This window comes from Pelodiscus sinensis, chromosome 2 (assembly GCF_049634645.1).
Source record: "Pelodiscus sinensis isolate JC-2024 chromosome 2, ASM4963464v1, whole genome shotgun sequence".
NCBI lineage: Eukaryota > Metazoa > Chordata > Testudines > Trionychidae > Pelodiscus > Pelodiscus sinensis.
Genome location: NC_134712.1, coordinates 150,130,537 through 150,202,426, shown reverse-complemented (window position 1 = coordinate 150,202,426; position 71,890 = coordinate 150,130,537). Strand labels below are relative to the sequence as shown.

Sequence of the window (71,890 nt, the reverse complement as noted above, 5' to 3'; positions counted from 1 at the left end):
AGTCCTAAGGACACAGCCATCCACCAATCCCGGTTATTTAGAAAAAAAGACACAAGCTTTTATTATCAAAGCAAAACTACAGTTGCAAGCATAGGAAAGTGTCTAGATGGAAAGAGCAATCAATTGATAAGGATACTCAGGGAAACCCCCTGGGCTAAAATTCAGTTACTCCAGTGGGTGCGGAGAGGAGGGGTGCGTGAGAAGCTGCAGCCCTAGGTGAGGAAAGCGGCCTTTGTGCGAGCGCAGAGCTGAGCCTTTCCCGTTCAGCTGCCGCGGGGGCCCATGGCTCGGCCGTGATTGTATAGCGGTTAGTACTCTGTGCTGCCGCCGCAGCAACCTCGGCTCGAGTCGGAGTCACGGCATGGCTTTTTAGCGAGGGATCTTCAGAGCAGCAGGCCCTGGCTCAGCCTAATTGCACCCATGTGCACAGAGAGCCGGCAGGTGGCCCTGACTTTGGCTTGGGAAGGGACAGCGAGTGGGGGGTATGTCTACACTACAGCGCTAATTCGAACTAACTTAGTTCGAATTACTTAATTTGAACTAAGCTAATTCGAACTAACTCATCCAGACTAAAAAACTAGTTTGAATTAGCGTTTTGCTAATTCGAACTAGCATGTCCACACAGAGTGGACCCTGAACCAGGGTTAAGGATGGCCAGAAGCAGTGCCAGCAGGGCATCAGATGAGGACTTAGAGCGTGGAGCTGCTGTCTCAGGCTAGCCGAGGGCTGTGCTTAAAGGGACCCGACCCCCCACCCCGGACAGACAATTCTCAGGGGTGCCCCGCTTGCAAAGCAGTCCTGGCTTGGATTGCCCGGAGTACCCACACTGGGCACATCACAGCTCTCGGCCATCAGCCCGGCTGCACTTGCCACAGGCTGCCATCTGGAGAGAGGGGGCAATTGGGGGGCTGCAGGAGAGCTTCCACCCCCAGAAGCCCGCAGAGCCAGCCCAGTCCTCCCCGTTGGGGGCTCGTACCCCATTCCTCCCTCACCTCCTTCCACTTACCCCTCCCTAGCCCCCCTTCCTGATGTACAAAATAAAGGACAATTGTGTTCAAAAATAGAATCTCTCTTTATTGAACAAAACTGGGGGAGACTGGGAAAAGGAGGTGGGAGAGGGGAAGAGAGAGGGTGGGAGAGGGGAGGGCAACTACAATGATGAGGGGTTTGGAACAGGTCCCATATGAAGAGAGGCTAAACAGACTGGGACTTTTCAGCTTAGAAAAGAGGAGATGGAGGGGAGATATGATAGAGGTCTATAAAAGCATGAGTGGGGTGGAGAGGGTGCATCAAGAAAAGTTGTTCATTAGTTCCCATAATAGAAGGACTAGAGGACACCAAATGAAAGGAATGGGTAGCAGGCTTCAGACTAGTAACAGAAAGTTGTTCTTCACAAAGCAAAGAGTCAACCTGTGGAACTCCTTGCTGCAGGAGGCTGTGAAGGCTAGAACTAGAACAGAGTTTAAAGAGAAGTGAGATCAAGTCATGGAGGTTGGGTCCATGGAGTGGTATTAGCCAGGGGGTAGGAGTGGTGTCCCTGTCCAAAGTTTGTGGAAGGCTGGAGAGGGATGGCACGAGACAAATGGCTTGGTCACTGTCTTCGGTCCATCCCCTCCAGGATCCCTAGGGTTGGCCACTGTCGGCAGACAGGCTACCGGGCTAGATGGACCTTTGGTCTGACCCAGTACGGCCATTGTAAGCTCATGGCTCAGGGTCGGGGGGTCTCAGTGGACCACCTTGATTTTCATGCACACCAGCTCCTGGGTGGCCAGGCTGGCAGCTCTTCTGCCCTAGACGGCCACTTTCCTGTGCCTAGTGCCGAGGTCGTGGACGAGGTCCACGATGTCCGCACTAGACCAGGAGGGTGCCCGCCTCTTGCGGTCCCGGGCAAGCTCCCGGGAGCCGCCAGCCTGGTCCCGGGAAGAGGGGGAGGGCTGGGGGGCATCGGGTGGCTGGCTCGAGCCGTGCCAGGTGCAGGGTCTGCTGGCTGGGTGCTGGCAGGCTTGCACCTGGCACGGGCATCGTAGCCAGCCCGTGCCCCTTTAAGGGGTCCGGGGCCGGGAGGGGGGCAGTAGAGTTTCCTTGGTGTTGGCCAGAGTGGCCACCAGGGAAAGCTGGGGAGGGCTAGCCTCCCACTAGTTCAAATTAAGGGGCTACACACCCCTTAATTCGAACTAGTAAGTTTGAACTAGGCTTAGTCCTCGTAGAATGAGGTTTACCTAGTTCGAACTAAGCGCTCCGAGCGTGTGTAGCGCCTATCAAAGTTAATTCGAACTAATGTCCGTTAGTTCGAATTAACTTTGTAGTGTAGACATACCCTGGAGTAGCTCCATGGGAAGGAGAGCAAGAAGACTTCTTCCTGGGTGCCAAAGTCCATGAGCAGCTCTTTGGCTCCTGGAAAGCTCTGTGTTTGGAACGTGTGTCCTGCGGGCATGGAAAGGAAGGATGTGCGGGCCTGAGAAGATGCGACCCTAAGGAAGCGCTTGGAACACCGTGGGCTCCCGTGCCTGAGTTTGTGACGGCGTGAGTTTGAGGAGCGTGGGATGTGAGGAAGGAGAAGGGCAGAAAGCAAGGGTTGTGAGAAGAGGATGAAGGTGTTGATGAGGCTGTGGGCGAGGGAAAGGCTGGGAAGAGGGAGCGTGGGAGGAGCTGAGCAGCCCCTCAAAGGCCTTCCCCACAGAGCAAGTGGTCGAGAAGAAGGAGGGGGCTACTGGTGTGTGCAGCCAAGGGTTTTTGGAAGGCAAAGTGTACAAGTGGCGGTGTTGCCCAGCGCAGCTGGTGCTGTGTGGTACAGTGGCCATAGCTGGTCTGGAGAAAGAGGCTGGAGCAAGAGGCCCTTGTAACGTCACAAGCAGCTGCTCTCCAGATCAGCTCCCAGTAGCGGTTACTGACATACTAGTATGTCAGTTTTGACTTTGCTCAGTTTTCGCTACCCATCCTTTTATGGCTACAGAGGGAGCTAATCCTGATAGATGGGGGTGCACTATGTTACACTTTGCTGCCTTTGCACCTGCCAGTGGTCCACAGGGGCCTTTCACATCCCGGGTCCAGAGGGAGCTAAAGGTGATAGATGGGGCTTCACTGCGTTAGACTTCGCTGCCTGTGTGCCTGCCACTGGTTCAGAGGGGCCTTTCACATCCCCTGGTCCAGGGGCGCTAATGCTGATAGATGGGGGGTTCACTGTGTCCTATTTGGCTGCCTGTGGCCTGCCACTGGTCTAGAGAGGCCTCTCACATCCTCTTCTCTTCAGCACTGCCCTTCCCATGCCACCCAGTGTTCTAGCAGTGATTTACAGGGTTTGGGCTCTTTTAAATCACTGGGCCCTGGGGTAACTGCTCTTTCCCTCTCCCTCCTAGTCGTTGTGAGCACCGGTTATACACTGTCAAGGCTAACTCCCCACTCTGGCATGCAGAAGTGGGGGCCTGCAAAACTACCCTAAAAACCTTTGCTCCCGGGTGCGCAATGCAGACATGTACGGCCGGATGGCTGAGGATCTGGCTGCATGGGGCCACCCCTTCCCCCAAACTTTGGAACAGGTACGGAGCAAAGTAAAAGAGCTCTGCCAGGGCTACGCCAGAGCCCGTGAGCAAAGCTCTCGCTCCAGGGCAGGACCCCACAGGGTTGAGCTGTGATTGTCGCTCGGCCTGCTCGACCTGGACATTGTGCTGCAGTCCATGCACGTGAAAGCACGTGCTGTGCCGGTCTGCACAACGTGGTCTCGTGAGGCAGCCCCAGAGCACCCCTGGACTCCTGCTCATGGGCTCTGGGGAGGCCACTCACATGTCTGACCCACGCCCTCCCACCACCAGCCACCGCTGGAAGGAGGCTGGGCACAAGGGCGCACGCAAGACCCCACACAGTCCAAGGAGTGCCGTACACGGGTATGCCTGCCTGCATGTGTGAGGCAGCGCAGCCAGGCGCAGGTGTGCGTGTGAGCCCCATGGAGGGGCAGGCTGCTCCAGGGCCCTCTCCCACCCATGGGATCCCAGTGTGGCCAGACACTTCCCTTGTCTGCTTGTTTGTTGGATGGGGTGGAGGGTGGAAGCATGGTCCCCATACACCTCGAGGCCCCTGTGAGGCAGGGCCTGCTGTGCAGGCCACACATGGCCTTGCTCCCAGGACATCCCCATCCTCCGGCCCAAAGACTGTTGATTGCTGATCACAGAGGAGGGCAGGGCCTCAGGGACAGTGTCTGCTTAGATTAATTACCACCTCTCCCTCTTTATTCTCCACAGCCAGACCAAGTGTCTCTGAGGGACGAGCAATGCCATTCGAGGCAGCCGCCCGACACCAGGGCAGCCGCAAGTGCAGGAGGGTCCACGAGGACCTCACGAGACAGCACGTGGCCATCCTCTGTGACATGCAGCAAACCCTGGCACAGAGGGTCCGGGATGACGCCCAGTGGCAGACCTGCATGTGGGATCAGATTGTGCGGTAGGGCAAAAACATGTGTTCCACCATCCATGAAATGATGCCACCATCCATGAAATCCTGTCTCTGCTCGCGCCCCCCCCTGTACCATACCTGACCCCTCTCTATGCCCCCCTCCTGTCTACCTTTGTTGTCCCAGACCCCACCCACCGCCGAGGTCCCTGGACCTGAGGCTGCACTTCTAGCTGCACCATGCGCCGCTCCCAGGCCTGAGCCCCCCTCCCTGTCATAACCAGGAGGGCTGACCAGCAGCCTGGTGGCTAAGGGGTTAACTATGTCTCCTGTCCCTAGCCAGGTATCAGCCAATAGTAATGCAGGTAGGGATTTCAAACTGAAACAAAGGAACTTTTATCTTTTCCCTCCTTTGTCTGAGTCTCACCATATGTAAGTAGGGCAAAGTTTAATTAGCCCATCAGGTTTTATGGTTTGGGAATTTGGAATTGATGTCTGAGCTGTTAACAGTGTTTTTTCTCTCTTTCGCAATCAAGCGTTCTAACTCACGGAATTTTCTCTGAGTATATCAATTAGTGGCCCTTACCATCTAGCCATCTCAACTATGCTTGCAATGGTAGTTTTGTTTTGATAATAAAAGTTTGTTTTCTTTTTCTTATTAATCAGTATTGGTTCATTTTTGTGTCCTGAGAGGTCACTCTGTCTGTTTGACTAGGAGTCAGCTACCACAGACTGTAGCTAGTTTCTTTTTTCTTTTTTCAAGCTCTTTGGGGGAAAGAGCTTCAGGAACCCCTGAGGTTTTAGGGAGGAGGTTTCCCAAGTGATCTTTTCCCTGGTTCCTTGGAATACTTGAGTGGTGGCAGCGGATATTCCCCAAAGTCCGGGTATCAGGAGTCTGGGGGGAAGTCTTTTGTACCAAAGCCTGTAAAGACAAGGTTTTGGGGTGCTTTTGCAGGGCCCCACTTCTGCAATCATCATGCCAGAGTGGGGAACAGCCAGGTTCTCAGTTCCCCTCCATTCTCCCCCATCCAGGTTCTCAGTCCCTCTTGCCCATCCAGGTTTTCAGTCCCCCTCCACCCTCCCTCTCCAGGTTCTCAGCCTGCCCCCCTCCTCTACACTTCCCAATTACTTTTATTATGAAAAAATACAAAGGTTTTGTTTTTCAACTCAAAATCGGTGTCTTTATTGACAGTATAGGGAATGGGAAAGGGAGGGATTGTGGTGAGAAAGGCAGAGGGGGGCAAGGCACAGGCCCCTAGTGGGGAGGCCCTGGGGAGAGTTACTGGGGTCCTTGAGAAAAACTCTCCCTCAGGACATCCCGGATGCGCACCCCCACCTGATGGGCCTGGCGGATTGCAGCTGTGTGTGGCTACTCGAAGGCCCTTCCTTCCCGGCCAGCTTCTGCCCTCTACCCCAGTAGGAAGGCCTCCCCCTTTCTCTCCTTGATGTTGTGGAGGCCACAGCAGGCCGAGACCACCTCAGAGATATTGTGCTCCCCCACATCGAGGCGGGTCAGGAGGCACCGGAGCTACACCTTTAGGCGCCCGAAGGCGCATTCCACCTCCATGCGGGCTTGGCTGAGGAGGGCATTTAATTGGTCCTGCTGGGGTTCAGGTGGCTGGTGCAGGGCTTCATGAACCACGGCTTGAGGGGGTAGGCCTTGTCCCCCACGATGCACAGTAGCATCTGCACGTCTCCGATGCGAAGGTCACGCCGAGGGAAAAAAGTGCCAGCCTCCAGTTTGTAGTAGAGGCTGGAGTTTCGGAAAATGCGGGCTTCGTGCACCCTGCCCAACCACTCGACGAAAATGTCCGTGAACTGTTCACAGCGGTCGACCAGGGCCTGCAGCACCATCCAGAACTTGTCCTTTTGGTTGATGTACTGGGTGGTTCGATGATGAGGTGCGTGGATTGGAATATGGGTTACATTACATCAATGGCTCCCACGCAATTGGAAAGCCCAGGGTAGCAAATCCGGTGACAATAGGGTCCAGGTCTCCCAGGCGGATGACCCTGTGCAGCAGGACAGAGTTGATGGCCCTCACCACGTGCATAAGGAGACAAAGAAATATACAAAACAGAGAATGAAAGGGAGTGCCTGAGCTCTTGGGAGGTGCCTACTCCCCTTCGCTCTCCCCCCCAAACACCCCAGGAGTCACCCCCCATGAGGCCGCCATCCCAGGAGGGCTGTGTGAAAGCAGGACGGCACAACCTCCCAGGAACAGGGCTTCTCCCAACCCTCAGCCCACCCCCGCCCCTCCATCCCGCTTTCCTTAGGGTCCCCCTTTCCAGAACTCCCCCGCCCTGCAGAGACAGCAGCTCAAGAGTGCCTTACCTCCATGAGGAGGGCCCTGACGGTGGACTTTCCCACGCCAAACTGGATGCCCATGGACCGGTAACTATCTGGGGTGGCAAGCTTCCAGACAGTGATGGCAACCTGCTTCTCCAGGGGGATGGCAGGTCACATCTGGGGGTCCTGTTCTCAGAAGGCAGGGGTGAGCCAGGCACACAGCTCCATAAAGGTGGCCTTCTGCATTCGGAAGTTTTGGTGTCACTGCTGGGCGTCCCACCGCTCCATAACCAGCCGGCTATTCAGGGAGAGTACGTTGACACAGCCACATTATTTCAAAAGAATTTAGTCCGCATCTACACAGTAAGCAGTTATTTCAAAAGAGCGTCAAAATATTGCCAAGCCGGAGAACTTCTTACTCTGACTCTTATAACCCTCATTGTACGAGGAGTAAGAGCAGTCAGAGGAAGAATGCTCTGTTTCAGAGTAAGTGCTGGGTAGACACTCCCAATTTCAAAATAAGCTACACAATTGAAGTAGCTCAATTTGCGTAGCTTATTTCGAGGTAAGCCCTGGACGGGTAATGCTAGTAGAGATATATAATGACGTGTTCAGAGTAATCTCTCACTATATATATAAAAGAATTCTCATGCTGGACTACAGAATGACATCATCATCTCATCAGCGTCCACATGCCGCTGCCATTGCAGGCAGCCTTGGCGCCGAGCCCTCCGGGCATGGGCTGCTCCAGCCCTGGCTCCCACTTCACACCCCGGGAGCAGGCGGGGGCTGCATCACCAGGGAAGAACTGCTGGGGCTGGGTCCCCTACACTGTCCGAGACCCCAGTGCGTAACCGCTTATTCATTGCTATGTGTAATGTCTCTCTTCACACAGAACCTTGCAGGGTCTCTAATCATTGCCACTGTTTTGATTGGAAATTTCTTCATGTCCGCTACATCTTTTTGGAGTAGGGTGACCAGAAAGGAACGCAGCCAGCAGTACAGGTGAGGGCAAACTCTCAACTTATAGAGTGGCATGAAAATTAAGGGGCTCAATTTGTTGAAGCGATTAATGCAAAATAAATGAGATGGATTTTAAAAGCAGTGGTAGACGGGGACTGAGCTATGGTGCTGGGAGCCAAGTGAAAGCAAGTAAGTGGCCCCAACTTCCCAAGCCGAGACCCCCCAATCCCAGCCCGCTCATTCACCCCTCCAGACTACAGGGGATTTGGTTGGTAAGCGTAGCACGCAGCGGACGCAGCCCCGTAATAAGAGTAAGAGAAATAACATTTGTAAAGGAGCAAAGCTACCGTTAAAGTGGGGTAGAAGGACAGGAATGCAATTCAGGGAATCACAGCAAGAGATAAGACAAATATTTGAACAGTTATGAGACTTCACGTATTAACTGATGAGAGACTTTTAAATCCTCAGAATGTGTTACATGCTCCCTCACAGCTGCATGTGGGATGGGATGCTTGCAGCATTTTGCCCCATGGACTGTAGCAGTCAGTGCAGAGAGGGAGGGACTGCAGGGGCTGGCAGGGAAAGACAAGATATTAGGGCAGCTGTACCTTTAAGAGCAGACGGGAAGCTGCCCTGCGCTCAGGCACGTGTCTCTCTGAAAAGGGAAATAAAAACCCCTCTCTGCCCCTCTCCTAGATCTGCACCCTTGGCAGGGGGCTCACTCTCTGGGTAACAGTTACCCCCATTGTCCTTCCTTGTGTGGGAGCAAAACTCCGGTAGAAGGGCTCGCCCCAGCTCCAATCACACTCCCCTCCCTGCCCAATTTTTCTTTCCAGCCCCCTTTCTGCCCCACCAGAAAGTTAATTGAAGCCCCTAGGCTGGTACATTTCTGCCCCCTGCTTACACCCTGCCCCCTCCCCCTGCTGCGATGCACCCCCGAGTCTCTTTTCAATGATGGGAAAGAGTCGGGAGCAGCCTCTGAAGCCACGTACGGACAGAGTGAGGACAGCAGCAAAGAACAGAAGCTCTTACGGAGCATGTACACTACAGCCTAGGTATGACATTCTGAAAGGCAGCTGTTTGTGATGCTACGCCGGCGCTGAACAAGCCCAGCTCAGTTCCGCTTTGCGCCCGGTCCACGAACGCTGTGGCTCTGCATTTTAAATTACATTTAAAAGGCAGCGCCACACCGGGGATAGATCCCAGACCCAGTGCGAGCCGGGACTAAGCAGTCCTGACTTCTGCTGGTCCGGACTGCTTCACTTCTGCTTTTTGTGGTCTTTACTATTATGCGTCTCAGTAGGATAAAGTCAATTAAACCATTTAAGGTGTTGTTATATATGAAGCTTTTAACTCTTCTGATTGAAAAGAGTAGTTTATACATAGTGAATTTTGGAGCAGCAAGGTTTGCACGAAGGAGAAACACACAAGGAAATTTGAATATAAATAGGCAAGGAAACATTTTACATTAGCTTGTAGTTTGAAAAGACAGTATGAGGGTTTTTAAAAATACTCACACTTTGAAAACTGAAATAGTTGACTATTTTCCTCCATCATTTGTTTTATCCAAATTCAGTGGTATTTGGTGTGGAATTTTTATTTTACAGAAAAAGGCTAAGTAACATTTACTTAAAACACCTGTTCGCAATTCTCTAGTATGGGAAGGCGGTAAGATGTGTCGGATGTGGAGCACGTCAACCTTCTCTGGTTCCGTTACTCCTTGCATAAAATGTAATTTTAAATGCTACTTGAGAACCTATTGAATGAGAACATTCATAGATTATAAAGTCGGGAGAGACCACAGGGATCGTCTAGTATGACCCCCTGAATTAATTCCTGTTAGAATTAGAAAAATTTGGAAGTGCGGAGGGAGGTGGGGGGGGGGGGGGGGGAGGAAGGAGAGAAAGCTTAGCTGTCAGTAATGGAAAAGAATTCACTGGGGCCAGTAGTAAGTTGTTCCAATGGTTATTACCGTACCGTTCTAAAAACGAATACCCTGTGCTTTCTAGCTTCAATTGTCTAGCATCAGCTTCCAGCTTTCTGATCTTGTCATACATTTGCTAGATTGAAGAGCCCTCTCTTTGTGTCTCATGGGGATACTTATGAACTGATCAAGTGACCCCTGAGCCTTCTTTTGGTTAAGCCAAAGGACTGAGCTCCTTGAGCCTTTCACTCCAACACATGTTGCAGTCATTCTCCTGCTCTTTTCTGAATCCTCTCCAATTTATCAAAATCCTTCCTGAAGGGTGGGATATCAGAACTGAAAATACTATTCCGGTGGGTGTCACACCAGTACCAAATAAAGATAATGCAGTCTTCCCCATCCTTCTAGATATTCCTTTGTGTATACTTTCAAGGATTGCATCGACCCTTTGGGTCACAGCATTTCACGTGGACCTCGTATTTAGCTGATCATCTATCAAGATCCCCAAGTCCTGGTTCATATTACGAAGGAGAAAAGGTATGAGAGGGGTAGCCATGTCAGTCTATAAGGTGCCACACAACTTCTCGTTGTTTAAGGAGAAAAGGGTTGACTGTGTCCCACCTGTGGAAAGGTCTGCTTTATTTTAACCTGGCGGGCATCTGCATGGACTTGCAGTAACATTACAAAGGTACTGGCAATGGAAAATAGACACAAACCTGATGCCAGCTAAGGAGTTGGTGCTACGATGGGTTTTTCCTACAGTCTCCAAGACTTTTAGAGCCTGAGTAGACAGTGACAGTTTGGTCTTCCACGCCGCTTCTGATTTAACTGCTGATAGCAATGCTGGACATAGGGATGTTAAATGGTAAGCGGTTACCCAGGAAACAATCACCCGTAACTAGAGATGTTAAAATATATTTACACGCAGGGGGCAGGCGTGAGCATGGAAAGAGGCAGCAGCATAGGGGGCAGGTGGCTCTGCAGAAAACGGCACACGCAGGAGCCACCTTAAAAGCCAGCTCCCCGCACGTACTGGCTCCTGACAGCAGCGCAGGCGATAGGAGCGGCGGGCGGCTCTGGCTTCCCACGTACATTGGCTCTTGCCTTCCCCCACCCCACTCTCCGTGCTGCTGCCTCTCCATGTGCACCAGCTCCTCCCTCCTCTGTTCCCTCCCTACTTATTAGTTAACTGTGTACAGAAGTACACCTGAACATCCCTAACCTTACCGGTTGGTAATGGGATCTTACATCCCTGCCGGATAAGGAATTTTCTCCTGGTTTTGGACTAGTGAGAGAGTAACGTTATTGCCAAAATGGCAATATTTGGCTTGGCTTCTGTGTAAACAGATTTTGGCACAGAGACCAGTCCCGATTCCTTTAGTGGCCGCATCTTAACTTCACACTGTATGCAATCAGAAACCAGATGAGCCTTGAACTACCAAGCGTCTCTCCCTTCTAGTGGGGACAGGAGGGAGTGAAGGTGTGGCACGCCACGAGCTATGCAAAATCCAGTAGATAGAAAGTCCTGGATGTGTAAGGTGAGTCAGGAGGTAATACACCTTGAAGAGCTTGGGGCCCAATTTGGTCCTAGTGGAGAGTCAGTTGTTCCCCAGGACAAGGGCAGCCTGTGTACTCTAAAGTAACTATCTGAATTGCACGGACGTTGCACCCCTCAGAGGATGGTGTGGCTTTTCAAGACAGTGCCTAAGCTCAACATCGAAGCACCAGATCCTGCAAGTGGGTATAGAGAGTCTGCTGCAGCTGATTGCCACCGGGATCAGATTTGGATATGGATAAAGATCTCTAATGTTTTTATTGAACTAGATACTGCTGGCACTCAAGTAATGATAGGAGACTGTAATTTCCAAGATAAAAATTGGAGGGTAAGTGCTCCTAATAATGGCAGGACTCAAGTTTTCCTGGATGTGTGATAGCTGACAGTTCTTCACCATAAACTCACCGTTCCAACAAGAGGTGATGCAATTTTAAATTTGATATCGAGGGTTTAGCGAGACCTCACAGAAAGGTTGGTTGTAGGGGAAAACCTTGGTTCAAGTGATCGTGAGCTAATTTATTTTAAATTAAATGGATGGATACATAAAAGTAAGTGTGCAACTAAGGTTCTTGATTTCAAAAAGACAAACTTGAAAACATATGAGGAATTAGTAGTAGATGTGGACTGGAGTGAAGAACTTGAGGATCCGAATGTGGAAGAGGTTTGGCATTTAAATCAAAGTTGCAGACCAAGTTGAATGAGCGAGGTGTCAATCAAGCATGTTATTAAGAGAAAGCAGAAAGCCTGAGAGCAGTGGAAGAGAGACGTACCAGCACGAAAACCAACCTCTTGGTTAGAAAGTGTAGCGGAAGAATGGACTGCCAAAAGCCAGGCAGAGCTGGAGCTTGCAAAGGAACTTAAAACCAGTAATAAAAGAGCTGCTACTCTTGGGTTGCCAGGGATGCTAAGTCTCGACCGGCCCCGGGGACCTGACTTTCTGAACCCGGGGCTCTCTGATCTAGCAATAGCCATAGTCGTGCCAGGCTAGCGTGTCCCAGATATGAGCGAGTCAACCTGTGCCTGTTTATTCTTTCTAAAACAAAAAATTATGATCTAAGAAACTATAGCATGTCTAATTTAACCTCCATTGTATGCAGGCTCTTGGAACAAATTTTGAAAGAGTCGTTAAGAACACAGAGGTTAAAAGCTAACAGAGAAAATACACCATGGTTTCACAAAAGGTGGATTACGCCAGACCAACCTGATTGGTCTGAGGAAATTGACTTTTTTACATGCAAGCAATCCAGTACATCTGATCTACCTGGATTTCAGTAAGGCATTTGATAGACGGGAATTAATGAGACTTGAAAGCTGGATAAAGAACTGCTGGGTTATAATGAATGGTGAACTGTCAGGCTGGAGTGAAGTTATTAGTGAAATTCCTTAAGGATGGGTATTGGAACCAATCTTCTTTAAGATTTGTATTCATGCTCCTGGCACAACAAGTGGAAATAGCCTCATAAAATTTGCAGAGAGGTAGTCTGGTCCTCCGCCATATTGGCAATATCATGCAATAAAATCTGGATGATCTCCAAAACTGGAATGGAATAAAATTTAGCAGTGCAGTTGGTAACAAAGATTTTTTTGGCTCTAAGTTGGGGACTTGTCAGTTGGAAGCAACAGAGAAGGAAACTGGTTTGTTACGAGATGACCACAAGCTGCCAGCATGAGGCAGCTGTGAAAAAGGCCAATGGAATGCTAGGATGCATCAGGCAAGGTATTTCCAATAGCCCTAGTGAAGCATTAATGTCATTATACACGACATTGGGGAGCTCTCAACTGGATTAGCGTGTGCAATTCCGGTTTCCCGGATTAAAGAGAGATTAGTGCAAACAGGGACAGGTGCAGTGAAGAGCCGCTAGGATGATCAGAGGAATGGAAAACCTTCCTTAGGCAAGAGAGGCTAAATGAGCTTGGCTTGTTGAGCCTAATCAAACAACAGCTGAGGGGAGATGCGCTCGCACTCCTTAAATACAGCAGAGGGATAAATACCAGGGAGGGAGAGGCATTATAAGTTAAGCACCAGTGTGGACACAAGAAAAAATGCAGACAAACTGGCCATCGATACATTTAGGCTTGAAATTAGACAAAGGTTTCTAACAATCAGAGGCGAGAATTTCTGGATTAAGTCCTCAGCGAAAAGCACGGAGGACCTAAAACCTTACCGGCTTTAAGACTGTGCTTAATAATTGTACGGAGAGGGTGGTATGAGGGGACTGTTTACAGTGGCACGTAGTCACGCTGCAACCGTTAACAGCAAATACCCACCGTGGCCAGTGATGAGACTCTAGTCGTGGAGCTCTCGGAGTTACTACAATGTCTTTTTACCTAGGAGTCTGAAGCTACATCTACGCTACGCGGCATACCTTTTTCCAATACATCAATGTAGTGTAGACATTGTCTGGATGTTTGGATCTTGCTGGCACGTTCGGGGTCCAGCTGACCACCATATTTAGGACTGGGAAGGAATTTTCCCTTGGGCCAAATTAGCAGTGTCTCGGGGGGTTCACCTTCTTCTGCAGCATTGGGCATGGGTCACTTGCACGGTTATATGAGTAAATGGTGAATGGCCTGTAACTTTAAAACAGGATTTGAAGACTTCAGTAACTCAGTCAGGGGTTATAGGTCAAATGTTGTTCCAAAACTTTCAGAAATATTTGGAAACCGTGTTATGGTTGCTACACGGACACGGTAGCAAACGTAAGTGTTCGGCACACTCTCAAAAAGCCCATCCTGCAAATACCTCTCATCCTGAGGGGCATCAATGTAATCAGATGGGAATGACAACTATCTTTGGCAAACATGGGTTATTTACACAGTATAACAAGTGATTGCATTGCCAATTGCTTTCTTCTGCTACGATCTAAATTTGGGCAAGCTGGGGTTGTGCTTTTCTTGGTCTTCCCTCATCCTTGGGGCTAAGACCAAAGGGGGCCTTTTCCTTTGATTTTATGGATGTCAAATCTAGCTGCAATGGGTCTTCTCTCTTTCCACAGGCTCATATTTTAAAATTTTAGCATTTTGGAGATTACTATAAATGCACCATAACACAACTGTGACGGGGCGAACAGGCCCCGCACTGCAGGGCTGGGAGTAGCCCAGGCCCAGCTGGCTGAGAGGGCCCCGCCCTTCCGGCCCTGCTGGGCATGCTCCCAGCAGAGGCCAGGTATAAAGGCAGAGGGAGCCCAGCAGGCAGGAAGACAGCTGGGGGAAGGAGGAGACCAAGCCAGGCCAGTGTTTGTGCAGCCGCTGGGACTAGAGCTGCTGCCAGTGCTGGACCCAGACACCGAAGAAGCAGACCCCGACTCCAGGAGACCGGAACCTGCCCACAACCCCAGCAGGTCCTGCCTCGGAGGACAAGGGGCCCCCGGGGAACCAGGGCGCGGTAGGAAGCAGCCCAGGGCAGGGGATACAAAATTTGGCTCGGCGTGTATCGTCCGGATTCCCCGCCGAGCCGGCAGGAGCCACAGACCCTGCCTAAAAGGGCCCTGGGCTGGGGCCCGGTGGAGAGGGAGGGCCCGGGTCCCCCTACCACGCAGCCCCCCCCCCCCCGGATAACCAGGCCTGAGGCCGGGAGAGGCTCCTCAGAGGGACTAGGCCTTGATACCGTATATCCCCTGATAGAGGGGCCGGGACTTTGTGTTGGGACATTGATACCGTATATCCCCTGATAGAGGGGCCGGGACTTTGTGTTGGGACATTGATACTGTATATCCCCTGATAGAGGGGCCTGAACTTTTGGAGACTTTGGGGTGCGGTATGGGCCCGGAATGAGACGTGGGTCTCAGCAGCCCCCGTCAGGGGCGTACCCCCTGACAACAACCCTCCCCTGTCTGTTAGAACCAAGCTGTTAGGAGAGTTCTCTTTATCATATTTCAAGCATAGTTTCCTCGCAAAGCTTGGCTTGTTCAATGTTGCATTTTTTATTTATTTTTTTAAGCATTTGAACCAATTGTTGTCCAGGACTGGTTCCTTTTGCTTTGCTCTTTACTCAATTGACTAAACACGTAAGAAATTAGTAACTAAGCTAAACTAACTTTAAACCTTCTATTTTAAAACGATCCTGTAAAAGTAAACTTAGTGCATGAGATTGTCAATTAAATATTCAATGCATTAAAAGCAAGACTTCTATAAATAAAAGCACTCCAACGGTCACAGATCTGACTTAACGTATATAGCTTTATTATGAGGAACCAACAGTGAAGGATTGCAGAAAACAAGACAGTTGATTTCTCTTGCAGATTGTATTTGGGGAGCTGGTGGGGCAAACTCAGGGAAGTCTCTGCTTGGACTGTGAGTTCTGACACATGATACCTCTGTCGTTATTGCACCAAATTGTGTGTTTGCAATACCATCTGCCTACGTTAGCATAACATCGTAAGTAGCCTTCATCTTACTGCATCTTTAACACATTAATATTACCGCAATTACATAATTTAAAATAAGGTTACTTTGCAAGCATTTTGTAAATTTGTTTTTATGAAAGCAATCGTGTTCAATGAGAGATCGATCAGTACATACGTGGTAATGAAAGAATTGCCACCAAAGAATTGAGGGGATCTATTCCTTCTGAGATATGGGTCTGTTGCGGAATGGGAGAGCAAGATTCTGAAGTGTGCATGTCAGAGTAGACTAAAAGATCATGGCCATCCTTTCTGGCTTTAAAGCCTGCTTTGTGGCACTGATCATCCTGACTGATCTGTTGCAGTGACCAAGAATTAAGTACTGGTTCTCTAGTGCCTTAAAGGCATCTTTTAGCTTTCACATTACGTCTAGACTGCAAGCCTTTTTCGAAAGATGCTCTTTTTCTAAAGTATCTAGACTATAACCAGTACTTTCAAAAAAGCAAACCGCTTTTTCAAAAGAGAGCACTCAGGCAGTCTGGATGCTGTCTTTTGAAAAAGCACAGTTTACATTACATAGCGCCTTTTTTCGAAAGGTGTTATTCCTCATAAAACGAGGTCTTCCGCGGTCAAAAAACCTGCCACAGTCTTTTGATTTACTTTCGAAAGAACACGGCAGCTGTCTAGATGGAGGGGAAGAAAGGCCACTTTAAAAAAAAAAAATCCCGTAGTCTAGACCCACCCTAAAATACTTAATTTTTAAATCCATGTGATTCACCTTGTGCTGCATTAATTTGAGGTACCGGATTAGTGGCAAAAATTGTGGGCAGAGACTGAAAATTAAGCTGATTTCCTTCTCACTCTCGTTCTACAATACAAGCTGTGATCAAGAATTTTTCTATTGCTTCCTTTTCTCCTGCATTCATGACACTGCTATTTTTTCAGCATAACAGAACCGCCTATGACACTGTACCATTAGTATTGGTTGCCCAATTTAACCGGAGACAGATTCACACGTTAAACAAAATAAGCCATTTCTGTATAGTGCAGGTGATTATTTTGAAAGTATTATTTTTTCTTAAACACCAAAGAAGTTTGAAAGAAATAGTACCTCTTCAATTTGGAAATGTTAACATTAGAAGCACAGAAAGGAAACAAGTTATATTTATCCAGTGATTGGGGGGGAGGGATAGCTCAGCTGACTGAGCCTTGGCCTGCTAAACCACAGGATTGTGAGCTCAATCCTGGAGAGGGCCATTTTGGGATCTGGGACAAATCTGTCAGGGGTGGTACTTGGCCCTGCTGTGAGGGCAGGGGACTGGACTCGATGACCTCTCAAAGTCCCTTCCAGTTCTACGAGATGATGGCATATCTCCATATTAAAAATTATCCTTACAGGACCAATTCTCTGCTATCCAGTTCTACATCTTAATTATTTTATGGGAAAAATAAGATGGAGAAGGTAGCTGTGGTCTACGGTAGTGTTTACAAAACACATTACACAAACATCTTCTCAGAGAGGGCTGCAGTGCTTTTTGGGGGACGGAGGCAAAAAACCTAGCTAATCGTGTTTCCATTTAGCCAACACATTTTGTGGGATTGGGTATCAATCCTTAAAAGACTTAGTGAATGTCATCACACCAAGCATTGCATTCCTTTACTACTTTTAATGTCTTCTCTAAACATGTATCGTGGCAGGTTTGTGCATGATTGCATTAAGCCACTTACTATTTACGACTATTCCAATGAAGAGGTAAATTAGGTTGCTGCTTCTTTGCAGGAATAAGAAGTTACTGTGGTATTTATGAATTAGGTTTGCGTAAATAACTTCAAAGCCTTACAATTAACAGAATAGACCCTGGTAACAAACAAAAAGTGAACACTGTTGCTTCCATTTCTTGGGGAAGGAAAAAATGTACTTCTCTCTAATTGTTGCATATAGACTATGCAAACAGATAGATGGCGTTTATAAGCAGAACGTAGAAAATATCAACCAGAACACACAGTTTGGCTTTAACTGTAGAGAGAAGTTCCGCAACTGGTTTTCATGCTAGGTTTTAAAATTTTGCCTAATCATTTCTATATGCAGAAGAACTCGGATGCCTACTGATGAATAAGAAGCCTAATATTTTCCATCATTACATCGCTTTGATAACTTTTTTATTCTTCATGTAATATTGATTAGGAAAGTGTTTTGGAAAAACAATGCAGGCAAAGTGGTCCTTGTAACCTGATTAAATGCGTCAGGTGTTTTAGTACTAAATATTGGCAAGTGGTTGCAGCAGTTACTCTCAACTGTCATCTCGTTTGACCAGGGGGATATTCTGGGAGGACATTTTAAAATGTGCATCGTAAACTAGGGCTCTGATAGTGTACAGTTAACCTTCACAGTTTTATGCAAGCCACCCCGCCCCCCAGCCTCTGTATCAGAGGCAGCAGAAGGGTGGGGTGGTTCCCTGCACAAACCTGCTCCTGTAGAGCCTCCTCCTTCCCCCTGACATATAAATGTGCAACCGCTGAAAAATTCAGCAGTTACATATTAACCCCCTAATCATTTTTGTTGCCCTCCTCTAGACACTTTCCAATGCATCCACATCCTTTCTGTAGTAGGGAGGGCCCCCGAACTGGATGCAATACTCCATATGTGGCCTCACCAGTACCGAACAAAGGAGAACAACAACTTCTGTAGAGCTGCTGGAAATGCTCCTCCTAATGCAGCCTAATATGCCATTAGCCTTCTCAGCTACAAGGGCATGCTGTTGACTCTCATCTCCCTTCTCTTCCACTGTAATCCCCCGGTCCTTTTCTGGGCAACTACTGCTTAGACAGTCGGTCTCCAGCCTGGAACAGTGCTTAGGATTCTTCCATCCCACATGGAGGACTCTGCACTTATTCTTGTTGAACCTCAGATTTCTCATGACCCAAACCTCTAATTTGCCTAGGTCAATCTGGACCCTATCCCTGCCCTCCAGCATATCTACCTCTCCCCTTGGCTTAGTGTCATCTGCAAACTTGCTGAGGGTGCAACCCATCCCCTCATCCACATCATTAATAAAGGTGATGGGGAAAAAATGACCTTAGCACTGATCCCTGAGGCACGCCACTTGAAACTGACGGCAAACCAGACATCAAGCTGTTGATCGCTAGCTGTTGGGCCTGACAATCTAGGCAGCTTTCCAGCCACCTTGTAGTCCATTTATCCAATCCATACTTCCTTAACTGGCTGCCGCAGATCCTGTGCGAGACCGTATCAAAGGTTTTGCTAAAAGCAAAGTCTCTCAGCCACCGACCTCCCCGTGTCCAGACAGCAAGTTACCTCATCATAGAAGCTAATCATTTTGGTTAGGCATGACTTGCCCTCCTTGGTGTATCCATGTCAACTAGTCCTGATTGGTTCTTTCTCTTCCAAGTGCTTCAAAATGGATTCTTCAGGACCCTCTCCATTATTTTTCCCGGGACTGAGGTGAGGCTGACTGGTCTGTAATTCCCTGGATTGTTCTTCCCCCTCTCATTACCCTTCACATCCCTAGCCAGCTGCAATTCCAATTGAGCTTTGGCTGTCCTAATTACACCCCCTGTATAAGAATGGCCGTACTGGGTCAGACCAAAGGTCCATCTAGCCCAGTATCCTGTCTGCTGACAGTGGCCAACACCAGGTGCCCCAGAGAGGGTGGACCGAAGACAATGATCAAGCGATTTGTCTCCTGCCATCCCTCTCCAGCCTCTGACAGACAGAGGCCAAGGACACCATTTTATCCCCTGGCTAATAGCCTTTTATGGAGCTAATGTCCATGAAATTATCTAGCTTCTCTTTAAACTCTATTATAGTCCTAGCCTTCACAGCCTCCTCTGGCAAGGAGTTCCACAAGTTGACTACACGCTGTGTGGAGAAGAACTTTCTTTTATTAGTTTTAAACCTGTTACTCATTAATTTCATTTGGTGTCCTCTAGTTTTTCTATTTTGGGAACTAATAAATAACTTTTCTTTATCGGCCCTCTCCACACCACTCATGATTTTATATACCTCTATCATATTCCCCCTCAGTCTCCTCTTTTCTAAACTGAAAAGCCTCAATCTCTTGAACCTCTCTGTTCCAAACCCCTAATCATTTTAATTGCCCTTTTCTGAACCCTTTCCAAGGCCAAAATATCTTTTTTGTGGTGAGGAGACCACATCTGTACACAGATGTGGGCGTACCATAGTTTTATACAGGGGCAGTAAGATATTATGGGTCTTATTTTCTATCCCTTTCTTAATAATTCCTTGTATCCTGTTTGCCTTTTTGACCGCTGCTGCACACTGTGTGGAAGTTTTCAGAGAACTGTCCACGATAACTCCAAGATCTCTTTCCTGATTTGTCGTAGCCAAATTAGCCCCCATCATACTGTACGTATAGTTGGGGTTATTTTTCCTGATGTGCATTACTTTACACTTATCCACATTAAATTTCATTTGCCATTTTGTTGCCCAATCACTCAGTTTGGTGAGATCTTCTTGGAGTCCCGCACAGTCTGCTTCTGTCTTGACTATCCTAAACGGTTTGGTATCATCTGCAAACTTTACCACTTCACTGCTTACCCCTTTCTCCAGATCACTTATGAATAAGTTGAAAAGGATTGGTCCCAGAACTGACCCTTGGGGGACACCACTAGTTACCCCTCTCCGTTCTGAAAATTCACCATTTATTCCTACCCTTTGTTTCTTGTCTTTTAACCAGTTCTCAATCCAAGAAAAGACCTTCCTTCTTATCCCATGGCCATGTAATTTACACAAGAGTCTTTGGTGAGGGACCTTGTCAAAGGCTTTCTGAAAATCTAAGTATACTATATCTACTGGATCCCCCTTGTCCGCATGTTTGTTAACCCCTTCAAAGAACTCTAAGGGTACGTCTAGACTACATGCCTCTGGCGACAGACGCATGTAGATTAGGGTACCGGACATAGTAAAATGAAGCGGCGATTTAAATAATCGCCGCTTCATTTAAATTTACATGGCTGCCGCGCTGAGCTGACAAACAGCTGATCAGCTGTTTGTCGGCTCAGCGTGACAGTCTGGACGCTCCCCTGCCGACATCAAAGGTATTTGTCGACCACCCAGGTATGCCTCCTGGGATGAGGCATACCTGGGTGGTCGACAAATACCTTTGATGTCGGCAGGGGAGCATCCAGACTATGGTGCTGAGCCGACAAACAGCTGATCAGCTGTTTGTCGGCTCAGCGCGGCAGCCATGTAAATTTAAATGAAGCGGCGATTATTTAAATTGCCGCTTCATTTTACTATGTCCGGTACCCTAATCTACATGCCTCTGTCGCCAGAGGCATGTAGTCTAGACGTACCCTAATAGATTAGTAAGACAGGATTTCCCTTTACAACAGAGTTTCCCAAACAATGGGCCTCAGCATGGCTCGTGGTTGCCGGAAGGGCCGGCCTTAGGGCTATTCGAGCCCCACGCTCCTGAACCCGGAAGTGCCGGCGAGTTACAGAGCTGGGGGTCCTGTTCCACCGATATGAGGAGCTAGGTCTCTCCCCCGGCTCTGCCTGGCGCGGGTTCCCCCGCTCGTCCTCCCACCCCACCCCCAGAGTATCCCTGCCATGCGTGGCTCCTCCTCACCGCCTGCTGCTGCCCATGTGCGGCGTTGCACGTGGGTGGGGAGGACGCCCGGGCGTGACGCGAAGTCACGGCCTGGGATTTTAAAAGTCTTCGGAGGCATGTGGCGGGGCCACGCTGACTCCGGCAGCCTCCGGCCCCACAATGTGGGAGGCAGAAGGTAGGGAACAGGCTTGGGTGGAGGCAGCAGCGGCAGTGGAGGCGGGCTTGCGTGGAGGGGGAGGAGTGGAAGGAGAAGGGGCTTGGGCAGGGGGAGGGGAAGGCACCAAGGAACAGGGTGCAGGAAAGAGAGACAAATGCCAGGGGGCCAAGTGCAGACAACGAGGGAAAGGGCAGGAGGGGAGGTGTTAGTGGGCGGGGGGACAGGGTGATGTTGGGAGAGGAGAGGAGAGGAGAAGGGCATTGGGGGCTGGAGGAGGAGGTGGTGGGAGAAGGCTTGAAAGAAGGGGTGGGCATGTGAGAGGTGGGGATGGAGCAAGTCAGGTGTGAGGGCACAGAGGGGCAGGAGGGGATGTGGCAGAGAGTGCTGAGGGGATGGGTATCAGGGAAAGAGAGGGCAAAGGGGGAGGCACCAGGAGGGTGCAGGGCTAAGGGGATTCTGGGGTGAGGAGGAGGGGAGAGCTGGCCACTAGAAGCAGCACTGGACGGGGGAATCGGGGCAGACGGGGAGATTGGGGGGCTGGTGGAAGCAGGGCTGCCAGGGGGTGCAAGGTTGGGGGCAGGGAGCTGGCCAGGGAAGATGTGGGGAGGGGGGAAGAGAAGAAGCAGCTGCTGGATAGAGGGCTGGATGCAGACAGCGGGGCTGGCCAAGGGAGATTGGGAGGAGAAGGGGGGGTACCTGGCTGCCCGGGAATGGGTTGGGGGAGTGGGGCTGGCCAGAGGCACAGCGGGGGGAGCAGGAGGGAGGAATGAATCGGCCTGAGGGGAGTGGGACTGACCCGGCCATATGTAGATCTTGGGACGCTGTCCCTGTTCCCTCCTTCCCCCTCGCAAAACATGACTTAGTCCGGCCCGGGGTTTCTATTGTCCCCCCCCCCCCCCCCCCCCCCCCCACACACACACACACAACCTCCCTTGAGTAGTTGCGAATTGTCTGGCTGGTAGACACACTTATGGAGCCTGAGCACATTTACCAGCCAGGCAGTTTGAAACTACAAACTGATACATCTAGTAGTAATACAACTTACCTAAAGAGAAAATACCAGACATGTATTATGTCTGGTATTTTCTCAGTTTGTTTTTTATGTGTTTATATTTTTGGGCTGCAAAAAGCAGTATTTAAAAAAAAAGGGTTCCAACTAAAGTAAAAAGTTTGGGAAACCCTGGTCTAACCAGCTTTCTGTCTGTCTTACTGTCCATTTATCCAATCCATATTCCTTAACTCTCTGGCAAGAATATTGTGGGTGACCATATCAAAAGCTTTGCTAAAGCTGGCACTGGGGGTTTTGGGAGGACCAGAAACAATTTATTTGAATATTCATCATTTGATTAATGAATATGCAAATATGCAAATGAATGTTACCGGGCCTCCAAAAGTTCGTGAATGGATTTACTGGTCCCCGCATCAAAAAGTTTGGGAACCCCTGCTTTACAAAAACCATGTTGACTTTTGTCCAACAAATTATGTTCTTCTACATGCTTCACAATTTTATTCTTTACTATTGTTTCAACTAATTTGCCCGGTACTGAAGTTAGACTTACCGGTCTGTAATTGCCAGGATCGCCTCTGGAGCCCTTTTTAAATATTGGTGTCATGTTGGCTACCTTCCAGTCATTAGGTACGGAAGCCGATTTAAGGGATAGGTTACAAACCACAGATAATAGTTCAGCAATTTCCCATTTGAGTTCTTTTAGAACCCTTAGATGAATGCCATCTGGTCCCGGAGATTTGTTAACATTAAGTTTTTCTATTTGTTCCAAAACCTCCTCTAATGACACTTCAATCCGGGACAGTTCCGCAGATTCATTACCCACAAAGGACGGTGCAGATTTGGGAATCTCTCCAACGTCCTCAGCCGTGAAGACTGAAGCAAAGAGATAATTTAGTTTCTCTGCAATGGCTTTATCGTCCTTGATCGCTCCTTTTATAGCTCGATTATCTAGGGGACCCACAGAGTTTTTTTTAGCAGGCTTCCTGCTTCTAATGTACTTAAAAACATTTTGTTATTTCTTTTTAAGTTTTTGGCTAGCTATTCCTCAATCTTTTTTTGCTTTTCTTATTAGATCTTTACACTTGACTTGACAGTGTTTATGTTCCTTTCTATTTATCTCACTAGGATTGGACTTCCACTTCTTAAAAGATACCTTTTTGTCCCTCGCTGCTTCTTTTAAATGGTGGTTAAGCTACGGTGACTCTTTTTTAGGTCTCTTGCTATGTTTTTTAATTTGGGGTATACATTTAAGTTGGGCCTCTATTATGGTGACTTTAAAAAGTTTCCATGCAGCTTTCAGGGATTTGGCTCCAGCCACTGTACCTTTTAATTTCTGTTTAACTAACCTCCTCATTTTTGTGTAATTCCCCTTTTTGAAATTAAATGCCAGGGTGCTGGACTGCTGAGGTGTTCTTCCCACCACAGGAATGTTGAATGTTGTTATATTATGGTCACTATTCCCAAGCGGTCCTGTAATGGTTATTTCCTGGACCTGAGCCTGCGCTCCACTCAGGACTAAATCGAGAATTGCCTCTCCCCTTGTGGGTTCCTGCACCAACTGCTCTAAGAAGCAGTCATTTAAGCCATTGAGAAATTTTATCTCCACTTCTCTTCCTGAGTTGACATGTATCCAGTCAATATGGGGGGTAATTAAAATCCCCCATTATTATAGAGTTCTTTATTTTGGTAGCCTCTCTAATCTCCCTCAGCATTTCAATGTCAGTATCGCTGTCCTGGTCAGGTGGTCGGTAACATATCCCTACTGCTAATTTCTTATTATTGGAGCATGGAATTACTATCCATAGCGATTCTATTGAACATGTTGATTCACTTAATATTTTTATTTCATTTGATTCTACATTCTTTCACATACAGTGCCACTCCGCCACCCACCCAGCCTACTCTGTCCTTTCGATATATTTTATATCCTGGTATGATTGTGTCCCACAGATTTTCCTCATTCCACTAGGTTTCAGTGATGCCTCTTATGTCAAGCTCCTCATTTAATACGAGGTACTCTAGTTCACCCATCTTATTAGTCAGACTCCTAGCATTTGTGTAGAAGCACTTTAAAAATTTGCCACTGCTTATTTGTCTGCCCTTCCCTGATGCATTGGATTCCTTTGTATGCAGTTGTTTGTCTGCTCTGGCCCATGATTTGCCCTCTCCCCTCCTCTCTTTCTGACTACAGTTTAGAGAATCTCTATCAATGGATTCTCCTCTAAGAGAAGTCTCCCTCCGATTTACGTGCATCTCTGCACCAATCGGCTTTCCCCCATCTCTTAGTTTAAAAACTGCTCTACAGCCTTTTTAATGTTTAGTGCCAGCAGTCTGGTTCCACCCTGGTTTAGGTGGAGCCCATCCTTCCTGTATAGGCTCCCCCTCTCCCAAAAGTGTCCCCAGTTCCTAATAAATCCAAACCCCTCTTCCCTACACCATCATCTCATCCACGCATTGAGACTCTGAAGCTCTGTCTGCCTACCTGGCCCTGCGCGTGGAACTGGAAGCATTTCCGAGAATGCCACCATAGAGGCCCTGAATTTCAGTCTCTTTCCTAGCAGCCTAAATTTGGCCTCCAGGACATCTCTCCTACCCTTCCCTACGTCATTGGTACCTACATGTACCACGACTACTGGCTCCTCCCCAGTACTACACATAAGTCTATCTAGATGCCTTGAGAGATCCGCAACCTTCGCACCAGGCAGGCAAGTGACCACATGGTTCTCCTGGTCATCACAAACCCAACTATCTATGTTTCTAACGATCGAATCGCCCACTACTAACACCTTCCTCTTCATAACTGGCATTCCCTCCCCCTTAGAGGTATCCTCAGTGCGAGAGGATACTGCAACATCCTCTGGGAGGAAGGTCCCAACTACGGGATGGTTTCCCTCTGCTCCCATTGAATGCTCTGTTCCCTTGAGACTTTCATCCTCCTTAAGAGCACTGGGGCTCTCAGACTGGAGGTGGGACAGTACTACAGTGTCCCGGAAAGTCCCATCAACATAGCTCTCTACCTCCCTTAGCTCCTCCAGTTCAGCCACGCTGGCCTCCAAAACCCAAACTCGGTCTCTGAGGGTCAGGAGCTCCTTGCAACGGGTGCACACATATGCCACCCACCCACAGGGCAGGTAATCATACATGTTATACTTGATGCAATAAACAGGATAGCCCCCACTCTGCTGCTGGGCTTCTGTCTCCATTTTTCTAATGAATAAGTTTAAGTATAAACTGGGATTCTTTTTAAACCTCTGGAATATAGATTATTATACGAGTTATGTTTTAAAGAAGGTCATAAGTCACTAGTGCCCTCTAACCTCCCTCTCCAAACTCCCTGTTAGCTGTTCCTGTTCGCAAGCTCCTTGGTCGCTGAGTCACAGGCTTATATAGCTCTGGTAGTCCCTCCCCCTGACTGAGGCTCAGCCAATTAACAGAGGCTTCTAGATTTCAAACCTTTTAGAATCTCCTTCAAACAAACCAACCAAACAGACAAACACAAGCTCAGCACACAGTAAATAACTCCCTCACACACAAACACACACTCCAGACAGCCACTTACCACAAGGGTCCCGTTTTTACTCCTCTTTTACCTGGAGAACTCCCTCTCCAAACAATACTCCAGCAATATATTTATACTCCTTCCTAGACATCTGTTCAAGTTGCCACTTCTTGTAAGTTTCCTTTTTATGTTTGAGCTCACCAAGGATTTCACTGCTAAGCCAAGCTGATGGCCAACCAGAGTTGCTTTTCTTACTGCACATCGGGATGGTTTGTTCCTGGGCCTTCAATAAGGCTTCTTTAAAATACTGCCAGCTCTCCTGGACTCTTTTCCCCTTCATATTAGCATCCCAGGGGATCTTGGCCATATTTTCTGATGGAATCAGTCTGCTTTTCTGAAGTCCAAGGTGTGTATTTTGCTGCCCTTCTTTCTTCCTTTTGTCAGAATCCTGAAGTCGATCATCTCATGATCACTGCTTCCTAGGCTGACATCCATGTCTACTTCCCCTACTAATTCCTCTGTTTGTGAGCAGCAGCTGAAGCTGTATATAGCCCCTTGTTGGATCCTTCAGCACTTGTACCAGGAAGTACCCCAACATTCTCCAAACACTTCCTGGATCGTCTGTATATTGCTGTATTGGTCTCCCAGCAGATGTCCCCCGTGAGAACCAGAGCCTGTGATCTGGAAGGTTCTTAGTTGTCTGAAGAAAGCCTCGTCACCTCATCGACCTGATCTGGTGATCTATAGCAGACAACAAGTACAACATCACTTCTGTTGTTCTTGCCTCTAAGCTTAACCTAAAGACTCAACGGGCAAGTAATCTGCCTGCAAAGATTCTCTTCCCTCTCTTCATTAGATGAATCTCATCTTTTCCTAGCAATCAATGAGCCCAGAACAGCATCCTATGGTCGAAAAACAAAAGCCCTCTCTGAAGACCACCTCCACAAGCAAGCATTTACTTCCAAAATTCAAAGATGCCTGCCTGGACCATTTCCTTCAATAGAGAGGATTGACAAGACCACCACCTGCACCTCAAACTCCTTGATCCTTCTTCCCATCACTGCATAATCTGCAGTGACCCACTCAAGGTCATTCTTGGCAGTATCGTTAGATTCCCCCATAGAGAAGTAGGAAGGGGTAGTGATCCAAAAGTTTGATCAGTCTCGGAAGACTCCGTCACATCCTGAATTCTCCAGGTAAGCAGCACACTTTGAGATTTATGATCTGGACAGCAGAGGGATGACTCCATCCCTCTTAAGAGGGAGACCACGACAACCACCACCACCCCTCTCCTCCTCTTGGGACTGGTGGTGGTGGAACCCTCGAGCCTAGGCAATCCATGCCTTCTGGTCAATGGGGTCTCCTCCTGATGCCTTCCTTTGGAGGTCTCTGCCAAAGCATTTCCCACAGTAATACGTGTGAAGAGACCCTAAGAGCGGTTACTTGCTTCTATCAGGATTCTGGAGTTGTCGTCTCCTGGAAGTCATATGCTGCCAATTTTCTTCTCTGTTCTGGGCTCCCCTCAATGGTTTTTCAGCATGTAGTGTATGCAGTATTAAATGCTGTCTTCTATCCAGATGAAATTTCTTCAATCTTCCGGGAGGAAGACAAACATAGCACATGCTGTGCAACTCCCAACAGCTTATCTTTATTTATTCTACCTTCCTTCTGAGAGGCTCCTATGTTTTTATTGCCCCCTGAAGCCTGAAGAGAAGAAAGAAAAAACAAAAACCAAGAAAAAGTACAACCTCTGTGGGGCTGCCTCTAAGCAAACTTGTGTGTTGGCTGCTCATTTAGTTTGCTCTGGCTGCCTCTGGTAGAAGGTTGCTGTCTCCAAGCCTGGCCTCCAACCCAATCAGCCTCTCTAGGCCCCCCCATCTGCAACAAAGCACTTTCAACTGCCAAACACATGGTCACACACTCCCTGCAACTAGCACCACTGAGACAGACACTAGGATACTCATCCCACCAGCCCACAGCACAGCTCCTTGTCTCCAACACACCTTCCATGCCACCCCGTCACGCCAAAAAAGCCACACTTACCTGAGAGCTCCTATCGGATGTTTCCCAGGCTATCTCTGAAATGCTTCCAGTTCCACTCACAGGGCCAAGTATGAAGGCTGCACTGCAGAGTCTCTATGCATGATGAGACCATGGTGTAGAAAGGAAGGATTTAGCTCTATCAGGAATGGCGGGAACTTTGGAGAAAGGGGGATCCTATACTGGAATGATGTGCTCTATCTAAATCAACATGGAACCCGACTGCTGGCACGTAACATAAAAAAGGTCGTGGACCAATTTTTAAACTAAGGGCTAGGGGAAAGCTGATGGGTTCAGAGGAGCACATGGATCAGAAAGAGACATCTCTTAGGGGAGCGATATTCCACTCCGTGTTTCATTTGCATAAGCTTTTCCACAAGAAGGCTACGGTGTAGACGTAGCCTCTGTGTTTCTCTTATAGCACTTGCTACCTTTTATTGTTATTGTTATCATAGAATTATAGAATCCTAGGGCTGGAGGAGACCTCAGGAGGTCATCGAATCCTACACCCTACCCAAAGCAGGACCAACCCTAACTAAATCATCCCACCCATTGTGAAGCTGGGACTTAACAACCTCTAGGGATGAGATTCTGGCACCTCCTTAGGTAACCCATTCCAGTGCTTCACTGCCCTCCTAGTGACATCGTTTTTCTTAATATCCAACCTAAACCTCTCCCACTGTAACTTGAGACCATTGCTCCTTGTTCTGCCATCGGTCACCGAGAACAGCCTCTCTCCATCCTCTTTGGAACCTCCCTTCAGAAAGTTGAGACTGCTATCATATCTTCTCTTCTGCAGACTAAATAAGCCCAAATCCCTCAGCTTCTCCTCATAAGTTATGTGCTCCGGCCCCCTAATAATTTTGGTTGCTCTCCGCTGGACCCTCTCCAATGTGTCCACATCCTTTCTATAGTGGGGAGCCCAGAACTGGACACAGATGTGGCCTCACCAGTGCTAAACAAAGGGGAATAATAACTTCTCTAGATCAACTGGAAAAGCTCCTCTGAATGCAACCTAATATGTAATTAGCCCTCTTGGCTACAAGGGCACACTGACGACTCATATGCAGCTTCTCACCCACTGTAATCCCCAGATCCTTTTCTGCTGAACTGCTACTGCTACTTAGCCTGTAACAATGCTTGAGATTCTTCCGTCCCATGTGCAGGATTCTGCACTTGTCCTTGTTGAACCTCATCAGATTTCTTTTGGCCTAGTCCTCCAATTTCTCTAGGTCACTCTGGACCCTATCCCTATCCTCTAAAGTATCTAGCTGAATGTTCTCTGCAAACTTGCTGATGGTGCAATCCATCCCCTCATCCAGGTCATTAATAAAGATGTTGAACAAAACCGGCCCTAGAACCGATCCTTGAGGCACTCCGCTTGAAACCAAACACCAGCCAGACATTGCGCCATTGATCACTACCAGTTGAGCCCGACAGTCTAGCCAGCTTTCTATCCACCTTATAGTCCATTTATCCAATCCATACTTCCTTAACTTGCTGGCAAGAATACTGTGGGAGACCATATCAAAAGCTTTGCTAAAGTGACTTCCCAATGTCAACAGAGCCAGTTACCTCATCATAGAATCTAATCAGATTGGTCAGGCATGACTTGCCCTTAATGACTATTCCTGATCATTTTCTCCTCTTCCAAGTGCTTCAAAATGGATTCCTTGAGGATCCCCTCCATGATTTATCCAGGGACTGAGGTAAGGCTGACAGGTCTGTAGTTTCCTGGATTGTCCTTTATAGTGCTGCATTCTTGAGGGTATAATATCCAGCCATGCAAAAGTAATGAAAAACCTCCCCACTAGCCCCTCCCCAATATCCAATATACTGAATCTGCCTAATTGTATGAGGAGGTCCCGCTAAAGCAGGAATGGGGAATCTATAGTTGGCAGGCTGGGATTCTCTGGACTCCTTCCTGACCCCTGTGTAACCTGCTTTTTCCTCCCTGGGTTATGCGGCAGCATGCCACGCTCACCTGTGTGCCTAGGTGCCTGATAGTTTTAACATAAAAAGATATCCTGAGTACCCCAGTGGCAATGTTGTTTAGTTTGGGATTCCCTATCTACCCCCTTGCTGCAGTCCCTTGCTCCTAAAGGAACATACAATGGCGGTGCCTCCACCTGGCTGGCCCTCTAGACACTTAATGGTATGCCGTAGGAGTCTCCAGGAATAAAATTATTCCAGTAATAATCTGGACCTAACTCCAAAACAACAATTATAAATAACAATCTAATTGATTAAATTAGAATTAACTCACCTTTACTTAATGACTTAAAGAAACAGGGTTTCACAGACTAAAAGCGAATAAAATCAATTCAAGTACACCCAAATACCCTCCCAGATCCTACACCCCAATCTCATGACCCAGATCACAACCCCCTTCTTCACCCAAACTCCAGACCTCACACTGTCTCCTGCGCCCGAGTCCCATAGTCCATGCACTCTTCTGCATCCAACCTCCATCCTAGTCCTGGCACCCCCTCCACAGAAAAGTGTGGCCCTTGACCACTGTGGAGGCAGGAAAAGGGAATAAGGGAATTTGTGTGCAGCCATCTTGGTCTTGTTAACAAGAGAGCAAGAGTCAGGCTAAGTCTGTGGCCTGACAACGCGAGATCTGTAATTAGACGCTGCCTTTGCCTCTCGCCTCCATACGGAGATAAGGACGAATGCTGACTCTGGCAGGGACCTTGAGATAAGGAGCATCTGGGTGGAACTAAATAACTGTTAGCCATTGGTGTTTGTAATGGGAAGGAGACTAATTGTTATTGGTATTATATCTAATAGACAGTATATAAACTGCTTCATAATTGCTTGTATTCGAAGATCTGCCTCGGAGGGGGGGGGCTTCTCCCCTGTCCGAACCAGTTTTTCCCTTGCTGCAGCTCGTAATAAAACTGCCTCTGGCTACTTGTTGCTACAAACTCAGAGTGAGGACAATGTTTTCTTCCACACCACTTTCCAAAATCTTGGAATGGCCCCCCACCAAAAATTATTGCTCACCCTTGCTATAATTTTATCAGCAATGTAAATATAGTCTGCATTGCTGTATTTTTACAATTGATAAGATGTGTTTGATGTTTACAAAAATAATTAGAAAGCTGTTAAATCATCATATTCCAAATACCATGTGGATAAATGGTCACTTATAGAGCTGGTAATAATTGATCCCCTGGGCAATGAAATAAAGCATGAAAGACAATTCCTGAGGAATTGGAAGGGATCTTTCTAGACACTTAGTTTCATAGTTCACATGCAGGGCCGGCTTCAGGCCGATTCCCCGGAATCGGGCCCCGTGCCTATGTGTGGGGCCCCACGCCTAAGAGGGCCCCACTCCCAGGCATGCGGCGCATGTGTGGCTCCCGCCCCGGCCGCACGGTGCATGTGCGGTGCCGCCCCCGTGCATCAGGCCCCGCACTTCCGAAAGCCGGTCCTGTTCACATGTATAGTTATTGTGCAAGCTGTTTTAAAAACTAGTGACACTGAGGAAGACTGTGCTTCATAATGGACATTGAGTCAACTTGTGAAATCTGATCATGGCCAACTTCTTCATTGAAAGTGGGCAGAAAACACTAGCACATAGTATGAGTCATAGGAAGTTAGTAGCAGCACTGATACGATTATATGAAACCAAGTGAATAGATGTGTTAATTTGATTGTTTCAAGGTAGAAAAAGAAAGGGTTACAAAACATGTTGAGAAACTGCAACAAAAAAGAAAGCACTGTTATACAGTTGGCTACTGTACATCCTTCAAATTTCAGGTCTTTCCTCTTTCAAAGAAGCGAAACACCAACAGGGAATTGGAAAACAAAAATGGTAGAACACAACAGATAAACGGATGGGTTCAACTGTGGACCACTAATCCTCAAGGTATTCAGTGCCAGAAGTCAACTATTTTTATAATGTTCATCATTGTTAATAGTGATACATGAGTTAATTTTTTTCTAAGTGGAAGTGTAATTAGTTTGCAGAAACATATTTATAGTTTAAAGACATCAGCAGAGTGCAGACTACACAAAAGACGCTAAATGCAGTCAGAAGAAAAATACAATTTTTTTAAATAAAAGAATCAGGTTACAGTAACTGTGCCACATTCTTAGTGGGACTCTAACATATTATAACAGATTTAGTTCTATAGTGGTGATTCTGCATGAATAATATCTGGAAGTACTGTTAAAAATGTGGTGGGAGTGAATGGGTGCTATAGATTCAGCAGGGAAATCTCTTTGGATACCATTATATCCACCATCCATAAACCAAAATGGATAGAAATATAGGCTGGGGCTCCAAATATACTTTGACCCATGAGCACTCCCCTCCCCCCACACACACACTCAAAGGAAAAGTTTGCAAAACAGTTAATTTTTAATGGAATTAATGCTACTGAATAAGTCAAGAATTCTATTTACAATTTACAATGTAACCATGCTTTGTCCATCTTTCATTGTTTTTTCCAGAGAGTAAAGGACTATTGTTTATATTGCAATTCTGTGACTTGCAGTAAAAAAAGTACAGCTGGAAGGATGGTAAGAAAGAAAAAGCTACGAGAAATTGAGCCCTACAAATCCACAGATATCTGATTTGTATCTGTGGGTATCCACATCCACGGATGCGGATATATGCAGTTCATTTTTGCAGATTTAGATGTGGATACCAATTTTGTATTCAGGCTGGAGTCTAATGAGAAAAACACAAGCAGTGCAAGCACAAAGTTGGTGGCCAAAAATGTAACCAGTTGCATATTGTGCCAATTTAATAATTGTTTAAGGATCATGTTTTTTGTAATAAATTTCATAGACTCATAAAATACTAAAATTGGAAGGGACCTCAAGAGGCTGTCAAGTCCAGGCCCCTGCATTCACGGCAGGACCAAGCACCATCTAGCTCATCCCTTACAGAGGTATATCTAACCTGTTCTTAAATATCTCCAGTGATGGAGATTCCCCAGTCTCCCTAAGCGATTTATTCCAGTGCTTAACCACTCTGACGGTTAGAAAGTTTACATTAGCAAGTATTTCCACTAATGCTCATAGTCATCTTCAGCGGGGATTATATTCTGAAGGAATATTATTTTGTAAATTGTACCATTTTATCAAAATTATCTGTATAATTGTGACTTTTTAATTTAGTTTTCTCATGTACTATTAAAGGTGCAGTGTGATTCTTGTGAGAGGTGAGCACACGTGTCTTGCATTCCTGAGAAAATTACTGAAAAGAACGTGAGTGGTGAGAATAAACAGTACAGATTCAACAAGTGTGCTTAGTCCTGTTATGTAACTAAAATGTACATTTTTACAGTGATTTTGTGAAAAGTTTTCTGCAAATAAGACTTCTGATTATATAAATGAGAACTAGAGAAGTGCAATGTTACTCTATACTTCAATACAGTAAAAAGTATTAATAACAATGTACAAGGTACAGACTGACACGGCTACTAGAGACGTTTTAACTATCTATAAGTATGTGCAAATGTGTACTGTTCCAAAACTGTTGAGATGCTCCATTTAATAATACAAGAGACAATCCAAGAAGTTCCGAGTAGACACTGAATAGGCTTAAACTATGTACAAAGTAGTTTTTTGCCTTTTGTTTCATAATTTTTATTTATATAACCCTTTTGCTGATTTTTAAAGTGTTACATAAACCGGACAGGTGAAATATTATCATGTAAAGCAACCATAAACACATGAAAAGACCTAGGTTTACAATTTATGATTAAAACTCTAGCTACACAATATACATAGACGTAAAATGTAAAAACTTAAATATCTTTGAAACACTAGCCAATCAGTTGTTTTAATTGTCATATTTGAATTCAGCACATCAAAAAACATAATAAATAGCACATTTTATCTCTGAAGCAGATGGCGTCTAAAAAATTGTAGACCGGTGTTGTGTCCAGAGAAAGCTACTGTTTCTTCCTTTTGCTGCTGTCATGATACACTCGCCTACTGCTGCTCTCTCACACACTCACGCACTCACTCTCTCCTACCCTGGCAACTCAGAAGGAGAGCTTCAGAGGGTAGCAGAGTTAGTCTGTTACAGAAAAAAAAACAAATAATGGTCTGGTAACACTTGATACACTAACAAAACATGTAGATGGTATCATGAGCTTTCGTGGGCACAGCCCACTTCTTCAGATGACTGGAGTTATGTGTTTGGGATGTGAACACTCGGAGGGAGGAGGAGAGGGAGAGTGTGTGTGTGTGTGTGTGTGTGTGTGTGTTTCAGTAAGTATCTGGAGAATGGGTACTTAAACCTAAGCAGATAAAAATCACGGTTGATAGATCGATTCCTATGTCAGGAAGGACTGACTTTGATTTTTATCTGCTTATGTTTAAGTATCCATTCTCCAGATACTTACTGATCTGTCTCCCAGCCCCTCCCTTATTCCTCCTCCCCCCTTCCCTGCTCCTATTTATTTCGAGTGTTCACATCCCAAACTCATAACTCCGGTCATCCGAAGAAGTGGGCTTTGCCCACGAAAGCTCATGATACCATTTACATGTTTTGTTAGTCTATAAACTGCTGCCAGACCATTTGTTGGTTGGTGGGGTTTTTTGTTTTTTTTTAAATCAGAGTTCATCTTGATCTTTTCATGGGTCAAGTAGAGTGGCAGGACACCCCAACAAGGAAGTATCAAGTAAAACTAGCCTCCACGATCACAGCAAGAAAAATGGGCAGTTACAGTAAGCGTGATTCTGACAATGAAAAAATGCTACCACCACGCTGCTGTGCAAGGCCATAAAAAAGAACAAATACCCAGCATACCATTAAGAACTAGTAAATGGCTTCTAGACCTAATTTAACAGCCCATGTACTTCATGCATTGTTTACTGAGCCTTAGCTAATTGTTCCTCTCAATCTTGAATGAAGTCTGTATGTGGAACCATAATACAGAGAAATAGTATGGGGGTGGGTGAGGGAAGGTGAAGAGAGATCAGAAACCTGCTTCAATTTGCTATCTGGTTCTTTCAGAAATGAAGGGAGCGCCAGGGATCCACTTATTGCTGGCACTCTGTATCCTCAAAGTGGCATTTGAAATGCAAAATCTCAAAAGCCAGTCCATTCCTCAGTCCCATTAAAACACACACCATTAACACCCCCTTATAGTGCTTGAAGTGTAAAGTGAAGTTTCCCCTTGGTAAATTGAGGGATAACATGCTAGTAGTGTATGGGATAGAAACAGATCACCTAAAAAGAGAGATTCACCATATACTAGGTATTGTCAAACACACAAAGTAGAATGAAAAATGTATTTTTTTTTCTCACCTAACTTCATGTTGATAGGTTAAACATTTTCAGACAAGTTTGATGTGAGACTGTATTCCTTTAAATGGTTTGGTAATTAAATGTGACCTCTTCAATCTAAAAGTTTTTTATATTCTAGAATACAATCATCCTAAAAGAGCCGCAGACTTTCTGCATACAGGCTTATCTGGAAAATAGTTTCCATGAAAACGGAGTCTGATTTTATTCTTATGTTAACTAAGCCCTTTAATGAGACATTGAAAAAGTGGGGTGGCTTTAACTTTTGCACATTCCTTAACTGTTACAAATGTTTTCTTTTCTAGTCTCTACGATATGATACCAGCTACTTTGTTGAGTATTTTGCCTTGGATCTCCTGATGGAAAATGGTGAATGTTGTGGGGTCATTGCACTTTGCATAGAAGATGGATCGATACATCGTTTAAGAGCAAAGAACACTGTTATTGCCACTGGGTAATGTAATGGAAAAATGTTTTATAATGTGAGGTAGCATAATCTAGAAGCTAGAGGAGAAAAATACGGTTGTAGGCAAGGGTTCGAGTTCAAATTATGCTATTGGAACACTGTGACCTAGCACAATACGTATTACTTCATATTTCTTCATTTCCCTATCTGTTAAATGAGAATAATACTGCCTGTAGTTCAGTGGTTCCCAACCTTTTCTAGATGGGGACCCATTTTGACAATTCAGGAAGACTTGGTGACCCAAGGCAATTCAAAAACGGGGTGAGTAGGGAGGGCAGAACTACCTGGGGGAGACACTTGGCGATCCTTTTGAAATGTAATGGCGACCCATATTTGGGTCCCGACCCATAGGTTGGGAAACCCTGCTCTAGTTAAATCACTTTTTATCTTTTGGGTAAAAAAACAGAATACATGCAATTTAATTACTCTAATTAGTTTTAGTTCCATGCTTTAATATACTGCATTGATTGAAGTTTGAATTTTAAGGTTGAGTAATTTAAAAGGCTTTAAGTTATGAAGCTAGAGTCTGTGGAGGCAGTTAATGTAGTCTGTGAAGTGAAGGATAATCTTTAAATATTTTAGTTACATTGTACTTTCTTCTTTTACTTAAAATGCTAGATGTAAACTGGCTATGGCAGGAAAACATATATGTAGGGCCTACTGCAGGCCTGGGCAGAATATGGCCCATGGGCTGGATCCGTTTCGCCAAGCCACTGGCTCCGGCCCATGAACGCTGCGAGGAGTGCCAGGCAGGCTTCCTGCTTGCCTCGCCTCACCCACACAAACCGCTCAGAAATGCAGCTGTGGGGCAGTTTTTCTTTAAAAACTGTGAGTCCGGAGGGGAGGGGAGAAGCTTCAGGAGTTGCTTCTACCCCCAGCACAATGCCATTGACTGGTTTCTAGCCAGAAACTGGCCAATGGGAGCTGCCCATTTAAATAGTAGGCAGCCATGAAGCACAAGGTGCTCCAGAGCACATGGCTGCGGCCTGTGCAGGGGCGGAGCAGGCAGGGAGGATGATTCGGGAACTGCTGCTGGCTGGTAAGTCTCCTGACAGAGCCTACCTCTGGCACCCCAATCCCTCCCTTCCCCAACCCTCTGCCCCCCTCCTATATCCATATTACCTCCCAGATCTGGCGCCCCAGTCCCCTGCCCCAGATCAGTCCCCTCCTGCCCTAGCTCACAACTCAAATTTCTGCATCCTTTCCTGTACCCCGATTCCCTCCACCCGTGTCCAGTGGATTCTATTGACAGTTTATGAAAAGAACTCTGGTTAGAAATTGTGAAGAAAGGGTAGTGCTATTGCTCTGCCACCTGCTGGTCTCAAGTTATTTCTCAGATACTAATTGAGCTAGATCAGCAGTTCCCAACCTTTTCCAGATGGGCACCCATTTTGACAATTCAGGAAGATTTGGTGGCACAGGGCAATTCAAAAAATGTGTGAATGGTTCCTTAAGAGCCACCTGGGGACCCTTTTGAAATGTAAAGGCGACCCATAGTTTGGGAAACCCTGCGCTAGATGATGCTCTCTGTGGTCAAGTTACATAGCAGATAATCTATCAGTTTTGTTCACCGTTGATTCAATTTAAATGTGTGAATATCTTAATTGTGTGATAAATGATTACAGTGGCTGACTGAATGCTGTGTTGAAATTATCCTCTGCTTTAGTTGAATTATAAATCTGCATTGCACAAAGTGCAGTGAATAAGCTGAATATCCTAATGATATCTGACTGCTTCTCTACTGATTTCTTAAGGAAACTATTGCAGACAAATTTTAATTTTTGAAATGTTTTCTCTAGTGGATATGGCCGCACCTTCTTCAGTTGCACATCTGCTCATACCAGCACAGGTGATGGCACAGCTCTGGTCACACGAGCTGGCCTTCCTTGCCAGGACCTAGAATTTGTACAGTTCCATCCTACAGGTACAATATAACATTGGCTCTCAACCTTTCCAGACTACTGTATCCCTTTCAGGAGTCTGATTTGGTGTGCATACACCCACGTTACATTTCACTTGAAAACAATTAGTTTACAAAATCAGATGTAAAAATATAAGTGTCACTGCACACTATTACTCAAATTGTATACTTTCTGACTTTTACCATATAAAGCTATTGGAATATAAATATTGTACTTTTCAGTATATAGAGAAGTATGAATAGATAATTGTATGAAATTTTAGTTAGTTCTATCTTTGATAGTGCTTTTTGTGTAGATGATTGTTAAATCTAGAGAAAAATTTAGATGAGTTGATGTACAGTACCCAGGAAGGTCCCTATGTTCTCCCCTAGGGTATGTTTGTCCCTGGTTGAGAACCACTTGATTACAAGTCTAGGAAGGCAACCTTTGTTTTCCAGGAACTTAAAATATTCAGAAAGAACATCTCTGAAATATTAAGCCTCACAGTTTTACATTATTAAGATCTGTGGTGTGTTAAACAGCTTAAAAGCTTTACCACTTACCCTTACCACCTCTTTTCAGGCTACAGATTCTCATGCAAAAGTTAACATTGTAAGCAACTAAATGGAGCAAAGAATTTCCATTCATTGAAATTGTTTAGATGTTTTTGATATCTGCAATTGTGGTAGGAGAAATATAGATCCCTCAATTCAGGAGTCTTATGAAGTAAAGTGGGAGAAACTTTTACAATTGCATAGAAATGTACTTACGTACTTTTGGTACTTGCATTCCGTTAATTTTGGGCTTCAAATACTGTAACAAATCTCTCTCTATATAGTAAAGTTTTTTCCTGCGGGACAACAGGGTGATGTTATCACGTCACTCTGCATCCTGCCTCCTCCTTCCCCCCCAGCTGAAGCTTGACCTCGCTGCTTCCTCTCACCACTTGCAATTGTTTCTTTAAACCAAGCACCTACTCACCTTCCTCTATCCCACCCCATAGGTTTTTCAGTGTCAAGAAACATGGCACAGTGGCTGGCAGACCCCACATTGCAGCTGTGATAGACCGGGGTGGGAGTGTTTGTGCAGTGCTTGGGACAGCAGCCTGGTGACAAGTACTAAGAGTAAGGCTCCTCTGCCACCAGGCTCTTGGGGAGCTGGAGCGTGGTGCCCGACTTCCTGGAATCCATCTACCCCCATGGAGACTGACCCCCTCTCCAGCAGCTGCACTTGCCGCAGCTGACAAAGCACCCGAGCCATCCGGGGAGCCATCACACTGGCCTGTAGGCTCTTTCCCTTCTGCTCTCGGTGGGTGGATGGCAACCCTGGGCTCTGTGGGTAGGGATAGGGCAGTGAGCAGCACAGGCAGGACTTCATGGGGAAGAGGTCGGGACAGTGGCCCTCACGCTGCTGCTTTTCCCACTTCAGCTGGCTGCAGTGCCCCAAAGCACTGTGTGTGCACAGCACTACCTGTGCCTCCCTGGCCACCAGGGTTAGACCTGAGCCTGGCACACACCGCAGCTGGGAGAGGCGAGGTGGGGGGGAGGCATGGGGGAGAGAAGGGGCCTGGGCTGGCTGGGGAGTGGGGGGAGGGAGAAAGGGCCCAGGCTAGCTTGGCGGGGGGGGGGGGAGGGGAGAGGGATGGAAAAGGGGTCCAGGCTCGCGGGGGGCAGGGGCCTGGACCATCAGAGGGAAGGGAGAAGAGAAGGGGCCTGGGTTGGCGGAGCCACAGCCCAACCTCCCCGGTGGCTGTGGGGAGAGTTGGGTTTGCCTAACCCCCACAAGAAGGGGGATTGGTGAGCATGGGGCGCAGCCCCCTAGTAATAATTTTATACATCAATTTATATTCACCTTTCAGAATTGTAATTTATTGCCTCCATTTGAGTCTTTCTTTAAAATAACAAATGAATTCTTCCTTTCATGTTTTAAATTTTAGATTGTACACTTTAATCTTATTTCTTTAGGAATTATCAACTGATTTCTTGACACTAATGCTTCCCAGAATTAAGAAACAAATTAATCAATACTGTATTTTTGAACTTTAAAGACATCCTAATAACTGAAGTCAGGGTTTTCATAGTTCAGGCCCCTGCACGTTTGCCTTTGTATTTTCCATGTTACGTCCATTTCATTCATCAAGTATTCTGGAGGAAGTTTTAAGTATTAATATACATTATTTTCACAGTTGTGGGAAATTAAAGGGAATTTTGGGATTAGAGCAGGGCTGCAGGGGGCTCTCTCCATGGCCAAGGGGTTAGACGCACCCAGACAGAAGTTGTAGGAGACTCTGGTCCTGGTCTGGGGAAGAGAGATCCTTGGCCAGGGATGTTAAGGAGAGTGATGAACCCCCAGTTGTAGAGAAGGCCACACAGCTGCTGAAAGGTTCTTCCTTTGACAGTCCCAGTGCCCTCCAGTGAGTGAGCAGGCTTTGACCAGTGTTCCCTCTAAGCCCATGGTCACCAACCAGTAGATTGAGCTCTACTGATAGATCTTAGAGCCTCTGACAGGTGATCGTGACTGGCTGGCTAAGAGGCTATCAAGCACAGCACTTGAGCTGCACTCCCCCCACTGCCATGCTGCTCCTGCCCTCTGCCCTTGGAGCTCTCCCCTCCGCCCTCCCACCCAGAGCCTCCTGCTTGTAGTGCAGAGGAGGGGCACTGATGTCAGGGTGCCCCTTCCCACCATGTATTCTATCCCCACAGAACGGATGGGGGGCACAATAGGGCTTGGGCTGTAGGGAGTTTGCTAGCTGCTTTTGAGAGTGGGGCAGGGCAGGGGTGAGCCTACCTTAGCCCCACTGCACCACCACCCAGGAGCCACAAGAGGTATGAACCCCCTTCTGCACCCTAAACTCCTGTCCTAGTCCTGAGCCCCCTGGACTCAAACTCTTACACATTCTGTAACCTGAACCCTTTCCTGCACCCCCAACTCTGTGGTCAAGGCTCCGCTCAAAGCCCCTGACGCTCCAAATCCCTTAGTCCAAGACCAGAGCCTGTGCCCAAACCCATCTGCCCCTACCTGGTGAAAGGGAGGGAGGATGGAGTGAGCAGGGGCAGGACCTCGGAGAGGAGAGGCATGAAGGAGGAAGAGCAAGGGTATTTGGGTTTGAGCTATATCCTGGGTTGCATTTACATTCAAAAAGTGATCTTGGGCTTAAAAAGGTTGGAAACTGCTGCTCTAAGCTGTGTGGTGGCACAGCTTCCCAGGGCTCCTTGCATGGAGCTGACTGACTAATTAATCACCTGTGAAGCTCTGCTGCCAGGCAGCTTAGAGAAAACACTGACTGGATCCTTGCAGGTGCAAGGTATGGAGAAAACTCTGGTGATGGCAGAGAGAGCAGAAGCAGTTGGTGAGGGCCATGATGACTAACCCACAGCCATAGGGAAGTCCAACCCAGCTGCTTAGTGGATTCTGTCTGAAAGCAGCCTCTGTGCTCCTAGCAGTTAGCAAGTGGAATCATAACATCAGGACTGTAAAAATTGCCTATATGATTGCAGGGCCTACAACATGAATTCCTGTGGGTGCTATGTGAGAGGGAGGATGTGTTTGAGACTGTCATCTATTTATTTTCCATTAATTTCTATTAGGAGAAGCCCACCTTTATGGACAACTATCAATTTAAATTGCATCCTGCCAGGCCTGTCATAAGTTTATTGTTGTGCAGTTTGTGTGATTTCAGAAGGTGTGGGGACATAATTACCAAGTAAATTGGCTAGATATCTGAATTGTAGTGAGAGTGGGAAGGGGAAGATGTATTGAAATATCATGACGTCTTCCAGCAATTGTTCATTTTTAGGGTAGGTGGAAATCTGTTGGACTGCTTCTTATATTGTAATTATAAAAATGTTTATGGAAGCTAAGAAACTAGGTGTTGGTGTTAAAGTGAAGTACAGTGTGTCTTTCGGATTATCCTTGTTATTTGTAGTAAAGAACCTGTATTTAACGTAGGGGTAATGAAGGCTAATGGTCCACATTGAAAAGTGAATGAGATATGGTTACTTGATCTTTGAATTTCTTAACTGTCAAAGGTGTTATAACTACAATTTTCTGACTATTTCATTGTGTGGTGGTACATATAATATATATACACATGTATAACATTAATATTTTTTTTGGTCAAAGAATGTTAATTAAGCTTTTGAATTACCAAAACCAGTATTCCTTTAAATTTTGTAAATCAGTCAACACTGTCACTTCCCAGGATCACCCAGAGGAATGAAGAGGGTCTTGCTAAATTTGAGGGAAGAGAAGATAATACTGAGCTAAGTCTTTACTCCCTGGGTGATCCAGGGAGCCACAGAAGCATATCTGTTGCACTCCTCCTCCTTCCTTTTAGCTGTAAGGAGTAGAGCAGCAATTATGTGGAATTGCAGACTGTCATAAAATCAGTCCAAGGGTGGAATATAATAGAAAGCAATTTAAAATATTAACTTTCTAATATTCAGAGGTGTAACAGTTCTCGTGGTAGCCAGTACTGTGAGTGACCTTATTATTCCCCGCTTCTGGGAAAAGGGACTGTCTTTTATTGTGCTGGGTGTCAGGTTTCTGACACCTTCAGCCTTTCAAACACATAAGCATTCTTCTCTAGGCTATGTCAGCCCTGTATTTACCTTGCTTGAACAGGTCATCACTAAGACACAATACCCCATGACTAATTTTTACTCCAAGTCCATAAAGCATACTTTCAGAATAAATACATTTTCAGTAAATATTACTTTTGTATACATCTCACAAGTATTGAGTCTTAACAAGTCAAACATTTCTGTAGATACCTTAGGGTACATCTAGACTACATGCCTCTGTGGACGGAGCCATGTAAACTAGTTTACCCAGCATAGTCAATGAAGTGGGGATTGAAATAATCCCAGCTTCATTAAAATAAAAATGGCCACCATGCTGTGCTGACGATCAGCTCATCCGGCACAGCGCGGTAGTCTAGATGCGGCATGGTCGACAAGGGAAGCCATTGTTGACTGCTCTAGTATGCCTCGTGAAACGCTGCTGCGCTGTGCCAGATCACCTGATCGTTGGCACAGCGCAGTGGCCATTTTTATTTTAATGAAGCGAGGATTACTTAAATCCCTGCTTCATTGACTATGCCGGGTAAACTAGTTTACATGGTTTTGTCGACGGAGCCATGTAGTCTAGACGTACCCTTACATTTTACTGTTTTATAGATAAACATCCTATAAGATATTTTTGTCGGTCTGAAGTGAGAGCAGTTTGCAAAGAACAGGGGACCTTTTGCCAGAGATCTGTGTCACTTTTGTCTTATGGAATCCTCCGTATCTTTTAAATTAAATACTTTTGTTTTTACAATAACTTGATTACAAAATTATCTTGTAAGTATTTCATAACATTGCTGCTTCTTGCTTTGCAGGCATCTATGGTGCTGGCTGTCTTATTACAGAAGGTTGTCGTGGTGAAGGAGGTATTCTTATTAACAGTGAAGGTGAAAGATTTATGGAGAGATATGCGCCTGTTGCAAAGGACCTTGCTTCCAGAGATGTTGTGTCTCGTTCTATGACGATTGAAATCCGCGAAGGAAGGTTTGTTTAATTTTTCAGTGACATAAGTTTTTGTATTTGGTAAAAGCAGATAGGGAGTTGCAATAGTTCATGGAAGATTTTGGATCATCTCGAGCAGCCATGTTAAACTGGTAGAAGGCTGAAGATTTTACATATATTTTAGGCAAAAATCTTGATCCCTTTTAAAAGGGTAATCAGAAAAGTTCTCTAGTCTTTTTTGTTTTAGTAAAATTAAAGCTTTAAGCCAGATTTTCAAAAACACTCAGAACGCATCAGCTCTCATTGGAGACAGCAAGAGCTGCTGTGCTCTTGAAAATCTGGCCCATACCTGTTTGATATTTTTCTGAAGTCAAAAGATACCACAGATGTTCTTAACATTCACCTGATGATTCACTAGATAATTTCTAAATGGTCTGATAACTGTAATCTACAAATTGTAAATTGCTGTAACATCAACATCTTTGCAGGACACTAGGAGACTTCATATTAAAGTTGTTTTAGAAATTCATTTAAAATACAGGAATTTCATAATTATGGTAGGAAAGACAGTAGAATGGGGAACATTTTACGTGTACTAAGGTTGGGGAAGGAGGTCAGTTATTGATGCTCTTCTCTGCTTCCAGATGCATCAGTTTTCTAAATAGGATGCATCTGTAAGCGCGTGCGCGCGCACACACACACACACACACATTTGGTTGTGAATATCTGTTTTGAACTCCCAAATGATTATTCAAAGCAGAAATAAAATGACTTAAATTCTGTTTTTCTGGTGTTTTTTGTGGTTCATGTTACCATGCAGATGACTGGATAAAATTGAAGTCTTTATATATAGTGTCTAGATAATATGGTCAAGATACTTTAGAAATGAGTGCTTTTATATAGGGGAAATTCTGTGGAGAGCAGTATTCCAACCTTTCACTCCTATTTCCTTTCACATTAGGGGTTGTGGCCCTGAGAAAGATCATGTATATTTGCAGTTGCACCATTTACCACCACAACAGCTAGCAATGCGCCTCCCTGGAATTTCAGAAACAGCTATGATATTTGCTGGTGTGGATGTCACAAAAGAACCTATTCCTGTTCTTCCTACTGTGCATTACAATATGGGAGGTATTCCTACTAACTACAAAGGGCAGGTAACTATCATAGATCAGTATCGTGAAATCTTGTTTTCTCTAGTAGAAATGAAATATTGGGTTCCTTATAAAATTAGTCTGAAGTGAGCTTGCTACTAAATTTATATGTACAAGTATGTTAAATGATATAATATTAAGATAACTTGAAAAAGTTATAACTTTGTCTTGTAAACAAGTTGTCACAGCATTCTTGGGATGTTTGCATAGGGATGGAACTCCAGAGACAATATGCAAAATATGAAATGTAGTCTTTTCAATATGCATTAAGTATACAGGCGTTCTTTAAACTGTCCATGTGAAAGTTTATTCAGACGAGGGTAATACTGTATAGTTAAAAATGGCTGTATAGATGGGCTTGAACTATAAATCATTAAAGGTTTAGGTGATATGGATTATTAGCTCCATTACTGCATTCTCTGCACTAAAATTGGTAACTTAAGTTCACTGCTGTGTAAATACCAATTTTAATGGCAACCAGTCCCTGTGTCAGGCTGAGCAAATCTGAGAATTTACCAGTCTGATTTCTTGGATTAGTTTATTTAGATCAGTTTTTAAAATAAATATAAAATTCTGCCTTGTCAACATGGTCTGGCATTATAGAGTCCAATTTTCTTCCCACTCTGCTCTGAATTTTACTACAAAAATATTTTGGTGAGCCATGCTGCTTTGTCTCACATTGATGCCGGTAAAACATCATAATTAACAAGGCTCGACAAATCACTGTTTCTACTCGCCCATGGTGAGTAGATTTCATCCGGTCACCCCGTTCACCAGCGGCGTGCGCATGCACAATGCGGGTCTTGCGCATCCGCAGCACGGAGCTGGCTAGTAGATTTCGCCCCGTTTGTCAAGCCCTGATAATTAAATTGCATAAAAGAATGTGATATTTTCAGTTAATAAATTATTTTCATGGTGTTCCCTTTCCCACCTTTAAATTGGTTGCTTACTATTTGAACTGACTTTGTGCTTTCAAGATAAATAACTGATATTCAAATACAATGAAACTTTGATGCTGTACTACAAATCTGTTACATATTTTGAAGAGTGAGTTTCTGGATTTATTAGTGCCAAATAGTCATACTTCATGCTTTCCTACAGATACCAAATTTTTCATAAAATCCTGCCACTTAAATTTGCTGAATGCACTACTTTTTACACCAGAATATGCTGAGTGAAAGATTTAAATAATTATTTTGTTTTCCATCAGAAAAAAGTCCTGGCTATTATGAGTAGAGTTCATCAAAATATTTGCTAACAAAATTAACATTGAGTCACCTATTCTACTGTAATTTTAGTGCAAAGAAAAGTTTTACTGTTGCAAATCACAAAATAATTCAAATTAATTACAGAAAGAGTAATGAAAGCTTTACAGGTTTCTGATTTCAAATTTACTATATATGGTAAATCAATAAAATGAATCTTTGAAGTTGAATTTTGCAGGATTTCAAAACTCTTTTACCTCTTGCAAGTACATGAATAAAATTTTCTATTACGTATATTTAATTTCTTGAACTTTCCTATGTTAATTTAGGCAATAAGATTTTGCCCAGACAAAAACGGGCCTCATCTGCTAGTGATCCTTATTTTACAGATGGTTTTGCAAACATGTTGAGTGAATTTCTTTTGAAATTACAGGTAATTACAGATGTGAATGGCAAAGATCAAGTTGTTCCAGGCTTGTATGCTTGTGGTGAAGCAGCTTCTGCATCTGTTCATGGTGCTAATCGACTTGGAGCAAACTCTCTCTTGGACTTGGTGGTCTTTGGTCGTGCTTGTGCCCTTACTATTGCAGAATTATGCAAGCCTGGTAAGACTGTTCAAGTTTAACTCCTTAAATATTGTCAGAACAAATTGTTATCAATTCCCATCCTCTAAAAGGCATTCTATTACTTTATATCTTTACATCTTAGCAAGTAATTATAGGGTTAATAGCTAGACTATTGAAAATATAAAGCTATTGCAATTTTCTATTGTTGCTGTACATAATGTGCAGTGTTACTAACGTCAAGAATTCACCATACTGCATTAGGGATGTTAAATTTAGATTAATAAACTAATCAAATTGTTGATGGGATTTCCATCAACTATTCAATTACTCTACAAGAGCGCCTCCGCCTTTGAACTGTAGCAAGAGTCCTTCTGAACTCTTGCTACAGTTCAAAAGTGGAAGCCGTGCAGGGAATTCAGGGCTTCCTTTAGAAATGGGGCTCTTGTACATTTCAATAGCAGAATTGCAGCAGAAGCAGCGTGAGCAGAGGCTGCTTCAGTCCCCACTCATGCCTTTCCCTGCTGTGACTCTACCTACCCTGCCCTCCGCAGAGATGGTGCTGGGGGGAACTGGCTTTTAAGCCGGATCTCCCCCACACCAGCTCCGGCTTCTCTCCTCCCTCCCCCGCTTCCCCCCCATTGCTGTCTCTCTCTGATAGAGGCAGCAAAGTGGGGGGGTGGGAAGTGACTCGTCACACAAACTTCTGCTTATCGGATAGTCGGCTAGTCTCATACGTCCCTATATTGTATCTAATTGTAGGGCAATATAATTCTGACAAAGCAATTGGACGATGTGATTGAGAGGATTTTCTTCCATACCAGAACAATTTAATACTACTGATGCTATCATGAGTTTTAAGAAACAAGGTCTTGGAGTGTACTACATTTTAAGATGGAAGATACAGTGCAAACTCACCTTATACTATTTGTTCTTACTTGAAACAAGTCTGAGATGATGACATTTGCTGCAGCCTTGCACGTATAACATGTTACATTTTAAAATTTTAACATAAAATTAATTCCTTTAGGTGCATGTCAGATGGCAACATATCTGATACTTTAGAAAGCAGTTTACAGAATGACTTAATACTTAGATCTTTCCACTGTAACTTCTGTTGTTCTACTTTTATATAAAAACATGAGCTCATTCTAAAACGGTTACCGTGGGTTTTGATTTTAATAACTTCTGATTTTTATGGATCAGAAGAACACTTTATTTTAGTTTATTTAAAAAGGTTAGCATAATGCCCCTCATTTCTGGTTAGTTTACATGTATAAATAAAATCTGTATCTAAAACAACATCCACTTACCTCTCTTCAGCCCTGTCCCACTAGGTATGTGGGCCAAGATATAGAAGGAATGTACTCTCAAACTAGGAATCTTAGTTGGATTAACTCTTTTATTAGAGAGGCTTTATTAATATTAGCCAGGGAGAAGAAACGGGATTTAAATATTGTATGATAGGCTCACTTCCTATGCCTTTTTGAAATTGGGAACAATATATAGTCATGAAACTCTAAGCATTAAGGTTGAGATAACTTAAATCATAATAGAACACTTTACATTTTCAACCAAAAAACAGATCTCTTATATCTAAATTAAATCAGAGATTCCTGTTCCCATGACCAGCGCTGACCTTAACTCTTGCCACTCATCCTCCCCATTGATAATTCTTCAGTACAAATATACATATTTCTCTGAGAACTGTGAGTCTGTCTACTAGGTATAGGCTTGAGATCTTTTCCCCACATCTTTCTTGTCAACAACGATAATCACTGCATTTTCTCTGTATATGGAGTAGATGTGACACTCCATCCTTATTTACCACTTCAGTTGGGCTGTACCACTCTTGTTCCCTCAGTATGAGTTTGAGTCTACACACATCATTTAAGTGCTACAGATCAGTTTGTGCCCAAATATGCTTGTGTGTGTCCTGTAGCCTACATTAACTTCTACAGCAGCGGTGGCCAATAACTTTTGATGGGGGGTGTGACGTAGTGGGGGTACTTGCTGGGCTGTGGTGACCTCTGTTGTCTGGAGCAAGACCCAGCAGGGAAAACCTCACTAGGCAGAGGTAAGGACAAACTGGTTGAACCAGTGGCCAGACACCCCCCATGGAGAGGAACAAAGGAAGGTGAATGCGGCCCTGGCTGGGGGGCAGGGCTGGAAGTGGGTTAGTTGGCTGGTGGCTGTCTGGGAGGATGGATGAGACAGCCTAGGGAGAGGAGCTGGAGTTTAGGGGCCCAGTCTCCCCCATCTCAAGGGGGCCTGAGGCCTCCTAGCCCAGTTCCTGTAACCAGATTACATCTGTGCTGCGCTGTGCTGGAGGAGCAATAAACCACCCTCAATTCCACTGGCTGGTACTGTCTGTTTGTGCCATTTCGGGGTGCAGGAGACGGGGAACCCCCAACGTGCCGTCACAGGGGGCCACTCCAAGATTTTGAAAAGTGGTCAAGGATTGCACTCTTCCATGATATTCATGGAGACATGGGTTTTGGAATGGAGGTTGGGTGCAAAAGGGAGCTTTGGGTAAGGGACTGGGGTGCAGGAGGGAGACTGGAGTCTGGGAGGGAATTGGGATGAAGCAGGCAGTTGTGACCTAGGGCAGGAGACTGGAATGCAGGGGTTTGGGATGTGACCTAGGGTGGTAGGAGATTGGGGTGCCAGGTCTGGGAGGGGGTATGGGTGTGAGAGGGGGACAGAGGGTTTGGGTATGTTGGGGGGGGCAGAGAGTTGGGGCAGGAAAGGGCTGGGGTGCCAGAAGCAGGCTGTGGCCAAGAGACTTACTTGTTAGCTGCCAAACTAGCCTGCCTGCCTGCCTGCCTGCCTACAGAGCTTAAAATGTTTCCCAGCCTGCTTGACTGGCCATGTGCTTCATGACTGTCTGAGCCCAGGAGAGGGGGCATGGTTCTTCTTAGCTGCCTGTTATTCTAACATGCAAGTTGCATTGGCTGATTTCTGCTAGAAACCGGCCAATGGGAATGTGCTGGGGGCGGGGCAGATCCTAAAACTGCTCCGCTGCTCTCCAGTTTCAAAACAGAAACAGAGCCCTGCAACTACTTTTCTGCATGGCACGCGGGGCAAGCAGGAGGTCCTGTCTCTGTGGGCCGGATCCAGTAGCTTGGTGGGCCGGATGCGGCCCGCGGGCCGTACTTTGCCCAGGCCTGTTCTACACCCTGGGATTATCAACTGTAGATCCCCCTTGGGACCTAATACAGAATGTAAATGGATAGATATTTGGCATAGGATAGCATACTTCCATAGTATTGATAAAACTTGGTTTCCTCTTTGGTTACAGCCACTTCCTGAGTTACGACCACCTCCACTTATGACCAAAGTAGTCGTAAATGCGGATCCGAGTTATGAACAGCAATCCGCACTTACGAACTGCGCGGTCTCTATGTAACTCTATGGGATCCGAGTTACGAACACTTCGAGTTACGGACCAAGTGTTGGTCCATAACTTGTTCGTAACTCGGGGAGCGGCTGTATTGATGAGGTCTTCTTTGACACAGTGTGAAGTGTTATCAAGGATAGTGTGAGTAAAGGCTGGAATTTTTACTGTTGTCTTACTTCTGAGCTTAACTATCTTAACATTCTATTTACACTTTTATTTAAGTTAAATATATTTTCAGAATTACAGTAGAATTAACACTAACATTTAAACCATTTTCAAGCTGTAAAACATTGTATACTTAATGGTAGTGTGGAAAGTCTGTTCTGAAATGTTTTGGTTCAATTATGCATCCTGACTTACCGCCTGTGATGCAAAACATACAAAAATGTATGTTCGACAGCATAGTTAATATATTGCACTCTGGTTCCTTTAATCCCAGAGTTCTCTGTAAACATAAATGAACTGAATATACCCATCCCCATGAAGCAGGTAAGTAGTAGCTGCACTTTCCGGGTGAGGAAACTCAAGCATAGTACTGTTAGGCTGGAACTTGACTGAAGTCACATGAAGTTAGTGGCAGACAGGAATGGAACATGGGTGATCTCATTTTATACTCTCTCTAGCCACTAAACATGCTTCTAACAAGTTCCGGTGGAGAATAAACACAGAGAATTGATGAATCCTGAACTCATGTTTTCATATAAGCATCCCACATAATACAAGAAAAAGTACATGTGTCTTGCTTCATAAAAGTGTATTTTATCACTTTCCAGGTTCTATTGTTTATTCATAGACTTTTACTTTGATGTATTAAAATGAAGAAAAAACACTTAAAATAATTATTGCTTTGTAAGATTGTGAAAGCCTGAGGATCGTTAAATCTTGATCTTATTGAAATAATTGAATAAGAAAAATGAAGATATTTACCCTTCATAGGAGAATCAGTTCCCTCAATTAAACCAAATGCTGGAGAAGAATCTGTTGCAAATCTTGACAAACTACGATTTGCCAATGGAAACATAAGAACATCAGAATTGAGACTTAATATGCAGAAGGTAAGGACCTCAGTACCAGTGACTGGAGCATAATATCTTGAGTTGAGGTTGATATTTAAGATATACTGTGGATATTTATGAAAGCTAAGTTGATATTTAGTAAAATGAAGCTCAGGCTTTGGAAAACTGAAGTTTATCAATATCAGCCTTTTTTCTACACAAAGATCTTTCTGCTTGAATCACCTGCCCAAAAGATCACCCTTGTCCTTTAAATTAGGAAAAAGAAATGCCGCTTGAAATCTCCAATGTTCCCTCAATTTACTCTATACCTAGATGGGAAAAAAATGTGCATTGAGGCATGAGCAGATGTGCACCTTCAATAGAATCAGAGCTGTGGGCGCTCTACTAATGAACTGAGCGGCATTTTAATCTGACTTGGGCAGCTGTCCAAGGGCTCAGATTATAGGGAATTCTATTCCTGTCTATTTGAAACAGTCATCCTCTTTTGATCTACTTTTTGTCTGATCTGATCAGATGCACCTTTCCCAATGAAATATTTTCATACTCACCAATGAAAATGCTCTGTTCTTGCTCTTTGGTCTATGCTTTAAGCTCAGCATCTGATAAATCATAGCGCGCACAAATTCTGAGATGTTGTGCATATATAAGGACTAGAGAGGAGGGTTGGGTTAAGGTACACAATTCCAGCTATGTAAAATACATAGCTGGAGTTGGCTTACCTTAAGATGTGCTTGGTGCCATCTTCACAGAAGGAAGACGACAGGAGTAAATGTTCCCATCAGCTTCCCTTCTCATGACTGGGACTGAGGGCATTGCTGACTGGAGCTGCCCTCAGCATTTGATTTATGGGTTTTAACTAGGCTTGCTAAACCATATGCCAGATTATCGGTCTCTAGCACGGCAAGTGAAAATGTGGCCTTTAATCTGTTTTCCAGAAGCCAAATCTATAACTATGTTTTTATAAGTGTTTAGACAAGACTTAAGTGATTAGTTTGCAAATCATTATATATGGATCTGATTGGTAGCCAAGATTACTTCCTGAAGGAAACACCTAGCTGTAAAAGTGAAATATAAACAAGGTGAATGAGGTAATATCTTTGATTAGACCAAGAAAAATATTGCATTGCCAACCTCATCTCTCTAGTATCCTGAGGCTAACATGGCTATAACTACACTTCATGCATGAAGTGAAATGTAGTAAGACAGCCACTTCAACAGTTTTAGGAACACGGGAGCTGATACTAGATGTGACTTGTGGTCCATTTAGTCCTGTATTCACTTCCAACCATATTTTATCATTTAGAGGAAGATACAAGAACCTTGCAGTAAACATGTGATGTAATTTCTACCTACATTAGGCCTTGCCATGATCTCTACTAAAGATTGGATTAAAACCTGAAGCGTAAGATTTAATCTCTTCCAAATGTTTTTATAAGTGGATATTCTTGTTATCAATACATATGTCCTTTCCCTTTCGGAATTTTGCTCACTATTACAATGTGCTGTAATAGTGAGTTCCACAATATAATTATATGTTGTATTAAAAAAAAAATCCTTCTTACCTGTGTTGAATACCCCCTTTTTTAATTTCATGCAATGCCTTCATTTAATTTTCTTATTAATTATAGCAAAATCTAGAGAATTGATGCTGAACACAACATGAAGCTAAACTTCCAAGAACTTTAATCCACCTTAACTAACAGCCTAGAGATCATTCCATGTTGAACTTGTAGAGAGAGGGTATCCAGTTACAAACAAAAATGTGGGCCAAGTGAGTTTAAGCCCTTTTAGAAATAATTTAGGCTATAGTCATAACTTTAATGAGTCATTTTAAAGTGCTTCTGAACCTCACTCAGCACAGAATTGACTTATACTCGAAATACAACAGTTCTTTTTGTAAGTTGAGTTCACTGTGATTCAGAAACTTTCATTGATTTAGTCAGGACCTCTTGAAAATTCTGAACATCACAAATTAATAATTGGAGATTGCAAATGCATCAAGCTTTATTTGATTCCAGTCAGGGGTTATAGCAAAACAGGTGACTTTTGCACCTAGAATCAGTATATGCTGTTCAGGGATCCAGTTTTGTGTATAAAGTGTTGGTACTTTACCCAAACCCTACCCACAATCTTAGAATAATTGGAGTTTTCTGTCATTCAGTTCTGCTCTTCCTAGTTAAACTCCTTTATAGTCTTCCCTATTACATTGTGGAATCCTGGTAGCTTTTACATTTTAGGACAGTAGTCCCCCAAGCTTTTCGGGCTTGTGCCCCCCTCCCTTTTCTTCCCAGAACTGAGAATAGAGACATGAGACCAGGGGAAAATGCAGACATGGATAAGGGGGCTGAGGGCCAGGTCTGGAGCCAGACTTCAGTTGGGGGCAGAGGCTTCGGAAAGGTTTGGAGCAGAGCTGGGAGTAGAGTGGTGCTGTGTGGTTCTACTTTCCTACTGGTCCAGGCCCTACTCATAGAATCATAGAGCTGGAAGAGACCTCAGAAGGTCATCAAGTCCAGCCCCCTGCTCTAGGCAGGACCAATCCCAACTAAATCAACCCAGCCAGGGCTTTGTCAAGCCGAGACTTAAACACCTCTAGGGATGGAGACTCCACTACTTCCCTAGGTAACCCATTCCAGTGCTTCACTACCCTCCTAATGAAATAGTTTTTCCTAATATCCAACCTGGACCTCTTCCACCTCGACTTGAAACCATTGCTCCTTGTTCTGCCATCTGTCACTACTGAGAACAGCCTCTCTCCATCCTCTTTGGAACCTCCCTTCAGGAAGTTGAAGGCTATCAAATCCCCCCTCACTCTTCGCTTCTGCAGACTAAACAGACCCAACTCCCTCAGCCTCTCCTCATAAGTCATATGCTCCAGCCCCCTAATCATTTTGGTTGCCCTCCGCTGGACCCTCTCCAGTGTGTCCACATCCTTTTTGTAGTGGGGGGCCCAGAACTGGACACACTACTCCAGATGTGGCCTCACCAGAGCCGAATAAAGGGGAATAATGACATCTCTGGATCTGCTGGCAATGCTCCTCTTAATGCAACCTAATATGCCATTAGCCTTCTTGGCTACAAGGGCACACTGTTGACTCATATCCAGCTTCTCATCCACTGTAACCCCCGGGTCCTTTTCTGCAGAACTACTACTTAACTGGTTGGTCCCCAGCTTGTAACTATGCTTGGGATTCTTCCGTCCCAAGTGCAGGACTCTGCCCTTGTCCTTGTTGAACCTCATGAGATTTCTTGTGGCCCAATCCTCCAATTTGTCTAAGTCACTCTGGACCCTATCTCTGCCCTCAAGCATATCTACCTCTCCCCCTAGCTTAGTGTCATCCGCAAACTTGCTGAGGGTGCAATCCATCCCCTCATCCAGGTCATTAATAAAGATATTGAACAAAACCGGTCCTAGAACCGAACCTTGGGGCACTCCGCTAGAAACCGACCGCCATCCTGACATCGAGCCCTTGATCACTACCCGCTGGGCCTGGCCTTCTAGCCATCTTTCTATCCATCTTACCGTCTATTTATCCAAACCACATTCCCTTAACTTGCTGGCAAGAATATTGTGGGAGACCATATCAAAAGCCTTGCTAAAATCAAGGTATATCACATCCACTGACTTTCCCAGGCCCACAGAGCCAGTTACCTCATCATAGAACCTAATCAGATGAGTCAGGCACGACTTGCCCTTTGTGAATCCATGCTGACTATTCCTATTCACTTTCCTCTCTTTTAAGTGCCTCAAAATGGATTCCTTAAGGATCCCTTCCATGATTTTTCCAGGAACCGAGGTAAGACTGACCAGGCTATAGTTTCCTGGATCGTCCTTCTTCCCCTTTCTGAAGATGGGCACTACATTTGCCCTTTTCCAATCATACGGGATTTCTCCTGATCTCCACAACTTTTCAAAGATAATGGCCAAAGGCTCCTCAATGATATTTGCCAACTCCCTCAGTACTCTCGGATGCATTAAGTCCAGACCCATGGATTTGTGTACGTTTAGCTTTTTTAAATAGTTCCTAACCTGTTCTTTACCTACCAAGGGCTGTCCATCTTCATCCTATCTTGCGTCACTTAGCGTAGTAGTCTGGGAGCCCACCTTGTCCGTGAATACGGAAGCAAAGAAAGCATTGAGTACTTCAGCTTTCCCCACGTCATCTTTCACTAGGTTACCTCCTTCATCTAGTAGGGGCTGCACACCCTCTCTGATCACCACCTTCTTGTTAACATGCCTGTAGAAACCTTTCTTGTTATCCTTCACATCCTTAGCCAGTCGTAATTCCATTGTCGCCTTCCTGATAACCCCCGGCATCCTCGAGCTATACATTTAAACCCCTCTCTGGTCATTTGTCCAAGTTTCCACTTTTTGTAAGCTTCCTTTTTGTGCTTAAGTTCACCAAGGATTTCCCCCGTAAGCCAATCCGGTCTCCTACCATGTTTGCCTCTCTTGCTACGCGTCAGGATGGTTTCTTTCTGTGCCTTCAATAAGGCTTCTTTAAAATACTGCCAGCTGTCCTGGACTCCTTTCCCCTTCATGTTAGCATTCCAGGGGATTCTGCCCATCAGATCTCTGAGAGAGTCAAAGTCTGCTTTTTTGAAGTCCAAGGTGTATATTTTACTACTCTTTTCTTCCTTTGGTCAGGATCCTGAAATCTACCATCTCATGATCACTGCTTCCCAGGTTGTCACCCACCTCCACACTTGCCCTATTAGTTCCTCCCTGTTTGTGAGCAGAAGGTCAAGCTGCGCACGGCCCCTGTTGTATCCTTCAGCACTTGTCAAGAAGTTATCCCCAACATTGTCCAAAAACTTCCTGGATTGCCTGTGTACTGCCATATTGGTTTCCCAACAGATGTCAGGGTGATTAAAGTCCCCCACGAGAACCAGGGCCTGCGATCTGGAAGCTTCTCTCGGTTGTCCAAAGAAAGCTTCATCTACCTGATTCAGTGGCCTGTAGCAGACACCAACCACAACATCACTGCTGTTGTTTGTGCCTTTAAACTTAACCCATAGACTCTCAACAGGTTTTTTTCCCTCTTTATACTGGAGTTCAGAGCAATCGTAGTGCTCTCTTACATATAGTGCAACTCCTCCCTCCTTTTCTCCCCTGCCTGTTCTTCCTGAACAGTTTATACCCTTCCATGACAGTGCTCCAGTTATGCGAGTCATTCCACCAAGTCTCTGTTATCCCAATTAAATCATATTTCTTGGACTGGGCCAGTTCCTCCTGTTTGTTGCCCAGACTTCTCACATTAGTGTACAAAAACCTCAGGTAACCAGTTGATCACCCTATCTTCTCCATTTGAAACAGGGGTCCTCCTTTCTTGCTAGTTCCTCTCTGCATTTCTTCCCCGTATCCGACTTTCCCATTCCCCTCAGGGTTTTGGTCACCGTCCCCCGACGAACCTAGTTTAAAGCCTTCGTCACTAGGATTGTAAGCCTGCCCGTGAAGATGCTCCTTCCTCTCTTGGTTAGATGGATCCCATCTCTTCCTAGCAATCCTTGTGCCCGGAACAGAGTCCCATGATCGAAGAAACCAAATCCCTCTCTGCGACACCACCTGCGCAACCACGCATTTATGTCCTCAATTCGACGATCCCTGCATAAATATGTGGGGGATTGTTTGGCCCTTAGAACTTTTTCAGATTTCCTATTCAGGATGGAATCGTTGCATTATTTCACATACAGAATGGGTTTGCAACCACAATGACGGGAAATTATAAAAGAAAGCTTAATTCTGTAGAAACTGAGATTACAAAAGACATTCTAATGCCTTCCTTGAAACTTCTTACAGGTTTTGGAAGTATACTATTTTTTAAAACATTTTGGTGTCTTGTAGACAATGCAAAGCCATGCTGCAGTGTTCCGAACAGGTTCTGTACTACAGGAAGGCTGTGAGAAACTTGGCCACATTTATCGTGATTTGGATGACCTGAAGACATTTGACAGAGGTACAATTCTACAGTAGCTTGTGTGTTCATTTTGTTACCTGTGGGTGTACGTGTTTACCTCTACATTTCAAAGGTATTTTCAGTTACAATGAAGAGTTAATATAAAAATCAACTGACTTGAGCTGCAGTTTCAAAACTATTGTTGTAGTTGTCTTGACATTTGTGAATTTGCATGGAAACATTTTAAAGAGGTTCTGTTTGAATGTTTTATAGAATGCAAATGTAGATTAGAAAAAATCAGACGTGTAAATGTTAGTTAACTTACACAAACTAGAAAAAAACCTAACACTTTTCAATATAAGGAAAATATTATTCCTTCCCAGAAAACTTGTGTGTGTTCACCTCAAATATGCAGAAGGATATTAGTCTTAATTTATTATAAACAAATCCTGAAAATAGTATAATGTGTAAAGGTTAATCTATTCTTAACAATGTTCTGGTATATGTTTATTTGGGGAAAAAAGATACACAAATCCAGCTTTACTAAGCTCTCTAAGGAGGGTGTACACCTTTTCCTTTAAAAATAGGATACAACTCAAGAGTTTCTTAAATAATCGGTAAATTATTTTTTTCCTTTCCGCAACTTTTCTTTTTGTAGCTACTTGTAGAGATGGGCTTTGAACTGAACATTCTAAAAGAGGCTGTGTTACAGGCTGTAGTGATTGTTAGACACCAAGTTGAGGAAAAGCCTGTCTTACAATTTAAGATCTTATGGATGAATGACATGATATCAGCGTATTGGTGATCCCTGCAATTGGATTATACAGTTTCTTAAAAACGTAGCCTGTATCCACTGGATACCAGTAAAATTCTGCTGGAAAAGCTTTTTTGCCCAGCTAGCTCCAAAGATTTTTTTTTTAAGTGACCTCATTTAAATTTGGAGCCAAGTTTTGTAAGCTGAAACAAACGCTGCTTGAGTATGAGGACAAAATTGTGTTTTGATGCATTACATGCAAGATTCAATCTCATTTTGGGCACATTTAGTCTTTAATAATTATTTTTGACTCAGATAATTAAGTTTGATTTCACAATTGTCTCTAGTAGTGGCAGGCACATGCCTCGAAACCAAAATATGCTACTTTTGCACAGTTAATCAGTATTATCAGACATGTTGCCTGTAAACCGTGCACTTGTGTGGCTGCTTAGGAGAGATTCCAGCAACAGCCAGTAATCAGCAGAAAGCTTGGTTTTCTCTTGCTGCTAGGGGCGCACACTTGCACATGCCTCAGTGCGCACACAGTTTATTCTGCACATGGATGGAAAAGAGGGAAAATTGATTGTCAGCTTATGAAAGATGCAAGACTGGCGAGAGATGTCTGCATGCTATGATGGAGATGCACTTTTTGCGTAGGAAAACATGTGTTGTGACTACAGTACTGTCTTCTAAGTACAGTACCAGCAAACAAAAGAGATTGATGAGAAGTACTTACACTTGTTGCTAAACATACTTCAATGTAGTGTAATGTCTTGCTAGGTATGGTGTGGAATACTGACTTAGTGGAGACCTTGGAACTGCAAAATTTGATGATTTGTGCTATGCAAACTATTTATGGTGCTGAGGCTCGCAAAGAATCTCGTGGTGCTCATGCCAGAGAGGACTACAAGGTGCTTGTGTACTTTAAACATGTTTCATAAATAGGGTTTTCATACATATGGGACAACTTTTCTTGGCAAACATATCTTGGTTTTAAATCACATATACTTGAGGTTTCAGTTTGCATTGCTTATTCCTAAAACTCTAAAATTGATTTAAGATGCTTGAAAAAGTGTTCCTGATATTGACTTCAAGCTTGTAAACTGATTTGTGGCCTCAATGGTTTAAGTAAATCTAAATGACCCTTTCACACCCATTGATCAGTATCTCAGTAACCAGAATCAGCTGGGTATTGATGCAATAAACACAGCTTCTAATCAGTCCCACTGAATCTTACTTTTAAAATATTGATAAAAAGAATAGCTATGATATGGTCACTGGCTAGCAATAAAAAGATTGAAAACAGTGTACGCATTATATGAAGATAATGCACTCTAGAATTTCCACACAGTTACAATCCTACTTAACTTGCTGAAATTCTGCACTAATTTTGAAATAAAAACAGGAATTAACATAAAATGTAGAACAAAACTTAATCTGGTATTACAGCATTAATTTGGTATTACAGCAGTATAATTAGAAGTGACCTAATCTTGTTGGTAGTTAAATTCATTTGGAAAATGCAGTTTGTGATCTACTGCATAATACTTTCTTTTTACTGCTTAGGTAAGGGTAGATGAATATGACTTTTCCAAGCCAATACAAGGGCAACAGAAAAGACCCTTTGAAGAGCATTGGAGAAAACACACCCTTTCTTTTATGGATGCCAAGACTGGGACGGTATGTTGATTCTGGGGTTGGGGGGGGGGGCTTTTGTCCCATCCTGTTTTTCAAGTGGAAATTGCATTAATGTAATGGAAGTTAGTTGAAATTTCTTTATGAAGTACCTCATTTAGTTAAATACAGTAAAACTCCAATAGTCTGGTGTCCAGTTGTCTGGTACTCCCAATAGTCAGGCAGTAACTGGAACGCGGAAGTGCTTCAGTCAGCCGCTCTCACGGCCGGGCCACTATAAACCGCATGCACACTCCCATCATGCGCCATTCCGCTCACAGTCCCCAGTGCACATAGCGTCCAGCCTGCATTTGCTAGCAGTTGGCTGCTGAGCATAGGGAGCTGCCTTGGAACCCAGACATAAGGTTGGGGCAGAAGAGAGACTGGGTTACAGCAGGGAGGGGAGGAGTTTGGCTCTGGTAGAGGGGAGGGGAGGGGAGGTGAGAGAAGGGGGATTGGGTTGGGAGTATGCTCCTTTATAGTACCTCCAGGTACTCGGACATATCTGGTAATACAGCACCACCTGGGTCCCAAAGGTGCCAGATTAGTGGAAGTCTACTGTACAGTAGTATAATTTAGGAGTATAAGAACTAAATGTGCAAGATGAGAGCCATTCCTGAATTGCTTTGTAGAAAATTGATTTTGTACTTGGCTGGGAACTGGAATAGTTTTTCATCTTACAACAGGCTAGTTCATAATTCTTATTACACAGATGTGTGTGGTGATGCTTAGTATAAATAATTTACAGCTTTAAAAATCTCTGCTCTTACAACCCCCTCCCTATATGCACACTCCCCCTGCAAGGTGATCTACAGTACAGCTCTAATACGAAGTACTCAGGATCACCTCCCCTTCCAGGTGATTAACCTCCTTAAGTGCCAGAAGGGTGATTTGTTGAGTGACATGAGGCATTTTATTCCCTTGAATACAGACTGTGCCTTCAAATGCTCCAAGATGTTACTGGTAGGGAAGCAAGAAGGAACTTAGAAATAAATCTTACTTAGATCTGGAAAGAGGTGGGTTTTTTTTCCCATTTGAGATGCTTTTGACTTAATGTTGCTTTTTGCAAGTTTTTTTTTGTCAATTTTCTAGTTCTGAATATTGTGATGGAGCAGTAGTTGCCAGTATTTTCTATGACATAATTTGTGATTTCTTGCTCTTGTTTGCTTTAGTTAATACTGTCTTTTGTATCTTTAGGTTACTTTAAAATACAGACCTGTAATTGACAAAACTTTAAATGAAGAAGACTGCGCAACAGTTCCACCTGCTATTCGTTCCTACTAATAATGGTTAGCTATGTAAATCATGTAATAATGTATGTCTGCCAGATCTTAATGATATATGTAAACATAAGTATTCTCATTGAGAAAGCTACTGTCATATTAATGATGGCATTTGTCACTGATATAATAGGGATATGCTGGCCATTGAGCAAAGTGCACACTGGTTCTCTTCCGTGCCTCTCAAAACATTTGAAGCGACGATACAAAACTAATGCCAAAATAAAATCTAAACCAGCCCTATTTGTTACAGTATTTAGCTTTTGTGATCTCTTGTTTTTCTTCGTTGTGGAGCCTCTCTCATGGAAATAAACTCAATGCACTTATTTTGAATGTGTAATCTGTTTTTCTTAAAATGAAACAGAAATGGTCATCTGTAATGTGCTGTTTGAGACATGTATTTTGTGATTGGGGGATGAGATTTAAAGTTATGAGATTTAAAGTTAAGCTTCCAGAACAGGAACTGTGCCCTATTAATCATTACTTACTTAGATTGTATTATAGTTACTGTGGGAAGTGTAGCTTTGAGTTTCTAGATCTAAGACTTAAAGCATCAATTACGATGTTTCATTAGTGTACAATAGGCTTTTATTTACTTGAACACTAGGTGGAGGATCTTTACCCAAAGAGCAAGTATGCCTTGTAGTAAAAATCAAAGATTAAAGAAACTCAACATTTTCTTAGTCAACTCAAAACTGTTAGAAATATTTAAAGGCTTACAGATTACTCCTGTAGTCTACCATGTTCCTGATGAGAATGGATAAATTAGAGAGTTCACAAAAAAGGATGTTTTCTTCCTTTTCCTTCCAAGAAATAAATCAGATTTATAAAACAGGATTCATCCAAGCTTAACATTGTTACAGGACATACACTGCTGACAAAGCAGTGTAAAATGAATAGCACACATTACGTAATTTCATTTGTGCACAATACTTCTTGCATGCTAAGGGAGGAGAGATATCAAATGAATATTTAATTTAATATTGTTGAGTTACATATATTTGCATGAAAAATCTACTAAAGTTATGAAATGCTCCTTTACTTTTGATACCCAGCACACATCTTATACATAACTATCTGAAAATCACTGATCAAGCAGAAGGGCCATGCTCAATGGCAGGCAGGGCTAAAGGACTAAAACTCCAAATCCTGGGCTCAAATACTCTCCTTCCCCAATGAACAATCCCTCTCCAGGGACATGCTGTAATGGATGCTTTTCTTCCTCTTCTCCCACAATACACCAACCATACATACTAAGGGCTAAGGGAAAGCCCACGGGTGCGGAGGAGCACTTGGATCCTACACAGACATCTCTTAGGGGAGGCTCTATTCATGCAGAGTCTCTACGGTCTAGTAAGAAAGACAGGATGGAAGATGAGAGGGTATGGGTAAGAGCAGATGAGAAACAAAACAGAGGCTAACACCTCTGCAAGTGGCAGACAGATCAGGAGGGACACTTTTCAAGTGCTTCTACACAAACGCTAGACGTCTAAATATTCAGCGGGTGAACCAGACTGCCTCGTATCAAAGAAGGATAACGATACAATAGGCACCACGGAAACTTGGTGGAATGAGGACGATCAATGGGACACAGCCATACCCCGGGCAGGGATGCGAAGGACACAACAGGTCGTGCTGGTGGGGGAGCGGCACTATCCGTGAAAGAAAATGCAGAATCGAGTCAAGTAAACACCTTAAATGAACCTAAATATGCCACGCAATATTTGTGGGTAGCCATCTCCTGCTCCAAGAAGAAGAAGAGGATAGCCCTAGGGAACTATTATCCTCCACCTGACAAGGACAGCGACAGTGACTACGAAACGCTAAGGGAGATTAGCGAGGCTATCACCATAAAAACCTCAGTAATAATAGTTGAAATGCCCCGCTATCCCCATATTGACTGGCTACACCTCACCTCAGGACGGGATGCACAGAGAACATTTCTTCATACCTTAAAAAGATTGATCCTTGGGCTACCTGGTTCCGGAATCCACAAGGGGAGAGGCAATTCTTGACTTGGTCCCAAGTGGAGCACAGGATCTGATCCGAGAGCTCAATAGAAACCGACTGCTTGCAAGTGGTGACCATAATGTCATCCAGTTTGACATCCCAGTGGCACTGAATTTCGGAAAGGGGAACTACACAGAAATGAGGAAGTTGCTTAAGCAGAAATCAAACCGGTACGGTGACAAAAGTAAAATCCCTGCAAGCTGCCCGGACACTTTTCAAAGACGCTGGAAGAGAGGCCCAACAACTTAAATGCGTCCGCCACATTAAAAACCACTCTAGCAGAACCACCAAGAAAAAGCAGCAGCGAGAGAAAGAGGCATCGTTCCAAAAAGAAGTGCAAGTTCAATCCTACTGAGCAAAGCAGAAAGGAGCATAAATGGTCCAATTACGTGTAAAAATAGAAGACGAAAAGCCAAAAGGAGTTTGAACAACAGCTAGCCAAGCAGCCAAAGAAAGAAATTGGGAAAAAAAAAAAAAAAAAAAAAACCAACTCACACATTTGGCTAAGTACATCAGAAGCAGGAAGCCTGCTAAACAGCCAGCCAGCCAGCGGGGCCATTTGACCATCCAAATGCTGAAGGAGCACTCCGAGACCATGAGGTGCTCAGAGAAACTAAAGGAATTCTTCGCTTTCGTCTTCACAGCTGAGGATAGAGTGAGGGAGATTCCCAAAGCCGAGCAAATCTTTTGAGCTGACAAATCTGAGCCATTGTCCCTGACTGTTCCGAAACCTCCTCTAGTGACACCTCAAGCTGATCAAACTTCACGGTAACAAGTCAGCGGGACCAGACGCCATTCACCCAAGAGTTCCCAAAGAAGAAGAAGTCTAATGTGAAACTGCGCAAGTCTTCACTGGGGTTGGTAACCTAGCCTTTAAATCAAGCTTCTGTACCTAATGACTGGGAAGACAGCCAACGGGACCACCCCTAGTTTTAAAAGGGCTCTAGAGGGCATTCTGGCAATTACACACGGTAAGTCTAACGTCGGTACCGGGCAAATTACTTGGACCCATGCTCAAGCATAAAATTGTCAGATGAACAGAATTTGTTCTGGGGGGAGGGCCGAGTGGAAATCAACATGGTTTCTGGAAAGGGAAGTCATGCCTTGCTGGAGAGTTCTTTCAGGGGGAGGGGTCAACAGACATGCGGACAAGAGGGGGAAGCCAGCCGCTTTAGTGTACTAGAAGGATTTCCAGAAAGCCTTTGACAAGGTCCCTCGCCAAAGGCTCTCCCATCAAGTATGTTATCATAGGATAAGAGGGAAGATCCTCTCGTGGATTGATAACTGGGGGGAAAAAAAAATTCAGAGGGGTAGCCGAGTTAGTCTGTACCAGGAAAACCTTAAAAACAACCAATAGTCCGGAAGCACTTGAAAGACTACTCAAATACGTAGATGGTCTCGTGAGCTTTCGTGGGCTGTGCCCACAAAGATCATGGTTAAAATCAGACAGGAAACAAAGGGAAGGAATCCATGGTCAGTTTTCAGAATGGAGAGAGGTGTCCCGTTTCCTCCCCACCCCCCAAGGTTCCGCACCGGGACCGATCCAATTCAACCTATTTATAAAAGGTCTGGAGAAAAGGGGTCAACAGTGAGCTGGCAAAATTTGCAGGTGATGCTCAACTGCTCAAGATAGCTAAGAACCAAGCAGACTGCAAAGAGCTTGAAAAAGATCACACACAACTAAGTCAGTGAGCAGCAAAGTGGCAAAGGAAAGTTCACATCGTTGAATGGAAAGGAACGGACATGAGGAAAAGAGAATCCCCGAGTACAAGTACACAACCATGGGGACTAATTTAGCTCTAACCACTCAGGAGAGAGACAGAGCACTCGCTCTTGGAGTCATTGGGGGAGTTCTCTGAAAACATTCATCCACTCAATGCGAAGCAGCAGTCAAAAAGCACACACAACCTGAGGAATCCTTTCAAAAGAGGAGAGAGAGAGAGAGAGAGAGAGAGAGAGAGAAGACAACCGAGAATCTCTTATCGCCTCTCTCTGAAGACACGGTACGCCCACACCTTGCATCCGGCGTACAGACGTCGGTGCCTCATCTCCAAACAGATACACCAGGTATTGAAAAAGGTTCAGAGAAGGGCCACCAAAACGACGAGGGCTTCGCAACGGGTCCCGTGTGAAGAGAGATTAAAAAGACTGGGACTTTTCACAGCTTAGAAAAAGAGGGGGAGACAACAGAGGTCTATACAATCGTGACTGGGGCGGAAAAGGTGAATAAGGACAAGTGATTTACTTCTTCCCATAAGAACGAGGGGTCGCCAAATAAAATTAATAGGTAGCAGGTTGAACACAAAAAAGGAAGTTGTTCCTTCACGCAGCGCGCAGTCAACCCGCGGAACTCCTTGCCACAGGAGCTTGAGAAGACCAGGACTTGAATAGGGCTCCAAAAAAGGAACTAGATCCATTCATGAAGGTCAGGTCCATCTATGGCGTCCCTAGCCTCTGGAAACCGACGACAGGAGAGGGATCGCTTCGTTCCCGTCTGGTCACTCCCTCTGGGGCAGCTGGCACCGGCCACTGTTGGAAGACAGGATACTGGGCTACACGGGCATCTGGTCTGACCCACTATGGCCGTTCTTAACGCAACCCCCCAAAAGCCACGCTTACCAGAGCTCCACTTGGACCTTCCCAAGGGAAACTCCCCTCTTGGCTGCTCACTCCGTTCGCTCCGGCTGCCGGCTTCAAGCCTTCCCTCCGAGCCCAATCCCCCCCTCAAGGTCCCCACCTGCAACCAAGCACTCTCAACTGCCAAACACATGGTGTCTCACTCCCTGCAACAGGCACCAGTTAGAGAAATCAGACAGACACTCGATACTCATCCCACCTCCCCTCAACAAACCCTCCGCCCCGACCACCTCCCCAAAAAGAGCCACACTTACCCGAGAGCTCCTCTCGGACCTTTCCCAGGCTAACTCTGAAACGCTTCCGCTTCCACACGCAGGACCAGGTAGGCAGGCAGCACTTCAGTCTCCAAGCGTGGACGAGACCATGGTGTAGACTGGAGGGATTTAAGCTTTATCAGGAACAGTGGGGGGGGGGGGGGGAGAAGAGGAGCCTTGGGGAAAGGGAGAGCCTATACAGGAAGGATGGGTTCCACCTAAACCAAAATGGTACCCCGCTGCCGGCACTTCACATTAAAAAGGTCGTAGAGCAGGTTTGAAACTAAGGGCTAAGGGAAAGCCCACGGGTGCGGAGGAGCACTTGGATCCTACACAGACATCTCTTAGGGGAGGCTCTATTCATGCAGAGTCTCTACGGTCTAGTAAGAAAGACAGGATGGAAGATGAGAGGGTATGGGTAAGAGCAGATGAGAAACAAAACAGAGGCTAACACCTCTGCAAGTGGCAGACAGATCAGGAGGGACACTTTTCAAGTGCTTCTACACAAACGCTAGACGTCTAAATATTCAGCGGGTGAACCAGACTGCCTCGTATCAAAGAAGGATAACGATACAATAGGCACCACGGAAACTTGGTGGAATGAGGACGATCAATGGGACACAGCCATACCCCGGGCAGGGATGCGAAGGACACAACAGGTCGTGCTGGTGGGGGAGCGGCACTATCCGTGAAAGAAAATGCAGAATCGAGTCAAGTAAACACCTTAAATGAACCTAAATATGCCACGCAATATTTGTGGGTAGCCATCTCCTGCTCCAAGAAGAAGAAGAGGATAGCCCTAGGGAACTATTATCCTCCACCTGACAAGGACAGCGACAGTGACTACGAAACGCTAAGGGAGATTAGCGAGGCTATCACCATAAAAACCTCAGTAATAATAGTTGAAATGCCCCGCTATCCCCATATTGACTGGCTACACCTCACCTCAGGACGGGATGCACAGAGAACATTTCTTCATACCTTAAAAAGATTGATCCTTGGGCTACCTGGTTCCGGAATCCACAAGGGGAGAGGCAATTCTTGACTTGGTCCTAAGTGGAGCACAGGATCTGATCCGAGAGCTCAATAGAAACCGACTGCTTGGAAGTGGTGACCATAATGTCATCCAGTTTGACATCCCAGTGGCACTGAATTTCGGAAAGGGGAACTACACAGAAATGAGGAAGTTGCTTAAGCAGAAATCAAACCGGTACGGTGACAAAAGTAAAATCCCTGCAAGCTGCCCGGACACTTTTCAAAGACGCTGGAAGAGGGGCCCAACAACTTAAATGCGTCCGCCACATTAAAAACCACTCTAGCAGAACCACCAAGAAAAAGCAGCAGCGAGAGAAAGAGGCATCGTTCCAAAAAGAAGTGCAAGTTCAATCCTACTGAGCAAAGCAGAAAGGAGCATAAATGGTCCAATTACGTGTAAAAATAGAAGACGAAAAGCCAAAAGGAGTTTGAACAACAGCTAGCCAAGCAGCCAAAGAAAGAAATTGGGGGAAAAAAAAAAAAAAAAAAACCAACTCACACATTTGGCTAAGTACATCAGAAGCAGGAAGCCTGCTAAACAGCCAGCCAGCCAGCGGGGCCATTTGACCATCCAAATGCTGAAGGAGCACTCCGAGACCATGAGGTGCTCAGAGAAACTAAAGGAATTCTTCGCTTTCGTCTTCACAGCTGAGGATAGAGTGAGGGAGATTCCCAAAGCCGAGCAAATCTTTTGAGCTGACAAATCTGAGCCATTGTCCCTGACTGTTCCGAAACCTCCTCTAGTGACACCTCAAGCTGATCAAACTTCACGGTAACAAGTCAGCGGGACCAGACGCCATTCACCCAAGAGTTCCCAAAGAAGAAGAAGTCTAATGTGAAACTGCGCAAGTCTTCACTGGGGTTGGTAACCTAGCCTTTAAATCAAGCTTCTGTACCTAATGACTGGGAAGACAGCCAACGGGACCCACCCCTAGTTTTAAAAGGGCTCTAGAGGGCATTCTGGCAATTACACACGGTAAGTCTAACGTCGGTACCGGGCAAATTACTTGGACCCATGCTCAAGCATAAAATTGTCAGATGAACAGAATTTGTTCTGGGGGGAGGGCCGAGTGGAAATCAACATGGTTTCTGGAAAGGGAAGTCATGCCTTGCTGGAGAGTTCTTTCAGGGGGAGGGGTCAACAGACATGCGGACAAGAGGGGGAAGCCAGCCGCTTTAGTGTACTAGAAGGATTTCCAGAAAGCCTTTGACAAGGTCCCTCGCCAAAGGCTCTCCCGTCAAGTATGTTATCATAGGATAAGAGGGAAGATCCTCTCGTGGATTGATAACTGGGGGGGAAAAAAAAAATTCAGAGGGGTAGCCGAGTTAGTCTGTACCAGGAAAACCTTAAAAACAACCAATAGTCCGGAAGCACTTGAAAGACTACTCAAATACGTAGATGGTCTCGTGAGCTTTCGTGGGCTGTGCCCACAAAGATCATGGTTAAAAACAGACAGGAAACAAAGGGAAGGAATCCATGGTCAGTTTTCAGAATGGAGAGAGGTGTCCCGTTTCCTCCCCACCCCCCAAGGGTCCGCACCGGGACCGATCCAATTCAACCTATTTATAAAAGGTCTGGAGAAAAGGGGTCAACAGTGAGCTGGCAAAATTTGCAGGTGATGCTCAACTGCTCAAGATAGCTAAGAACCAAGCAGACTGCAAAGAGCTTGAAAAAGATCACACACAACTAAGTCAGTGAGCAGCAAAGTGGCAAAGGAAAGTTCACATCGTTGAATGGAAAGGAACGGACATGAGGAAAAGAGAATCCCCGAGTACAAGTACACAACCATGGGGACTAATTTAGCTCTAACCACTCAGGAGAGAGACAGAGCACTCGCTCTTGGAGTCATTGGGGGAGTTCTCTGAAAACATTCATCCACTCAATGCGAAACAGCAGTCAAAAAGCACACACAACCTGAGGAATCCTTTCAAAAGGAGAGAGAGGGAGAGGGAGAGGGAGAAAAGACAACCGAGAATCTCCTATCGCCCCTCTCTGAAGACACGGTACGCCCACACCTTGCATCCGGCGTACAGACGTCGGTGCCTCATCTCCAAACAGATACACCAGGTATTGAAAAAGGTTCAGAGAAGGGCCACCAAAACGACGAGGGCTTCGCAACGGGTCCCGTGTGAAGAGAGATTAAAAAGACTGGGACTTTTCACAGCTTAGAAAAAGAGGGGGAGACGACAGAGGTCTATACAATCGTGACTGGGGCGGAAAAGGTGAATAAGGACAAGTGATTTACTTCTTCCCATAAGAACGAGGGGTCGCCAAATAAAATTAATAGGTAGCAGGTTGAACACAAAAAAGGAAGTTGTTCCTTCACGCAGCGCGCAGTCAACCCGCGGAACCCCTTGCCACAGGAGCTTGAGAAGACCAGGACTTGAATAGGGCTCCAAAAAAGGAACTAGATCCATTCATGAAGGTCAGGTCCATCTATGGCGTCCCTAGCCTCTGGAAACCGACGACAGGAGAGGGATCGCTTCGTTCCCGTCTGGTCACTCCCTCTGGGGCAGCTGGCACCGGCCACTGTTGGAAGACAGGATACTGGGCTACACGGGTATCTGGTCTGACCCACTATGGCCGTTCTTAACGCAACCCCCCAAAAGCCACGCTTACCCGAGCTCCACTTGGACCTTCCCAAGGGAAACTCCCCTCTTGGCTGCTCACTCCGTTCGCTCCGGCTGCCGGCTTCAAGCCTTCCCTCCGAGCCCAATCCCCCCCTCAAGGTCCCCACCTGCAACCAAGCACTCTCAACTGCCAAACACATGGTGTCTCACTCCCTGCAACAGGCACCAGTTAGAGAAATCAGACAGACACTCGATACTCATCCCACCTCCCCTCAACAAACCCTCCGCCCCGACCACCTCCCCAAAAAGAGCCACACTTACCCGAGAGCTCCTCTCGGACCTTTCCCAGGCTAACTCTGAAACGCTTCCGCTTCCACACGCAGGACCAGGTAGGCAGGCAGCACTTCAGTCTCCAAGCGTGGACGAGACCATGGTGTAGACTGGAGGGATTTAAGCTTTATCAGGAACAGTGGGGGGGGGGGGGGGGGGGGAGAAGAGGAGCCTTGGGGAAAGGGAGAGCCTATACAGGAAGGCTGGGTTCCACCTAAACCAAAATGGTACCCCGCTGCCGGCACTTCACATTAAAAAGGTCGTAGAGCAGGTTTGAAACTAAGGGCTAAGGGAAAGCCCACGGGTGCGGAGGAGCACTTGGATCCTACACAGACATCTCTTAGGGGAGGCTCTATTCATGCAGAGTCTCTACGGTCTAGTAAGAAAGACAGGATGGAAGATGAGAGGGTATGGGTAAGAGCAGATGAGAAACAAAACAGAGGCTAACACCTCTGCAAGTGGCAGACAGATCAGGAGGGACACTTTTCAAGTGCTTCTACACAAACGCTAGACGTCTAAATATTCAGCGGGTGAACCAGACTGCCTCGTATCAAAGAAGGATAACGATACAATAGGTACCACGGAAACTTGGTGGAATGAGGACGATCAATGGGACACAGCCATACCCCGGGCAGGGATGCGAAGGACACAACAGGTCGTGCTGCTGGGGGAGCGGCACTATCCGTGAAAGAAAATGCAGAATCGAGTCAAGTAAACACCTTAAATGAACCTAAATATGCCACGCAATATTTGTGGGTAGCCATCTCCTGCTCCAAGAAGAAGAAGAGGATAGCCCTAGGGAACTATTATCCTCCACTGTTGGAAGACAGGATACTGGGCTACATGGGTATCTGGTCTGACCCACTATGGCCGTTCTTAACGCAAGCCCCCAAAAGCCACGCTTACCTGAGCTCCACTTGGACCTTCCTACGGGAAACTCCCCTCTTGGCTGCTCACTCAGTTCCCTCCGGCTGCTGGCTTCAAGCCTTCCCTCCAAGCCCAATCTCCCCTCAAGGTCCCCACCTGCAACAGAGCACTCTCAACTGCCAAACACATGACGTCTCACTCCCTGCAACTAGCACCAGTTAGGGCAAACATTTTCTCTATATAGCTAAAATCCACATCAATCGTGACTGGCTTCACGTTGCTGTATTTGAACCAATAACACAATCCTGCCGACTACGCCAATGCTCTCAGCCGATGGTCAGGGCAGTGTGTGTTTGTGTGTTACACCCAAGTCTTTAACTGCTGAGACGCAAGGTCCCATCACAGTGGGCAGCCTGGGAGGCTGAAGGGCGCCCCAAGGAGTTTAACGTCCGTGTCTTTGTCCGCTAGGATCGGGATCCCTTCGCGGAGGGCAGCCAAGAGGCCGACAGACGCCCCAGAGTTTACAGGGAGAGCTTATTACATCTCAGACTTTGACTGCTAGGATACAGGATCCCTTCGCAGCGGGCAGCCTAGGGAAGACTGAGAGATGCCCCTACGGATCTGTCCTCTGGAAGCGACACGATCCAAATGCCCAAGCTCTCCCTATACCTGTCCCTTATGACCGGCTGGAGTTCTTTTAAATTGTGCTTGGTTCTGTTACAGCAACTGAAGGAGTCAGGTTTAAGCTTAAACAGTTACAGGTTTATTAAAGAAGCTTATAAATCATATGGTTATAATGGCTATTGCTCTATTTCTTAACTGCTAGCAAATATAGATCTTAAAAATGGTTACAAAGAAAATTAAGATAGAAAATAGAAATAATGGTACCAAGTAACAGCTTAATCTTTAGAGAGCTGTAAGTCTACGTGTACACTTAAGACAGACAAAGGACCACATCCAGGTACAATTTTTACCCCCTTCTGTGCCTCTCTACTCCAGCGTATCAGGCCAGAGCCAGTCCCTCAATTCCTAGGAAAGACGAATACGAGGTGGGCATCTCCGTGGAACCTCGGGAGGTCAAACACCTAACCCGACCTGCAGATAGATGGTAGATTGACACTCAGAGTAAATGTGGTGCTGGACCCATCTTTATACCCATAGGGGCCCGTATCCTCTTTCTTATCTAAGATTCCAAATTGTGCTGGTCTGTCTTTGTGACGCCAGTTCTTACAAAGGAGTTTCAACTTAATTTACACTTGTAAGAGAGAGAACTAAATTGTGAGTACTGGACATTCTTTACTGGGCGAGAGATTCCTCCCCCCACGGACAGCTGTGTGTTCATATCAATATAGGTGCCAGCCAAGGCAGTTTTCGCAGCCTCAAGGTCAACAATTGGCCTATCTCTGTCTACAGCCATCCAGGGTCACTTATGAGCTGGCATATCTGGGCCTCCTGTCCAGGCTTTCAAAGACTATGCTGTTTTACTGCTCTGTGTTGCCTGCATGCTTCCAGGCAAGCAAAGATGGATGTTACAAGGGGGTTTCCTGTCTGGCTACACAGACACTCGATACTCATCCCACCTCCCCTCAACAAACCCTCCGCCCCGACCACCTCCCCAAAAAGAGCCACACTTACCCGAGCGCTCCTCTCGGACCTTTCCCAGGCTTCCGCTTCCACACGCAGGACCAGGTAGGCAGGCAGCACTTCAGTCTCCAAGCGTGGACGAGACCATGGTGTAGACTGGAGGGATTTAAGCTTTATCAGGAACAGTGGGGGGGGGGGGGGGGAGAAGAGGAGCCTTGGGGAAAGGGAGAGCCTATACAGGAAGGATGGGTTCCACCTAAACCAAAATGGTACCCCGCTGCCGGCACTTCACATTAAAAAGGTCGTAGAGCAGGTTTGAAACTAAGGGCTAAGGGAAAGCCCACGGGTGCGGAGGAGCACTTGGATCCTACACAGACATCTCTTAGGGGAGGCTCTATTCATGCAGAGTCTCTACGGTCTAGTAAGAAAGACAGGATGGAAGATGAGAGGGTATGGGTAAGAGCAGATGAGAAACAAAACAGAGGCTAACACCTCTGCAAGTGGCAGACAGATCAGGAGGGACACTTTTCAAGTGCTTCTACACAAACGCTAGACGTCTAAATATTCAGCGGGTGAACCAGACTGCCTCGTATCAAAGAAGGATAACGATACAATAGGCACCACGGAAACTTGGTGGAATGAGGACGATCAATGGGACACAGCCATACCCCGGGCAGGGATGCGAAGGACACAACAGGTCGTGCTGCTGGGGGAGCGGCACTATCCGTGAAAGAAAATGCAGAATCGAGTCAAGTA

The 71,890-nt window shown here is 45.4% G+C and overlaps 1 protein-coding gene and 1 long non-coding RNA gene across 3 annotated transcripts; both read left to right on the top strand.

Annotated features, from left to right (window-relative positions):
* Positions 1–12,446: 12,446 nt before the first annotated feature.
* On the top strand, positions 12,447–33,225 carry LOC142826793 (uncharacterized). Of its 2 annotated transcripts, XR_012901041.1 has the most exons (5): positions 12,447–14,455; positions 15,356–15,491; positions 31,525–31,633; positions 32,221–32,289; positions 32,914–32,962. It is a non-coding gene; the product is annotated as an uncharacterized LOC142826793 (long non-coding RNA). The 2 variants fall into 2 exon arrangements; XR_012901042.1 differs by lacking the exons at positions 31,525–31,633; positions 32,221–32,289 and having other exon boundaries at positions 13,366–14,455; positions 32,914–33,225.
* A 1,136-nt stretch (positions 33,226–34,361) lies between these two features.
* LOC142826877 (succinate dehydrogenase [ubiquinone] flavoprotein subunit, mitochondrial-like) lies at positions 34,362–60,172 on the top strand. Its single transcript, XM_075919827.1, has 11 exons — positions 34,362–34,406; positions 35,338–35,486; positions 37,298–37,422; positions 42,780–42,948; positions 43,868–44,063; positions 45,699–45,870; positions 50,165–50,283; positions 56,087–56,198; positions 57,673–57,803; positions 58,459–58,572; positions 59,764–60,172. Exons 1-11 carry the CDS (start codon positions 34,362–34,364, stop codon positions 59,848–59,850), a joined length of 1,419 nt encoding a protein of 472 aa, XP_075775942.1. The 3' UTR covers positions 59,851–60,172.
* The last annotated feature ends 11,718 nt before the right edge of the window (positions 60,173–71,890 follow it).

Excerpts from the sequence above, each read along its gene's own strand:
- LOC142826877 (XM_075919827.1), top strand. The coding sequence starts at position 34,362 with ATGGGTCAAGTAGAGTGGCAGGACACCCCAACAAGGAAGTATCAA. Across the intron at positions 37,423-42,779 it reads TGTACAGTTCCATCCTACAG|GCATCTATGGTGCTGGCTGT; the intron begins GTACAATATAAC and ends CTTGCTTTGCAG. Across the intron at positions 45,871-50,164 it reads TGCAGAATTATGCAAGCCTG|GAGAATCAGTTCCCTCAATT; the intron begins GTAAGACTGTTC and ends TACCCTTCATAG.